Below are 72,089 nucleotides of genomic sequence, written 5' to 3'. Positions count from 1 at the left end.
TTTGAATTCTGTCCCATTGTCTGATCTGATCCTTCTTACTGTTAGTTTTAACAGATTTTCAATTTTCTTGATAAAATTAATGATCAAATCAGGTGTTTCACTTTTCTTTCTCAAAAATTCAACTCATGTATATCTGGAAAAATCATCAACTATTACTAGTATATATTTCTTTCCAAAAAAACTTTCTGTACCTATGGGTCCACACAAATCCATGTGTAAAAGTTCCAAATTTGTGTAATGGAAGATTCAGAAATTGACTTGTGAGAGCTTCTTTTTGATTTTCCCATCTCACAAGCATCACAAATTTTATCCTTTTTAGAGGATATGAAAGGTAATCCTTTTACCAGACCTTTATTTGCTAATTTGCTTAGGTTCTTGAAATTTAAGTGAGCCAATCTTTTATGCCACAACCAACTACTTCCTTTGTTGATTTTTGAAAATAAACATAGTTTTGGATGTTCATTTTCTTCTTTGAAGTCAAAGTAGTATATTGATTGTCTTATTCTTTTCCCACTCAAATATATTTTATTATCATCCATACCTATTAGCAAGCATTTTTCTGGTAAAAATATTACCTGAAAACCTTTGTCACAGAATTGACCACAACTCAACAAATTATACTTTAAGCCTTCAACATAGGCTACTCTTTCAATGGTCAAACATCCATACCTGATACATCCGTATCCCATTATCCTTCCTTTCACTCCATTTCCAAAGTTCACCATTTTACCCAGCTTTGAGACAAAGTTGCTGAGTAAGCTCCTATCCCCAGTCATGTGCTTGGAGCTTCCTGAGTCGCAGTACCAGATCTGCTGCACATGATGGTCCTGAAATGAAATGGTTAGAGGGTTTTAGGTACCCAGGCATGCTTGGGTACTCTTTCTGATGATATTCTGGTTTTATTATTTCTTTTAAATCACCTTTCATCAGAATTTCTGTTAAATGCTGAGCCATTAACATAATTTTTCTTTTTCTTTTGGAGATGGTGTTGAACAAGCTTCAGTATTTCAACACACATACAAGAATCATCAGAAATTTCTGATGTTCCTTCTTGTGATGGAATGAAGGGATAATTTTGAAAAGATGAGTGAACTGCTTCTGGAGTTTTTACAAACTCTTGATTGCATTCACTTCTTTTTGGTTCAAAATTTGGCTTATCAAAGGAGTATTCAGAACATGTTGATTTGTAAGTTTCAGAATCAGATTCTGATATAAATTTATCAGAAATCTGTTGAGTTGCTTTTACAAAGACAATGGGTTTGTTATTATTTGTTCTCACATAACCCAAACCTTCTCCTTTGTTCTTTGGAGTGGACTCTATGAAATTTATGAATTCTTTTGCTTCTTGAAAACCTCTTACATTAATTTCTTTATCATTGATTTTCTTGTAAAGATCTCTTCTTTCATTTTCATAGAACTCAATTTTAGCTCTTTGATCTAAACTTTGTTCTATAAGTAATTGATTTTCAAGAATAATTTTATTCAAAGTCCTCTGCAACTCATCAGATTTTTTACCATCTGATTGATGTTTAACTTGCAAGTATAAAAAAACTGACATGAGCTTATTTAGCTTGTGTTCAAGATCAAGATTGTCTAAACTTACCTGTTGTCCTGAAGTCTCAGGTATGTCATCAGAAAGTGCCATGAGACAGAAGTTGACCATTTCTTCTTCTTCTTCTTCATCAGAAGAGTCATCAGATAGCCATGTATCTGTCCCAGCAATTAAGCTGACTTGCTGTTGTTGCTTCTTAGCTTCCTCAAGCTTCTTTTCATAGTAAGCAACATCTTTCAGCTTCTTGGTCTTGCATTCAGATGCATAATGACCTTTTTTCTTGCACTTGTGACACACCACCTCAACCTTTCCTTTATCCTTATATCTAACTTCTTCTTTAGATCTACCATCCATCCTCCCTCTATCACTCCTCTGGTATCTCTGGCCTCCTCCCCTTAACCTCTGCTCAAATGTTTTGGTGAGCAGTGCTATTGCTTCAGCAAAAGCTGAAAAATCTGATGATGTATCAGCAGTTTTAAGACTCTGACTGTTTGATGGTTGTGGATCATTGGAAATTGTTTGTCTTTGTGGATTTGAGATAAGAGCTAAAGATCCCCCTCTTTGAATAGTTTCTTCAAATATTTCTTCCTCTCTGGGGATCAAGATGCTGTATAAGTCATGAAGACTCATGTTTCCTAGTTCTAAGGTTGAGGACAAAGTCATTGTGAGACTCCTCCATTCTCTAGGCAAAACATCAAGAAATTTTATGTTTCTTTCATCATTTGATTTAGTTATTCCAAATTTCTTTAGCTCGTTCAAAAGTTTTGTGAACCTTTGATATGTGTCATTTAATTTTTCATTAGGTAAACTTTTAAACCTTTCATAAGATGAGATGTTGTTTGTTCTCCTGTTTCTTTTCATCCTTTCTCATCCTTCACAAAGATTTTCCAACTGATCCCATATTTCCTTGGCTGATGCACAAGCATCAACTTGTGAAAATATGTCATTGGGGATGGCCATAATTAAGAGTGATTTTGCTCTTTCATCCCCAGTTACCAGTTCCTTGTCTTCCTCACTCCAAAGTATTTCACTTTTGGGAGCTCGGGAGGCAGGGATAGTAGGTAGTTGGTCAGTTGCTGGAATTGCTGGTATTTCAGTCATTGGTATATGTGGAGCCCTTTCAATGGATTGAAACAGAGCTCGGTCATGACCATTAAGGAAATTGACCATCCTGATTTTCCATTGGGGGTATTCCTCTCTGACCAGAGTCAGAGGTTTGGACATAGAACCAATATTGAAAGCATTATTCCAGGATTGAAAGCTGGCCATATTTAGAAAAAAGAAGAAGAGCGATTGATCGTTTGAAAATAATTTATTCAATCTGCTCTGATACCAATTGTTGGACCCAGTATGGCCTTAACAACTTCTTTTTACGTAATATGGCAAGTGATTTCAGTATATGTGAAAAAGATGTGCGGAAATAGAAATCAGACTTTCAAGAAACAAGACCTACAAAATTATCAAGTTTATATCACTTTGAAACAAATTAGTTTAACAAGGTGATTGTAAGATTATTATTTAATACAAATGAATCTTGAATTCTGTGGGTGAGAAGAGCAGTGGAGTTTGAGTGTTTGTATATGAATGCTAAGCTTCAAACTCAAGTATATTCTGCCTCTCGAGCCTTCTATTTATAGACGACTGTGGACATGAATAAACAATTGTTTATTCATGCAATAAGTCCTGCGTAAAGTAGCAATTTGACATATTCATTGAATCCATCGTTCAAGTTGCATTTGTAATCATGATAACCAATAATGTCATGCTTCGGTCATTGGTGGCAGGATAGAGTTGTGATTTTTAGACAAGTGGGGCTTTCATCAGAATTTCTGATAAACCACTTCATCAGAAATTCTGGTGAACAAATCATCAGAAAGTCTGATGATCAGAATCGTCAGAAACTGATGATATTTCATCAGAAATATCATCAGATCCATCAGAAATGACCTTCTCTGATAATCCAAATCAACTCTTGATCAACTTGTGATTCTTTGAAGTAGATACTTTGCACTTCAGTTGTCCTATCTGATCTTCTTCTTCTTGCTGTGATCTTCAGGACTGTTATCTCTTATGAGATCCAGTTGATTGAGATTTTCTTCAATACTTACAAATAAAGTTTCCTAACATATATAGTTCAGGTAAATGGGTATGTCGTTTTGGGTAATCAGATCGGATGTCACTTAATTCCATACCCGTCTCATACCCGTGACATTTTTTAAAACTAATCTCATACCCATCAGGCTTCGAGTATATTCATCACATATGTTTCGAGTTTCTGGTATACTCGTCGAGCTCATACTTTTTTGTCATCCTAGTTACTCACTAAAGATAGTGATAACACAAATCGGCTTAGGGGCTGTTTGGTAGCCTCTGAATGGTCATTAAGAGGCTACCTCTTAATGGAACCATTAAGAATTTTACCAATGAGAAGATAGAAGAATGTGACATATGATGATTTACCATTCAGATGAGAGGCTACCAAACAGCCCCTTATTATAGGTAAAAAAAAGCCAGCCGTTTATGCATTCTCTTTTTAATTTCCAATGTATACTTATGTAACTGTCTATCCACTCCCTTTTTATCTCCCGTATCTGTTGAACACAACTTACAAGTGTTTTGTGGGATTTTCATACTTGTACTTAGAAATAGGGATGTTTTAAACTACTTTTTAATTTCTAGTGTATAGTTATGTAATTGTTTATCCAATCTCTTGTTTACTCCCTGTGTACACCACTTACAAGTGTTTTGTAGGATTTTCATAATTTTCTATTTACATATGGATATATTAAAACTATTAAAACCGGCCAAGCCAAACAAAATCGATCAGGTTAGGAATAACAATTAGATTTGCGTTTTGTACGTTGTGTTTCCGAGTTCCATTAAAAGAGAGAAAAGAAAGAATTTAAAAGGAAGTATTTTTTTAGCTTTGTTCAAGAGTTTCATTAAAGAAGATAATAGAATGAAAAATTAGATGTTTTTGATCAAAATTATCTTTCAAATTAGAATCCTTTCTTTCCTCTTCTTAACTTAACTCGGGAGTAAAATTGGTTATGACCTTTTGTAAATGAACGCATCCATGAGTGGGGATATTGAATCTTAGAATCCTTTCTTTCCTCTTCTTAACTTAACTCGGGAGTAAAATTGGTTATGACCTTTTGTAAATGTACGCATCCATGAGTGGGGATATTGAATCGGTAACTACAATATACACAATTAATTTTTTAATTATTTTTTTTATAAAATTTAAAAAAATAAAACTTAAAAAAACAGTAAATTGCCAAAATCGTCCCTAAGGTTTGGGCATGTTTGTCAATTTCATCCAAAATATTTTTTTTACCATATTGCCCTTCACTTTTGGGTTTTTTTTGCTACTTTCATCCAAATGTCTAACTTTTTTGCAATAATTGTCCCTGAGATTTGGGATTTTTGTCATTTTCATCCAAATATTTGACATAAAAAATAAAGCAAATTAGACTTTTGGATAAAAATAACAAAAAATCTCAAAAATGAAGTACTATTCAGTATAAAAAAGTTATTTTTGGATAAAATTGACAAACATACCCAAACCTTGGGGAAGATTTTGACAATTTAGTCTATCTCCAACTTTGTGGGTTCTCACAAGGGGCACTTTAGTAAATTCCCTTATCATCAATCAAAACCTCCAAGAACACCACCAAACTTGAACAGACGAACAAAAAACAAATAAGATTCCGAAGAAGAAGGAAACCGAAGAAGATCATATCATCTCATCAACATTCAATTCCTCCAAATCTAGGGTTTCAATCTCACTCAATTGCGTGTAAGTCCCCCTTTTTCTTCACTCAATTGCACCAAATCTAGGGTTTCAAACTCACCCACATCTTCTAATCGCTCCGATCCCCCTTTTCTTGTGTTGTTTTTCGATCTTTTCACATACCCATTTGCGTATGTACCCTTTTCTATCAAAAAGGTTGTTGCTTTTGACTTATTATTATGTTTCTGTTTGGTAAATTGATAGAATTGTTCAAGTAAAGAAGTGGGTTCGGGTTCGGATTCGGGTTCGGGTTCAGGTTCTTTAGGGTTTGTTGTAGATTGAAATAATTATGGCGGGAAGTGGTAGTAATAATTTGATGAAAAATGTTGTGGGTTCAACTTCAAGTGTTGTCCCAACTGGGTTTGGTAATTCAGGGGTTCAGGTTGGTCATTCTGAGATGTCGGAGCCACAGGCGCAGGCGTTAGCGCAGTCGCAATACGTTCAAGCGCAGGTTCAAGCGCATGCTAGAGCGGCCCACGCGCGGTTTCAAGCGCAATTGGCTCAGTCCCAGAAGCAGGGTTTGATGGGAGGGGGTAGTGGGAATGTTAACACGGGTGTTTCGTCGCCGTCGGTTGTGACGCCTGCGAATGCGAAGAGATCGGGGCAGAAGCCGTCTTCTAGACCGCCTAGTTCGGCTGGTGGTGCGGCTGGCTCGCCTTTGAAGACTATGGAGCTTGCACCTGTGGCGCGTAGACGAAAACGGGCCCCGCCCGAGAAGCAAATTCCGGAGAAAGTAGCTGCGTTTTTGCCCGAATCGGCTCTTTATACGCAGTTGTTGGATTTCGAGGGACGTATAGACGCTGCGCTAGCGAGAAAAAAGGTTGACATTCAAGAATCTGTTAAGAACCCGACCCGTGTGCAGAGAACGCTCAGGATTTACGTTTACAACACGTTCGCAAACCAAACGCAGACAGGAGATCGTAATGAAAACAACGAGCCACCTTCGTGGTCTCTAAAGATTATTGGGAGAATATTACAAAACGGGTCAGATTCCGACTCGACACTCGTGCTGCGAAACCCGACTACAAGCCCGAAGTTCTCATCGTTTTTCAAGAAAATCACTATTTACTTGGATCAAAATCAGTATCCGGAAAACCATGTGATCTTGTGGGAAAGTTCGAGAGCGTTGACGCTAAACGAGGGTTTCGAGGTTAAACGAAAAGGGGATAAAGAGTTTACCGCTATTATCCGATTCGAGATGAATTACGTTCCCGAAAAGTTCAAACTTTCACCTCTTTTGAGTGAAATTCTTGGACTCGAGATTGAGACCCGATCGCGAATTATTTTCGCAATATGGCAATATGTGAAAGTTAAAAAGTTACAAATTTCAACCGATACTTCGTATTTTACGTGTGATCCGCCGCTTAGGAAGCTATTCGGAGAAGAAAAAGTGAAATTTTCGATGGTTTCGCAAAAGATTTCGCAACACTTGTCTCCACCTCCGCCGATACATTTGGAGCATAAAATCAAGCTTTCGGGTGATAATCCCATTGGGAATACGTGTTATGACGTTCTTGTGGATTTACCTATTTCGTTAGATAAAGATATGTCGACGTTTTTGGAAAATTTGGAGAAACATAGGGAGATCGATGCGTGTGACGAAGCAATCTGCTCTGCGATTAAGAAGATTCATGAACATAGGCGTAGACGCGCGTTTTTTCTAGGGTTTAGTCAGTCACCGGGTGAATTTATCGACGGGTTTGTTGAATCGCAGAGTATGGATTTGAAGACGGCTGCTGGTGATGCCACTCGCAATGCTGAAAAAGAGCAACGGGCCGAGTTTTATAATCAACCATGGTTAGTTCTTTGATTCTTTTCGTTATATATATTATTTAGGGGTGAGCAAGTTTAGGTCCGGACCAAAAAATAACCGAGAACCGAACTGAAAATATACCCAACCCGACCCGAACCCAAGTACCTAGGTATTTAGATCGGTTCTAATTTTTCATATAAAATAGGGTCGGGTCGGTTCTCGGTTCTTTTCATGGTGAAACCCGACTTGGACCTATGGACCGGAACCGACCCTATATTTAAGGTAGTGAATCGGTTCTGTATTTTATGTTGGATCGGTTCTCGGGTCGGGTCGGGTAATGGTCGGGTAGGGTCGGGTTTTTCCTTTTGCTCACCCCTAATATTATTTCTATATTAGAGATGGCAAATTGGGCAGGTCCCATGGGTTGGTTAAAGGATCGAATGCGATAAATCTTGTGTGGGGTTTGAACAGGCGGGCGGGGTTGATACGAAACACTTTTGTGCGTTTGTTTTTTTGCCTTTTTTTTTGCAAAAAAAAAAAAATAAAATAGTATTTCAACATGATTACAAAAATATAGTATGTCACCAATAATGTAATGTTCTAAATAAAATGGTGGGAGATTTTACTTACACTTTGAACAATTTTTAACGTGTTTGACCCGCTAGAGATAAAATACAACCCGAATCGTTTGAATCTTAGTGAATGAGTTGAAACGGCTAAATCTACTTAATATGGTATTCGACATGATGAAAAGTGGTTATTAGCTTTTGGATGTGCGTTTTAAACGTGATTATTGCGGGTTTTAGAATAGCGATTCGATTAGACAATGAGTTGATTGAAGTTAGGTATAAGTAGGTACTTGCATATTTATCTAAACTAGACATAAACGTAGAACGCAGAAGATAATAACTAAGTCGATCTAGAACTCGCACGTTGCGACGGACTTGTAAAACGGAGAAAAATACTGTCAAACGGGAAAAAAGCAGACGAAAAACGTTAAACCCCACACGCATGTTGCGGCGTGTTGACTCGCAAAATTTAGAACGAAGCGTAAAATGAAAAACTTGCGAGAGATGAAAAGTATGAGGAACCAAATTGAAAATAAAAAAGTATTGGGGTTAAATTGGAAAAGATGAACAAATTTGGATAAAAAGTTAAAAAGTCATTGGGGTTAAAATTCAAAGAATAAAACCTTTAGGTTAAAAGTGAGAATTGCCTTATTTTTTTGAAAACTACCCTAAGCTATAAGTACAACCTCTTTATGCATAAAATTGTTGCAAATTTATAGTGTGGAAAGGTCTGTTTTTTTAAACAAATTTCTTATCTTTTTCTATAGTTTTTGGCCCTAAATAGTTAGATAATAAGAATGATAATTACTCTTTTCCAACACTAAAAAGTAAAAACCTATGAACTTTTTGAAGGGTAAATTACTTTTTGAGTCACTGTGTTTTAGGAGTTTTAACCACTTGAGTCCAAAATTAAAATGTTTAACGATCTGAGTCCCTATAGCCACTTTTCTTAACCATTTGAGTCCAAATTTCTAACACTTTTATAATTTTTTGGTTAAGTATTGTTAAATGACCAAAATACCCTTATCGTTAAAAAATAAAAAAATAAATTATTATTAGATCTCTCTCTCTCTCTCTCTCTCTCTTATAGAGTTTTTTGGTCATTTAACTATACTTAACCAAAAAATTCTAACAGTGTTAGAAATTTGGTTAAGAAAAGTGGCTATAGGGACTCAGGGCGTTAAACATTTTGATTTTGGACTCAAGTGGTTTAAACCCCTAAAACACAGGGACTCAAAAAGTAATTTACGCTTTTTTGAATTTGTTGTGGTTTCTGTCTTGGTGCGTGTTTGGATACGCGTTTTGCAACTCAAAAGGTTGAAAATCAGAAAACACGATAAATTTACCTTTATTCCCGCAAAAGTATTCTTACCTGAGCTCCGTTTGGTTCACATAATTTGTTAGAATCGGAAAATGTGTTTGTTTGGTTTGTTAATTTTTTTTTATTGAATTTGAGAATTTTTACCTTGGGAAAAATCTGAACCAGAATTAGTTTTTTTTTTTTTTTACCAAATACTCGAGAATCACCTTAGGCGCATATTTAAACACTATTTTAAGCTATACTTGTCGTGTGGTGTACGATATACTACTTGAACCGATACCTTTGTATGAAAAGTTTGTTAACTAATTTTTGTGCATTTTATAGGGTCGAAGATGCTGTTATCCGGTACTTGAACAGAAAACCGACCGCAGGAAGCGATGCGCGGGGAAGCACATAGTTACATTGCTTTCATAGATTCAGATAGTTAAGAGATAGTTATAAGTGTTGTCTTATTATTATTATTATTATTAGATTGGAAAACCATGTTTGTTTGGTATTTTTCTTGTTTTCTTTGATTCAGTCTTTAGGGGTTTCTTTTTTATGTGGTAACTAGTAGGATTCCACCGCGTTCTGCGGCAGCAGGAATTTAGTCGGTATCGGTTCTCTTGGTTTTGGTAATTCACTTGCTAGTGTAATCGAAAGAAAAAACCAAAATGCCTAAAAGGATATCCACACAAGTTTAGGGGATTAAAATAAAAAAGAATTTAGAAAAAAAAAATCCAAAAAAAACAACCAACTAAAATTAAGATTTCTAATTTAAAAACTAAAATTCAATGGGCTGTTGGCCTGTTGCAAGAAATTGGGCTGGATTGCATATTAAGGTTACTGGGTTAAACTTTTTGGGTCCTAACTACTGAACCCTTGGCCCAGTTAATGATTAAATTAGACCATGGGTGTTTATTGGTGCACAAAAAACCCAACCCAGACCCGAACTTGAAAAAAATACCGGACCACCCGAACCCAGGTTTTTTATACCCGCTTGGCCGCTTTATACCCAGGTTTTTTATTACCCGTACCCGGGTTATAGGAGTACCTGCACCGGGGTTTAGGATTACCTGATACCGGGTTTTAATCGGGTATGAATGTTGCAAGTTGTTGCTGTGTTCCAGAACCTTTTTAACGGCTATAATGCTGTTTTCTAGCCGTTATACATCTATTTCTATGTTTAATGCAAAAAATAAGTAAAAAACAGACCTATACTTGAAACCGTACCATACCATACCCGACCCGTAAATTGGGTATTTTAATACCCGGGTATTAAAAACCTGAACTTGAACCCTACCCGAACCCAGGTACATCAGGTATGGAACCTGACCAATACCCGGACCTGAACCCGGCCCGGGTATTGCCCGGGTATTGACAATACCCGGAAAACCAAGAAGTATAAACTCAACCGGTTGTTCAATGTTTTTGTTCATTCAATTTTTAAATTTTTTTTTTTTTTTTTTTTTGTATTATGCATTGTATTCATGAATTATCTTTATGTTTCAACAAAATTAACAATATTGAAAACATAAATAAAAGAGTTAATTGTCAAAATCGTCCCTGAAGTTTGGGCAGGTTTGCCATTTTCATCCAAAATGACACTTTTGTACCAAATTGTCCCCAACGTTTGTAACTTTTTGTCATTTTCATCCAAACCACTAACTTAGTTTATTTTTTCTGTTAAGTTGAGGATATTTGGATGAAACTGGCAAATATAAAACCACAGGGACGATTTTGGCAATTTACTCAAACCCTTTTTAATTTATTTTATTTAATTATTTTTGTTACATATATAATAAAAAAGAATATACATGGAGTTTTTAGAAAAAAAATTATTAGTTTTGTCACATAATTTTTATAAATTTTCATCCAAATCACTAACTCAATTTATTTTTTCTGTTAGGTTGAAGGATGTTTTAAATTTTATAAATTAAGACAGAAATTAATTTACAGCTTCTTTATATAAATCAGTTTTATAAAGAGAAAACGTCATTGATGTGCAACACATAACAATCGATTACAGCTTTTAGTATTTGTCAGTTGTAGAGATAGAAAAAAATTGTAAAACGTTACATATTTTTTAAATGTGTTGAGCAACTAGGAAATATGTTGGTAGAAATAAAATATTTATTTAATTAAGATTATGAGGGTAACTAACTAATACTTATTCTGAGTGTCTTGAGTTAAGAAACTTTTGGTTCATAGCATTATAATTACAATTTGGTGGGTAATTTTAAGATTTGGTAACGATACGTTGTTTGATTGGGGGGGGGGGGGGCACTGGCTTCTGTTTTTCCTTAGGAGCGAATTTAAAAGAGTAGAAAATGAATTACAAACTTGGTACATATGATAAGATTTTTTATTTGACATTTTTTAACAAGGTCACCAGAATTTTAGTTTTATAAAATTTAGAGGTTTAAGTAGATTTATTTTTATAAAACTGATCTATATAAAAAATTAGAAATTAGTTTCTGTCTTAGTTATAAACATCCTTCGCCTTAATAGAAAAGTTAACTTAGTTAGTGGTTGGATGAAAATTTATAAAAATTATGTGACAAAGCTATTATTTTTTTCATATAAAAATTACATGTATATTCTTTTTTATTATATATGTAACAAAATTAATTAAATAAAAGAAATTTAAAAGAGTTTGAGTAAATTGCCAAAATCGTCCCTATGGTTTTATATTTGCCAGTTTCATCCAAATATCCTCAACTTAACAGAAAAAATAAACTAAGTTAGTAGTCTGGATGAAAATGGCAAAAAGTTACAAACGTTGGGGGCAATTTGGTACAAAAGTGTCATTTTGGATGAAAATGGCAAACCTGCCTAAACCTCAGGGACGATTTTGCCAATTAACTCTAAATAAAAATTAACAACCTTGAAAACATAGATAAAAATTGTAAACGAACTGTAAAATTGCTAAAACCAAACAGTTTGATTTAGAGAGAGAGAAAAAAAAAGTGGTCTGGATTTCCAAAGTGGTTTGTAACTAGATCAGATTTGCACTATCAAACCGGTTTAATCCAAACTGGTTTTAACCCGAACAAGAACTTTAGTTTGTATACCAGTTACTCCTCTCGTCTCCTAAACCGGTTTCAACCTGACCCAAACAATTTTTTTTAAATACGGGTTTTGGGTAACAATTTATGACCCAATTCGGTTTCAACTCGATCTAAACCGATTTAAATAGGGTTCCAATAATTTTCATCCAAAACCGGTTTATGACCCGAGTTGGTTTCTCCTCAAATTGGTTTTGACCAAAGTAGACCAAACCAATTCAGTTTGTCACTCGAACCGGGTTGGCAAAAAAAACCGATTTCTACACCTCTAGTGTGACTTGGTATGATGGAAATGGTGGTGACCGTGGGAGTGAAATAATAATAATAATAATAATAATAATAATAATAATAATAATAATATATATATATATATGCTTTTAATTTGCAACAAGTTTGAGCATTAAGTATTTGTACCCGATGCTTAAATGATGTTTTATGCTTATAAGAGTAGTACTCTTCTTGTACCATCTGTATGCGTGCTTGCTACATAAAAGGACACCACCGCTTCATAAGAAAAATGAAGGCGGCCACGGTGATTTCATCTCTGCACGTCACGGTGATTTGGATTCGGTCTGAGAAAACCCAGCAGATTACCGGCGTCTAGGGCCAGTCAACGACGACGAAGATTTGGTTGTACAATTTGACCGGTTCCAACGAGTAGGTGAGGGTTTTGCTCGGAATCCGGTCGCTACATAACTCAAAGTGGACGAGTAAGGTAACACTGACCATTTCAAGCTTTGTTATTTTCAAGTAATGTTCAATTTTGTTGATGATTATGATGATTTGTAAGGGTTGTATAGATGAAATCACACAACATACAACCCACAAATATTACAAGAGGTGAACAGTGGTTGGTGACTGGGGTGGTGGGTGGCTGTGGGGATGTTGGGTGGCAGTGGTGGGCGGCCTAGATATGGTAAGATCGACGAACCCTAGCTTCACCGCCTTACCGCCGTCACCATCACCATTACAGCCACCACGCCTCAAACCACCCTTGATGTGGGAAATCATGTGGTCGGCCAAATTGCGGTGAGAAAGTGGTGGTAAATCTTCATTATGACCGAGTAGTATTACAAAAATGAAATTATATTGTTCAATTTTATAATCATTTAATTTAATTCGTGAAATTTCTTACCAGAAACAAGTGGAAGTGGTTTGAGAAGTTGATACAAGAAGACTTGAAGGAGCAGACTTGAAGAAGAGGTAAATCAATCACTAGGCATGTACTTTTTGTTCTAAACAATTGTTGAAAGCATGAGTCGTGAATGTGGGCTAGGATTCGTCGTATCGGCGACCCCATAACACCCAGCCAAACTGCCACTGTTCTTTGACCTTCCATGGATTAACGCATATATGCTATGTAGCACGGGAACGAGTACGGGAGTGGGGTACGGGGAACGACAGAACTCAAAAATCCAATATACTAAAAAGTCCAAGATACAGGTACCTTTTCTGCTGGCAACCCCCCCCCCCCCTTCAAAAGGAATGCGCTGTGAATCTGTGATGGAAAAGACAGCAAGCTACTGACATTGTGAATGCCCGAAGAGCCAATAAGTGCCTCACTTTACAGAATAGGTTGTGTTGGTTTAATATAGGAATGGTGTATAATCTATATCTATGTCCCTTGGGTGTGGTGAGTGTTGTTGAGTGATAAGTTGTTTTTGTTTTGAATGTTTTTTTTCTTGGAAATGGTTTTGATTTTTTTATTTTTTGGGGTGTAGCCTCTTTTCATTGTGTTCCTTTGGATGTTGATGGACGTAGCTATACTTGGGTCGTAATGAGGTAAGTTGGTTACGGTTGTTGTTGAATGTTGAGATTGTGTTTCCAAGGTTTAATTTTTGTTGTTTATAGTTCACATTTTTGTTGTAAATTTATGGGTGGGTGCAGAAGGGGCATCTTGGACATCGTGATCAGATTCAACACCATAGGCCAACAGTGGTATCTATACTTGGTTTGTGAGGCTTTTTTTTTGGATTTGGCTGATTTTTATGATTTGTATTGTTTTTTTGGTTTATGGGTTTCGTTTATGAGATTAAGTTTGACTCATTCCTTTATTTGACGCGTGGATTTGTATGCGAATTATAGGGCGATACCAGCACACGCTATAACCAACATGTTTCTTTCCTTTCTTCTTTAAAGTCATTGCCTTGATTTTATCATCTTTTACTTGTATTAACAACAAATCTATTGTAAATGTAGATTTTGAGGATAACCCTGATCTGATCTGTATGCCTTTCCCAAGTCGAAGGTGTGCAACACAGACGCACAGATATAAGATCTTTTGTACAAGTTATTCAACTAAGGATGAAGTCAACTTTTGTGGGTCTGCATAGATGGTGTGCAACGCAGACGCACAGATATAAGATCTTTTGTACAAGTTATTCAACTAACACACAAGATGTTACCTGCATAACTTGCAAACACACTTTTTAGGTTGACCATTTTGTCTAAGTGATTTGTAGATGTGACTTTGAGGAAAAAACTTATGCAACAAATACTCCACTTCCAACTGTGTACCCTGCCGCAACGCGACGGGTGCTTTTTCTAGTTATTAATAATTATTAAACTTGATGCTATGGAATCAATATAAACGTTTCATAATTGACCTTTTGGATTATGTTTACTTATTCTAAAAGACAATAATAATAATAATAATAATAATAATAATAATAATAATAATAATAATAATAAAAATAATAATAATAATAATAGTAATAGTAATATTATTATTATTATTATTATTATTATTATTATTATTATTATTATTATTATTATTATTATTATTATTAAACTTGATGCCATGGAATCAATTTAAACGTTTCATAATTGACCTTTTGGATTATGTTTACTTATTCCAAAAGACATTTAATCACTTTTGGATTTTGATTTTGTGGTGAATAACGGTCTATGGTTGGAATTTGAGGATGCGGTGATGTCGGTGGATGCTTGATTTTAAACATTTAAAATTATAACTTCTAGACAACACATAAAAAAAAAAAAGAAAAATGAAACACAACGTGTCAACGTTCATAGCAATTCGAATAGATCTAATTCGAGACCATAATTGTATCAAGTTTCACTTCTAAAAACGAATAGGGACAAAAACTTGTAATTTTATATAAACTAGTGTCCTGTTTGGTTTCGCGTGAATTGAAAACATTTTGTCTATAATTGTGTTTGTTGGCGGCCGAACCCCCGAACTTTTCGCTCAGTAGTAGAGAGTATGTATTTTTCGTATAGAAATTTTTGGGTATATACGTTTTCGACCCCCCGATTTTATAGAAATTTTTAGGTCCGGTGACACCCCTTAGTCGAAAATCTCAACTTTCGCCACTGCTTATGGTACACGCTAATGTTGATTTGAAAATCGTATACTTTTGTATAAGTTGAGTTTGGGGCATGCTAACCTTGTTATTCTTCATGTGCACGTTTTTTTTTTCTGCTCTTTGCATGATTTCCTTGCAATTTCCTTTAGAAAGAATGATGATGAATGGCCGAAAAAATAGATACAAATATACAAACAACTTCCGTGAACATTTTCTACTTCATATATGATAATAATATTATGTGATATATTAATTAAATACTATCTTATGTTTGGTTCTTTTGCTCATATGTATGTTGTGTTGTGTTTGTATTTTCAAGTGATATGTTTGGTTCTTTTGCTCATATGTGTTTGTGTTTGTATGTTCAAGTGATTAATGTCTTAGGATTTTCTTTTCTTTTCTTGAATTATACATAACATATGTGAAACATGCTTTTGTGTAACCAAAGTCTCGCTTTACGTTTGTAGTGTTTTTGTAGGATGCGACGTAAGTCACTATTTAAATCAATAGTTTACCGTGTCTTAACTCGTCCAAATTATGTAGATCATATAATACGTATCTTTTTTGTACGCCGTGAAACATGTTGATGTTGTAAGGACTTATCTAGCAATCTCAAGAAAATCGATCTTACATGCATCCCGAGTCAAATTGATTCATTTGCCATCAAATATGTCATAATGTATAATACGAATTTAGTAAATATTATTTATGTGCAATCACGCACATTATTCGTCTGTTATTATTGTTTTAATTTTTCAATGAATATTTTAAGGTTTACAAATTTGACTAGGATTATGTTTCAACCAGACATGCCTAAGACACCAGATTAGAGATATTAGACGTTCTTAAAATATATTTTCCTTAGTCATAGTTATTGTTTTCATTTTCTCTTGAATTTGTTGTTGAATGCTTTTATGAGGATGGTTCATATGTAATAATAATAATGATGATATATAACATATAATAAATCAATTAAATACTATCTTATGTTTGGTTCCTTTGCTCATATGTATGTTGTGTTTGTATTTTTAAGTGATTAATGTCTCAAGATTTTCTTTTCTTGTATTATACTACATAGGGGTTGTCAAACATGATTTTGTGGAACTAAAGTATTGCTTTATGTTTGTGGCGTTTTTGCATGAAGGATACGACGTTAGTCACTATTTAAATCAAATTTATTTTAAAGGTGTTGTCTAAGAGTTATAATTAAATATATATCAGTAGTTTACAGTGTCTTAACTCGTTCAAACTATGTACATCACAAAATACACTTTTTTACGGCAGAAAAATGGTGATGTTGTAAGGACTTATCTTGCAATGTCAAGAAAATCGATCTTACATGCATCTTGAGTCAAATTGATTCATTTGCCATCAAGTTGTCGTAATGTATATACGTTATTCATTTGGTATTATTATTTTTGTTATTATTTTTCAATGAGTATATTTAGGTCTACGGATTTAACTAGGATCGTGTTTCAACCAAACATGCTTGAGACACGCCAATTTGAAGATATTAAACATTCTCAAAATATGGTTTTCTTAGTCATAGTCATAGTCATTGTTTTCTTATTCTCATGAATTTGTTGTTGAATACTCATACGAGGATGGTTTTGATATGTGATAATAATGTTATCTGATACATTACTTAAATACTATATGGTGTTTGGTTCCTTTGCTCATATGTTTGTTGTGTTTGTATTTTTAGTGATTAACGTCTTATGATTTTCTTTTCTTGTATTATATCTAAGAGATGTCAAACATGCTTTTGTGGAACTAAAGTATTGCTTTACGTTTGTGGTGTTTTTTCAGGATGCGACGTAAGTCACTATTTAAATCAGCTTTATTTTAAATCAACGTACTTTCTTTAAATGTGTTATCTTAGAGTTATAAGTAAATCTATCTCAATAGTTTACAGTGCCTTAACTCATCCAAATTATGTAGAGCATTCACATAATGCACATTTTTTTGTACCACATGAAACATGTTGATGTTGTAAGGACTTATCTTGCAATGTCAATAAAATTGATTTTACATGCATCCCGAGTCAAATTGATTCATTTGCCATTAGATATGTCGTAGATACATTATTCATTTCGTAACATTGTTTAGGTCTACGAATTTGAGTAGGGTCGTGTTTCAACCAGATGCGAAATCTCAGACCTTCGTAAAATATGTTTTTGAGTTAACTTCCGTTTTGCTCCCTGTGGTTTGGTCACTTTAACGATTTTGCCCCAATCATTTAAAAACGACCATTTTCCTCCTTAATGTTTCGATCTTGTCACCAGTTTGCTCCCTGGCTCTAACTCCATCCATATTGTATGTTAATTGAAAGGGTATTTTTGTAATTTCAAGTTAACATAGAAGATCCAAGTACCCTTATGTTATACTTGAAATTACCAAAATACCCTTTCAATTAACATACAATATGGATGGAGTTAGAGCCAGGAAGCAAACTGACAACAAGATCGAAACATCAAGGAGGAAAATGGCCGTTTTAAATGATTTGGGCAAAACCGTTAAAGTGACCAAACCACAGGGAGTAAAACGGAAGTTAACTCTATGTTCTTCTTATACTCATGGTTACTGTTTTCTTATTCTCATGAATTTGTTGTTTTCTTATAGCCATGGTCATTGTTTTTTTTCTCATGACATTTTTGGTGAATACTTATTTGAGGATGGTTTTACTTTATGTTTTTCTTTTCAAATAATTTTTCATGTTATTCAAGAAAATTTAAAGGGAGTTAAGTTGCTACTTTTTGAGTTTATCTCAAAACACAATCAACCCACCATTGAGATTAGACCTTAATTTAGGGTCATATGACATTATTTGGCACCTAACTATGTTTGTCGGTTAATGTATTTTGGTTATGCTCGCAATGTGATATACAAAGATAACACTACATCTACACTTGGCACAATGGCACTTCTTGTGACCGATGGTTCTAATTGTACTTTAGATGATGAAGCGAATGATTTGTTTGCAAAGATTATAACTGACGAATGGGATATGGTGGACGAAGCTTTACGGGGACCATGAATTTCAACGGTCACATATAGCATCATAGTCAAGTTTTTCGTTGTTTAACAAATTCAGGTGGTTGTTGATGATGAACGATCTAAGGTCAATGTCGATGATACAGTTAAATAAAACCCAACAACTAGATGCCAGGATCCATGTCCACAACATGCATCGAAGAAGCAGTCAAGGCCGATGAGGAGTTTGCACCAACCCAAACATTTTAAGGAGTAGATCATAGTCAATTAGTTTTTTTAATTTTTAGTAATTGTTGTGTTACGTTTGTTAATTTCAAGTTAATAACGTTTTTTTTTTTGGGTGAACGATTTTGTTGAGTTAGAATGTTACCAATTTGAAAAACCTAGACTGAGACGAGTATAAAACTAGTTCGTTTTTTATAATGGCTCATATCTGATAATAATATTATCTTATACATTAAATGTGACAACCCGAACTTTCAAGGTTAGTTTTGTAATCCTGGTTCCCTATTACTTTTCTTTCGCATGCTCGTTTCGATTAAATGTTATACGTAAGCGTGTCGGGTCTTGCTTGAGTGTGTTAAATGGGCCAAGGTTATGAAGATTGGGCTGCCATCACGATCATGAAGTCTCGGCCCACACCCGCACACACACACACTCATTTAGGGATGGGTACTCTACTATTGGGCTTAAGGTTATGCATGTAATTTTATTGTCATGGACCTGGGCCTAATAACTAATAACTAAGCAGAGATTGAACCCGGCTTAAGGTTGTGAATCTCGTATTGTTAGGAACTACCAAATCCTTATCTAATAACTATTTGTATTATATACGTATTAGAGTTAGGTTAGCTTAAAAACTCAACAACCCCAACTTGTTCTCCTTTGATTTCGATAAACATCCTTTTCCCCTCTCGTTCTTTGAAGCCGGTGACAGCCTCACTTCCTTCGAAGCATCTATTCATCCGATAGAATCTCTGGTTAGTGCGATTGCTTGTAGTTTTGTTGCGCATGTGATGATTAAATATTGATCTATTTTATACAAAGTTCTTGTTATGCATGTGATGGTATGTAGGTAAGTTGTCAGCTTGTGTTCTTTATTGCATAGGAGTAGTTAATGCTTGTCTGATTCCATGCCATGATTAATCCTTGTGTTGTACAAAAATCGGTCCAATCATGTGGTCTAATATTGAGTGGCCATGTGCTTGCTAGTTAGGGATATAGTATACAAAAAAAAAAAGAAAAGACGGTCCAATCAAGCATGGAGTCATTAGTCAGTGGCCGCCTTTCATGTGACCTTAATGGCGGCCCATATGTGAATCGAAGCATGTGCACCTTATTTCAAGGTTGTCAGAATAGTTAAGTATTAATATTATGTGAGTCTAATAATTGTTGTTATTCATGTGCAATATGTTGATGAAACCGATTTTCTCATGTGCATGTGACCTTTAGATTTGTTGATTTATTAGTGGACCGATTTCATCAAAATGGTTTGTAAGTGGCCGCCAACCTTTAAGGGTATTGAAATTTATCATGATTAACGTATGATATAGGAAGGATGGAGTGTGTCAGTGTACTGTTGAAATTATATCAATGAATGTGATAGTGGCTTTTAGGATCGGTCCAATAGGGTTGAAGATATAAGGCCATGTGTTCATCTAAATACCTAATCAAATAATCAAACAATACATAACCCTTTGTTTTGATTTGACCACTTAAGTATATGGCCGACACCCTTTTGATATTTGCTCCACGTGCACAAGGTTAATGATACTGTCAAAAATAGGATAACTATTATATGTGAATTATGTGCTTTGGGATTCGTTGATTGGTCAATGGTTGGGCGGCATTTATATTGTGAAAACATGTAATCGTAAAACATATAGACTGTTAGGCTAACGAAAGGAATTGGGCCGAGGGAGTGATGTTGGGCTGTATCATACAATAAATAAATAAATCAGCTGATTTTTGGCCGCACACCTCGGATGATTAGGCCTTATGTTTTATCAGATTGTACGTTGTTAACGCGTTGTGGTACAACGTGCCTAACTGTTAAGACTAGTACATGTGGTGATGATGTCTGATATTTGCGTTCCTGTGCACTACTTGTTAAATAAGTGTGGATTGATACGTGTTGTGCTTGCATACGAACTAATCGTTAAGTGTAACCCTTTTAGGGACGGATTGATCATCTGTTAAACGAGTAATTAATCTAACCGAGCAATCAAAGGTGAGTTCATTGCTCTTTTCTCAAGCATGGATCCCAGTGAAGGGTTAACGGGTAATGTTCCGATGAGGAATGCATGGGTAACGGGATGTTGGTTATTGTACTCAGTTTTTCTATCATTGTAAGACCACTACATCTACCGGCACGTTGCTTGTAGGGCAACGGGGGTTATTAGTTGATAGCGCTATTAGGTTTGGCACCCTCACGACGTTCAAGGGGAACGGGCGTGAACTAATTACCTTAAAACATTACCAATGCTTTGATAGAGGCATTGGGGTTGGCAATCACATATCATCTGGCCATTCGGTACTCGAGTAATAACAACATCAAAACATCGAAACATCAAACATCTTAACAACAAACAACATATCGATTTGTAAACTGTTTTACACACATGATTGGTAACACAACTTGGTAAACAAACACAAACCTTGAACTCACCAGCGTAGTCTGACACACTTGTTTACATGCTTGTAGGTAATTACTGAAGGAACTTGGGAGCTTGCCGTCTGATGCTGCTGGAGTGGTTATGGTCATAATAAACGATTATGTTGATTTGGTTTTCATACATTTATACGCTTATACTTTTATGCTTCCGCTCAATACTTGGGTTTGGGTTTTGGTTTAACTTTCAAACGATACTTTTCTTTCAATTGGGTATTTTATTACATTACAACTTGTGTTTGATATGATTGGTGGCTCTTTGTTGAATCGTTACACCTCCATTAGGGACACGCCCTAGGTGGTAATTTGGGGGTGTGACAGTTTGGTATCAGAGCCACTGGTTATAGAGAACTCGGTTTTAAAAACGTTTTCATAAAACCAGACTATAACCGAATTGATCCAAACGATGACCATGACACTCAGCTTCAGACTGCAAGGTTCGTTCCTCCCTAGCTTATGCTTTATATGCCTAGTAAACGTAACTATATGTATAGCATGCACGATACGACATGGTAGGCATCATGACACATTGATAGTGTCACATAACACTTGCATCTAGTAAATTTTAATCTTGTTAGTAGTGCTTATTTTGTGTTGATTGGGGTGGGAGAAACTTCAAACATAAGTTAAGAAGCATCGAGAGGAGCATGCAAACCGCCTTATTATCATGGGTGCACACATAATAATAACGCGTGGTGCATGCAAATCCCAATGAGGCTTAACGAGTGTAAGAGGGGTTCTTCCCTGTTTGTGCATGAATATGGTAGTTAATCGTTCTTAACGTGATAAACCTGAATACTTTCCTCGTTCTCGACTCCTAAATTCGTTTCCTTCCCCTAATATAGAACCATGAGTGGACGAGGACACGGTCGCGGTAGCATCAACATGACTCAGGCTGAGTTAACAAATCTGATAAACACACGTGTGGCTGAGGCTCTGGCAGCCTACCAAGCTGGTATGAACTGTACCAAATACTTTTAATCCTGTATCGTGAACCCAACTCTTACTCTTGTGTCGTATTTTCTTTCACCCAACGCACCCAAACAACCAGCCTGCCTGTACGTTCAAAATGTTTATGGATTGCAAGCCACAGACCTTCAGCGGGACGGAAGGGGCTGTGGGACTGTTGAGGTGGTTCGAGAAAGCTGAGTCAGTGTTCGCTATGTGCAACTGTCCCGTGGGGGACCGCGTGAAGTATGCGACAGGCACGCTTGAGGATGGTGCCTTAACCTGGTGGAATGCCCAGGTTCAGCTGCTGGGTATTGATGCAGCAAACGCTACTACTTGGGACGACTTCAAGGAATTAATGAGGGAGGAATACTGTCCTCGTGACGAGATACAGAAGCTAGAGAACGAGTATTACGATCTGAAACTGGTGGGGTCTGAGGTTGAAGCGTATGTGAAGCGATCGTATGAGCTGGCTGATTTGTGTCCAAATTTGTCTCGACCTATGTCACGAAGGATCGAGTTATTCATCAAGGGGTTACCTCCACGAGTGAAGGGGCTGGTTACTGCTGCAAACCTCAATAACCTAACCCAGATTGTCCGGTTGACTCACAAGATTATTGATCAGGAGGTGGAAAGCGACTCACTGCCACCGCGTATTTCTAAAGCTACTACTGCCGCCACTACAGCCACTACTCCTGTCACTGATGGCAAACGCAAGTGGGGTGATATGGACAAAGCGTCCAACTCGATTCAGCCCCAAAAGAAGACAGACACGGGCAGTACTCGCAGCTTTAGCCAATCATCCTCAGTGAATCAAAATCAGAGGTCTTATGCAGGAAAGAAGCCTCAGTGTAGCAAATGTGGATTTCATCATTATGGGCAGTGTGATCGGGTTTGTCGTAGGTGCGACAAGATAGGCCATGAGGCCAAGGATTGTAGGGCCCCTCAGCCAAAACAGCAGCAGCAGACACAGTCGAATCAGAGACAGCAAGGGCAACAGTCTCAACAGAACCAGGGAAATCAAAAGGGGTGCTTTCAGTGTGGTGATGAGGGTCATTTTAAGAGGGATTGCCCTCAGCTCAATCAGAATGCTGGCAACAACAACAATACTGGGAGCGGCAACAATGGGAACAATGGTGGGAACGAAGCACGTGGAAGGGTATTTACTATTGGCGCTGGGGAAGACTCGCAATGATGGCAATGTAGAGGCCGGTACGTCTTCTTTGAATGACCTTTTCTACTTCGGTTTTATTCGACTCTTGTTTCAATTAGAGTTTTGTGCCTTAGGGTTCAGTCGTTAGTTAGGACTGACTTCCACCCTCCTTGTAAATAAGCATGTAGTAGAACTGACTGATAGTAAATCGATAGAAGCTTCTCATGTTCTTTTTGGTTGTAAACTTGATCTCGTGGGTCAAGTGTTCGACATTGACCTACTTCCCAATACTCTTGTAAGTTTTGACATGGTCCTGGTTATCTATGTATCAAGCAGAAAATTCTCTGCAAAAAAAGAAAATCGTGCGTTCCCTCTCCCCAGTGGGGAATCCTTATCAGTTTAAGATCATCGTGGTGGTGCCGTTGTTGGCATTGTCATCGTCCTTGCAGCTTTTGAAACCCAACCCTACAACACGCGGAGCATCGCTTCTATCCGAGGGTACCGATGATCCAGCGATATACCATGATGGTGTAACGGAGAGGAACTTCACGACCTACAATCTCCGGTGGAAACCGTGATCATTGGATTTAAGTGGGAGGCATTACTTGGGCGGTACCGAATGCACCCATTTGACCGATCACAAGGGCCTCCAGTGCACCCTTGTTTCAATAGAGCTAACCATGTGATGGCATCGCTAGATGGAACTTCCGAACGGACACGGGATTAGGAGAACTATACCCACGCATCCCTGTAGACGAACCTTATCACTTTCACTTGTCATCGCTGCTAGACGTGAAGCAGTCACAGTTACACGCGTTTGTCGTTTTGCAACACTAACCTTTACCCACCAAACTCTGTTTTGGACAAATGATACACTCGCGCGACCGCAATGTAACGAACCTCCCTGTTGTGCCATGCCGCCATGCACCACTACTGGAAATTACTTCTAGACAACAAATTTGCTGGCCAAATCCTTCGGATGTTTAATGGACCCCTGTTTCGCTCGATTCTTTGTACGAACCTCATTAATTCCCTGTTTCTTTGATTGGCAACTAATATAACAAAACGCTAACCACCATACCATGATTTCCACCGATCACAAGATTAGCCCCCCAGGCGTTGTAAAGTATCTATAGATCGAGTTCGTCGGAACTCACTTCAAGCCATTGTTTTAGATCAATTTTCGGGACGAAAATTCCTTCAAGTTGGGGATGATGTCACAACTGAGCAACAATCCTGATTTCTCACTTCGTTTCTCTCACACTTGACACTTGCCAATTTCGGGACGAAATTTCTTTCAAGTTGGGGATGATGTGACAACCCGAACTTTCAAGGTTAGTTTTGTAATCCTGGTTCCCTATTACTTTTCTTTCGCATGCTCGTTTCGATTAAATGTTATACGTAAGCGTGTCGGGTCTTGCTTGAGTGTGTTAAATGGGCCAAGGTTATGAAGATTGGGCTGCCATCACGATCATGAAGTCTCGGCCCACACCCGCACACACACACACTCATTTAGGGATGGGTACTCTACTATTGGGCTTAAGGTTATGCATGTAATTTTATTGTCATGGACCTGGGCCTAATAACTAATAACTAAGCAGAGATTGAACCCGGCTTAAGGTTGTGAATCTCGTATTGTTAGGAACTACCAAATCCTTATCTAATAACTATTTGTATTATATACGTATTAGAGTTAGGTTAGCTTAAAAACTCAACAACCCCAACTTGTTCTCCTTTGATTTCGATAAACATCCTTTTCCCCTCTCGTTCTTTGAAGCCGGTGACAGCCTCACTTCCTTCGAAGCATCTATTCATCCGATAGAATCTCTGGTTAGTGCGATTGCTTGTAGTTTTGTTGCGCATGTGATGATTAAATATTGATCTATTTTATACAAAGTTCTTGTTATGCATGTGATGGTATGTAGGTAAGTTGTCAGCTTGTGTTCTTTATTGCATAGGAGTAGTTAATGCTTGTCTGATTCCATGCCATGATTAATCCTTGTGTTGTACAAAAATCGGTCCAATCATGTGGTCTAATATTGAGTGGCCATGTGCTTGCTAGTTAGGGATATAGTATACAAAAAAAAAAGAAAAGACGGTCCAATCAAGCATGGAGTCATTAGTCAGTGGCCGCCTTTCATGTGACCTTAATGGCGACCCATATGTGAATCGAAGCATGTGCACCTTATTTCAAGGTTGTCAGAATAGTTAAGTATTAATATTATGTGAGTCTAATAATTGTTGTTATTCATGTGCAATATGTTGATGAAACCGATTTTCTCATGTGCATGTGACCTTTAGATTTGTTGATTTATTAGTGGACCGATTTCATCAAAATGGTTTGTAAGTGGCCGCCAACCTTTAAGGGTATTGAAATTTATCATGATTAACGTATGATATAGGAAGGATGGAGTGTGTCAGTGTACTGTTGAAATTATATCAATGAATGTGATAGTGGCTTTTAGGATCGGTCCAATAGGGTTGAAGATATAAGGCCATGTGTTCATCTAAATACCTAATCAAATAATCAAACAATACATAACCCTTTGTTTTGATTTGACCACTTAAGTATATGGCCGACACCCTTTTGATATTTGCTCCACGTGCACAAGGTTAATGATACTGTCAAAAATAGGATAACTATTATATGTGAATTATGTGCTTTGGGATTCGTTGATTGGTCAATGGTTGGGCGGCATTTATATTGTGAAAACATGTAATCGTAAAACATATAGACTGTTAGGCTAACGAAAGGAATTGGGCCGAGGGAGTGATGTTGGGCTGTATCATACAATAAATAAATAAATCAGCTGATTTTGGGCCGCACACCTCGGATGATTAGGCCTTATGTTTTATCAGATTGTACGTTGTTAACGCGTTGTGGTACAACGTGCCTAACTGTTAAGACTAGTACATGTGGTGATGATGTCTGATATTTGCGTTCCTGTGCACTACTTGTTAAATAAGTGTGGATTGATACGTGTTGTGCTTGCATACGAACTAATCGTTAAGTGTAACCCTTTTAGGGACGGATTGATCATCTGTTAAACGAGTAATTAATCTAACCGAGCAATCAAAGGTGAGTTCATTGCTCTTTTCTCAAGCATGGATCCCAGTGAAGGGTTAACGGGTAACGTTCCGATGAGGAATGCATGGGTAACGGGATGTTGGTTATTGTACTCAGTTTTTCTATCATTGTAAGACCACTACATCTACCGGCACGTTGCTTGTAGGGCAACGGGGGTTATTAGTTGATAGCGCTATTAGGTTTGGCACCCTCACGACGTTCAAGGGGAACGGGCGTGAACTAATTACCTTAAAACATGACCAATGCTTTGATAGAGGCATTGGGGTTGGCAATCACATATCATCTGGCCATTCGGTACTCGAGTAATAACAACATCAAAACATCGAAACATCAAACATCTTAACAACAAACAACATATCGATTTGTAAACTGTTTTACACACATGATTGGTAACACAACTTGGTAAACAAACACAAACCTTGAACTCACCAGCGTAGTCTGACACACTTGTTTACATGCTTGTAGGTAATTACTGAAGGAACTTGGGAGCTTGCCGTCTGATGCTGCTGGAGTGGTTATGGTCATAATAAACGATTATGTTGATTTGGTTTTCATACATTTATACGCTTATACTTTTATGCTTCCGCTCAATACTTGGGTTTGGGTTTTGGTTTAACTTTCAAACGATACTTTTCTTTCAATTGGGTATTTTATTACATTACAACTTGTGTTTGATATGATTGGTGGCTCTTTGTTGAATCGTTACACCTCCATTAGGGACACGCCCTAGGTGAGGGACACGCCCTAGGTGGTAATTTGGGGGTGTGACATTAAATAAACATTATCTTATGTTTGGTTTCTTTTCTCATATGCATGTTATGTTTGTTTTTATGAATGATTAATGTCTTATTGATTATCTTTTCTTTTCTTGTATCATACCTAAGAGATGGTCAAACGTTATACTAATGCACTTTTCCATTTTATAAGTTAGCTTTCATTTTACGATTTTTAGTTGCTGCTTTCATAGTTTTATTTAGTTGAGTTGTGGTGGTAGTGGGTTATTTCCCTATATCCTTTGTAAGCCTATAAAAAGGTCAACTATGTTTAGTGTTTTATTATGAATGAAATTTAAGAAAATTGCTCTAAACAAGTTTCTCTATTATTAGCCATCTTGAATCGGCTTCTAAAAGCTTTTGTGGAGCTAAAAAAATGTGTTTTTGTGAACAAAACATGTGGTAATGAAATCTAGAACAAACAAAATTAGATCCATGAAAAAACAAGGGTTATTTTATTCACATATTCCTAAATCTTATTCATACACCCTTTTCCCACTCGTTCTCTCTATCTAACTATATATAGTTAGAGAGAGAGAAAGAAAGGGACAAAGGGATATTAACACCCAAAAACAAAGTCAAGTGTAACATTTGAGTCTAACAACGAGCAAGTGTAAATTAGGTTTATAAGACTGTAGGGTGTAGTATCGAGAGAGGGATCCGAGAGCCGACGTGGAGCCTTTTCCCATCGGGGGTTATGCCCCGGAATGCTTATTTCTCTCTCTTAATATTATTGAAAGGGATGCATGGGGATAGATAGGTAGGCTATTTCTTCTTGATGGAGAAGAGGAAGAAAAAGCAGTGTTTTCAGACCCGGACCAAACCGACCAGTCGGACCGGGAATCGAAGGTTAAGCCGGTCTGCGTCATGGTATCGGGCCGGAAATGCATTGAACCGGAGTTGAACCGACGACCCGGTGGTTGGACCGGGAAACCGGCCGGTCGGACCGGTTTTTTTGAAGGGTTGGACCAATTTTTTATATATTTTTTTTTCAAATTTAGCCCTATTAATTTTTATAATATTTACGATACCTTCCGTTTCTTATGCCTGGTCCGACCGGTCGGACCATTGAACCGGTAAGAAGACCGGTTTGACGTCCAGTTCGATTCCGAAAACATTGAGAAAAAGATGATGAGATGAAGGTGATGTGACGGTGGAGAAAAGGGGACCATACTCCATACTTAGACTTTAGATTTTAAGGCTGCACGTTGTGGGGATCAGCCTTGGATCATCCTCCACCGGCGCCGCACCTCCGCCCTATAAAAAGGCAACCATATTTAGTGTTTTATTATGAATGAAATATAAGAAAATTGCTCTAAACAAGTTTCTCTATTGTTAGCCATCTTGAATCGGCTTCTAAAAGCTTTTGTGGAATTAAAAATGTGTTTTTGTGAAGAAAACATGTGGTAATGAAATCTAGAACAAACAAAATTAGATCCATGAAAAAACAAGGAATATTTTATTCACATACTCCTAAATCTTATTCATACTCCCTTTTTCCACTCGTTTTCTCTCTATATATAACTATATATAGATAGAGAGAGAGAGAAAGAAATATAACTATATATAGATAGAGAGAGAGAGAGAGAAAGAAAGGAACAAAGAGATATTAACACCCAAAAACAAAGTCAAGTGTAACATTCGAGTCTAACAACGAGCATATGTAAATTAGGTTTATAAGACTACATGGTGTGGTATCGAGAGAGGGATCGGGGAACCAACGTGGAGCCTTTTCCCGTCAGGGAACACTGCCCCGAAATGCTTCTCCCTCTCTCTCTCTCTTAATATTATTGAAAGGGATGCATGAGGATGGATATGGAGACTATTTCTTCTTGATGGAGCAAGAGGAAAAAGAAGGTGATAAGATGGAAGTGATGTGATGGTGGAGGAAAAGTGACCATACCCCATAGGCAGACAACTTTAGACTTTAATAGACAAGTGTAAGATTCAGTACTAAGACCATTGGGTATGGGGAGGGTAGTCTCTTTGGAGACTACCCGCCACGTAGGCGTCACGTAATCACTAGAGGAGGATAGTCTCTTTGGGGACTACACAAGGGTGTGGGGACTAGCCAAGACTACCCCACCATTAATAATATATTAATATATATATATATATATAAAGGAGGAGAGAGAGTCAGATGGGGGGCCCACCACCAAAGCCCCGTCTCCACCGTCGGTATTCCGACGCCAAAGCCGCGACGGGCCCCTAGGGGGCGGTGTTGGACGTGCCCAAAAGAGGTGGACGGGCCTTTAACGAACCCCATACCCATTGGTCTAAAGAAATTAAAGATAAATAGTTATTAATACTCTAATATTTTAATTAAAAATGAAAAAGTATTTTAACTGTTACGACAATATAATTTACTAAATTAAAACGTAAATAAACTTCACTAAATTTTCATCACCAACTTGATCTTTTGACTACCTTTTACTTCTTTATACACACTCTTCACTGCAAAGGGAAATCAATGATTCAATGAAGAATAGAAAAACATAAATAGCATGGATGTAAAACGAAAAAATGATGGTTGAAGTGAAGAGTGTATATAAAGAAGTAAAACGTGGTCAAAAGATCAAGTTGGTGATGAAAAATTAGTGAAGTAGGCATGTAGCTAGCTTACAAAATATTTAGTAAATGTAAAATTTCAGTCACAAAATGTCAGTCACTGTATATCTATCATCCTGTAGTGTTTGTTTAATTATTTTCTTCGATATTCACAAACATCAACAACTTCATACACAACTAGTGATATTCCCTTACGCTTCGCAGCGAGGATTAAGTCAATATCAATTTAGTTCGTTACAGTACCTGCACTCATATAGTAATTGAAAGAGAGCATTACATCGATTGAAAACAAAAAAAAACACATATTGATATGTTACCTATATATGTTGTTCAGTTGATATCGGTTCGTTTCGCTTGCATTTTATGTTTATTTTATTTCAACATTACAATATTTTTTTTATAACGGATATTCTGCCGCTATCGTACCAAGCCCAATCGAAACCAATTGAACAACATTTGTATCGGAACCAATATTTTTTTTAGTTTTTTTGCTTTCAATAAATTAATACTGTATCGCAACCATATTGTACCGAACATCATCGGTACCTGTATACATTCCGTTTTATTGTTTCCTGTTTGATAACGGATACTATGATCGTATCTTAAAAGTTATATGAGAGAAAAAAATATACTTAAATCAATTAAAGTAATAAACCAAGAAAATAATAAAACTTTAGAAAAAACAATATTGAAAAAAAATCAAAAACAATTATTCCCCTCTTTTTATTCAACATTACGATATATATATATATCTTTTAAACGGATATTGTGTCGCTATTGTACCAAATTTTATCAAAACCGATTGAATAACATATGTATCCGTATTTATTTTTAGTGTTTTTGCTTTCGATGAATTAATATCGTATCGCTACCATACCGTACTGAACAACATCGGTACCAGTATATATTCATTTTTCTGATTTCTTGTTTGATAACCGGTACTTTAATCGTATCTTAAAAGTTATATAAATATATATGTTTAAATCAATTAAACAAATAAAACAATATAATACTAATAAAAACCTAGAAAAAACAATATTAATAAAAAATCAAAACACTGTTCATGGCCACTTTCTAATAATATGTATAACTAGTGTTAAGCCTCCGCGTTGCGGAGCTGGGCATAATACCGTAATTATGCCCCAGGGGTTTATTAGAGAGGCTAATCGGAAACCATGAAAGAAAATAACCATAACGGTTTCAATAATATCAATATGTAAACCTTAAACCGTAAAAAACTAAACTCATTTAACTCTTGTGGCTGAAATTATAAAAAACCAAAAGTTTGTTGCAACATTCAAAAACCCTAAAGTTTACTATGCTTATGAAAAATAACCAAAACAAAATACACAAAAAGACAATTTTAGCACTATTCATCCAAATGTTAGAAATTAATATATATGAACAATGACCATGGGCGGATATAGAGTGTAACAAGTGGTAATCCTTGTTGCCTCTTGATACTACGACGATAGTGTAAATTTTGAAAAAAAAATAACGTTTTTTTTATTTGTTACCTCTTTTGATATTTTTTTGATACACTGCCCCTATAATGATTTTCTAGATCTGTCACTGACAATGACAAAAGTAATTGAATCCATAATCGACTTGATTGCTCTTTTTTCTTCTTTCCTAACAATCCAATTATAAAAGTTTTATCATCGGGAAGGTATCAAACTCTTAGGGTGTAAGGGGTGCATGCCTAATCCTTTTAGGCAAAGTTTCCCCCCACCCAATTGAATTGTGCCATGTAATTTGGCTAAACTTTTTGCTTAGATCATGTGTAGTGGTTTGGGTGAATAATGCCCCCACCCTTGGGCGTTTTCTGTCATGTGGCAATCCAGTCAGCAAGGGGCTTTATTGGACATTTTTACAAAAGAGGCGTAGTGGAATAATGCCCAATAACGCCCCATCTAATCATTACACAATTATTATTATTTTTAAATTAAAAACGAAAATACTTTCATTAAATAAAAAAAGATTACAATACTAAAATAAAAACAAAAAAAAAACGACTAAACTTATGTTAGTACATTTATATCTATCGCCTCCATCAATCTAAAACGTAGCTGAAACAGAAGAAATCTAGGCTTATAGTGTTATATTTTAATAGAAAAGGCAAGGTGGCATTTCTGTAAATAAGAAAACCTTCCTTATATCCTTGGCCTATAAATAGGAGTCTAATTGTTAGATTAGAGACTTTTTGCTCATTTGACATTTTGGAGAGTTAAGCTTAGAGAGAGAAAGTCTAGAGAGAGAAAGTGCTCCACGTGATTCTCGGTGCATTGTACTCGTCAATCACGGTTATAGTACGTTCTCGTGTGTTTGATCACGTTCGTGTACGGATTCCACACGTCACACGTTCGTTCGCAATCGTTTCGGAGTCAAAACCGATCCTACAAGTGGTATCAGAGCAGGAGTTCGATTGCACTGATCAAACACATAGATTCGTATAGGATTTCATCGATTTCAGATGCGAATTGCATCATTTCTTCATCTTCTACACTTCTTTCACGCCTTTTTTTTTAATTTTCAAAATTGAACAGGTTTTTACGGTCCAAATTAGCAGACTTTTTGATATGTTGTGCCAAAATACCTGATCTATAACCCTACAAAGTTTTAGATCCTAATTCAAAGCCGTTTGAGAGAAATCGAAGGTTTTTGGTTCGATAACGACTGACATCAGGTTGATTTCGCACGAAACAACCTTATTTCGCTTGAAAACGCCTAATTTCGTTTGAAAGTGCTGACAATTTCACACGAAATTAAATTCCGTTTGTAGATTTCATACGAAATCACTAAATTTCGCACCAAATTGGCTAATTTCGTTTGAAACTAAGCTAATTTCGTACGAAATTATATTTCGCTTGGTAGTTTCGTTTGAAATCACTTAATTTCGCTTGAAATACCTTATTTCGTTTGAGTGGGTATTTCGTGCGAAAAAGTAATTTCGTTTGAAAGCTTATTTCGTGTGAAACAGACATTCCGCGTGAAAGTTGTTATTTCGTGTGAAATAGGCTACATTTCGTTTGAATCAAAGGTCATCATTTCGGTTTAAAAATAAAAACATATCACCGAAGTATGTGTCTTGACTGAATAAAATTGATCGGCCCAATAACATTTTAACATCACGTGAACACATTAATTGAATTGACAGAATCTATGTGCTTCGACTGAATACAAAATAACGGTCCAATAAGTTGTTTGTGATAAAACCGATTGTCGGCCATTATATGTGAAAGCGTGTGTAGTATTTCAAGATTGCAAGTAACTCATTAATAGCATACATCAATTAAAGTGAAACTACTCGTTCTTTAAATTTGGGTAAGAGTGAAAGCCCATGTGATTGATATCATTGATCAATTTAGAGGTCCAATCATATTCCTTTAACACTTGAAATTGTCGGCCCAGTGGGTTTGTTGGTTCAATTAAATCAATTGTTTCAAATATTGTCGGCCACATTCATAGTGAGGTTCAATTAGAGGAAATTGTATGTTTGGCCCATGCGACTTTGATTTTATCGGCCCAATTAAAAGTTTGAGTATAGAGTTTAGTCCATTCTAAACCCATATTACTTGGCACATCCGATCAAGCCCATTCATTCAGTGATTTCACCCGAACAACATTGGAACGAATCCGCAAATCTTCGACACGAGTTTTAGATTGATTTCATCAACACACACTGTTACGTATTCAGTCCGTTTAAACTGATTGTTTGTTTGTTTGTTTGCAGGTGATTCGAGGTGATTTACAAGTTACAAATACCGAGAAGTTGAAATATTGTGGACTTTGAGATATTTTTTTTTTAACCAAGTCATTTAACAAAGAAATTATGGTAAAAATGTTTGACGAAAAGGAAAACAACAAACTTGGAAGAATAAATGATTGGTTTGATATATATTGGGATCACAGGAAAGAAGATGAGAAAAAGGATGTTTGGGTTATAAGATCTAAATATTTTTTGTGTAGGAAATATGAAAATTTTTATGATTTAGAAAAGCGATATGATGAATTACTTAACAATTTGAGAAGGTATGAGATAAAGATGTCAGATGCTGAAAAGATATCAAAATTTGCAGGTGCGTTACCTTCAGAGTGGGATGAATTTTTGAGTAAACTAAAAAAGGATTCTAGGTTCTCAAATTTTAGTCCAAATGATTTCATCAGAGAGCTTAGAACACACAATTGTGAAAATGATAAGATAAAGAAAGATTTGATAAAAGAAATAGAAAAGAACTTAGACAATATAAGTTTGGATGTGATTCTTGAAATAATCAAAAGAATCAGAATATGCTTTAACGCAAAATCTGTTATGAAATATGATTTCAAGAGAGGTTGTTTTTTAGATGAAAATTTGAATCCTGTTGATATGGTTAAAATCTTTCTTGCATGAACATACAAGACAAAGACAAAGGGAATGTCAAAAAATGAAGAATCAGAGAAAAATGAAAGTTCAAAATGTGAAGTTGTGTGCTCAAAATGTGATAAATCTGAAGCAGACAATGTTAAACTCTTGAAGGATGTGGAGAGTTTGACATTGGAAAACAAAAATTTTAAAGAAAATGAAAAAGATTTTCAAAATAAAATAACAGTTTTTGAAAATGAAAAATTGAAAATTGAAAAAGATTTTGAAAAGATTAAAATTGAAAATAAAGATGTTTCTTGGATGAAATTAGAAAATAAAGTTTTAAAAGAAAAAGAAACAGATTTTCAAAATCAAATAAAAGTTTTAGAAAATGAAAAATCTATTTTTGAAAAAAATAAAATTGCAAATGAAAAGGCAATAAATTCTCATCTTGAGAGAATCACTCAACTTGAGAAAGAAGTTGAGATTGCTAGAAATAAAATTGATGATTTAGAGAAGAAATTGAAAGGTTTTGTGACCTCATCAGCGATGTTTGATCAATTATGTCCAAAACCGATCAATGAAATTCCAATAAGTGACAATGTCACAAATTATAACAAAGTCATAATTGAAGATTGTGATGATAAAACTAACGATGAAAAAGAGAAAAAGAAAATATTTTTGGAATTAAAAGAAAAATTTTAAGATACTATTTTGCATTCTACTGAAATAGGTAAATGTTCAAAGCAAAAACCTGTTAAGAAGAATGTAGAACAAAAACAAAATGTTAAAAATTTGGAAAATTTTCAAAAAGAAAATAAAAGATCATCAGTTCAATCATCCAATCATTATGAAAAATCACAAAAAATTGAAAATCAAAACTTACAAAAAGTTGTTAATAAGTGGTGCAGGTTTGACCATAGCGCTCAAAAGTCAAATCAAGCTTTCAGGAGGAGTTATGCTTACCACAAGGCCAAACAATGTCATGATTTAAGTGTTTGGTATGAAAGTGGTGAATGGTATGATAACAGAGTGTGTTACAACTGTGGTTATCAAGGACACATTGTTGTTAACTGCCAGAGTCAAAGTTTTGAGAAAAGAACATGCTATGAATGTCAAATCAAAGGCCATATTGCCAAAGATTGCCCAATGAGATCAAGGAGAGGATTGAGGGCTGAATCTCAGAAAATGGTGAAGAACTCAGTCAAAATTGAAGAAAAGCCCATAAGACAGAAAGTGAAAAAACAAAAAGTGAAGTTATCACAAGGGCAGAAAGACAAACTGAGAAAGAAAAGGAAGAAAGTAAGAGAGTATCTCGAAAAGATTTTGTCCTCGGGTACAACTGGTAAATTAGATAAAGGTTCTGATGGATCGTCTTAGTTAACAAAACATGATAAGTCAAGTAAAACGAACTCATCAGATACAAATCTGAGGACAAAAGAGAAGATAAAGAAAGAAAAATTAACTAATCCAACCGATGAACAATTAAAGAAAGTTGATTTTTCAGAAAAAGTCTTTATCAAAGTTTTTAAGTATAAAAATGACTGTGAAAGATTATGCACGTCACAGGTTGATAAATTTGGTAAACCCAAATTTTGTAAATTTTGGGTTCCAATAAAAGATGGTGATGAATTTGTTTCTGCGAAAACAAAAGAGCCATCTTTTGGCAATGAATTTGTTTCTTCGGAAGCAAAAGAGCCACGTGTTAGCGATGAATCTGACCCGTCAAAGTCAGAAGAGCTATGTGTTGGCAATGAATCTGATTCGACAAAATCAGAGGAGCCACAAATTGAGGTAAAAAATGGTGATACAATTGAAAAACCCAAGGATCGTCAGGCTTGGGTAGATCTTTTCAAATAAAAACCTGACTTGCCGGAACTCCCAGGTTGGTAATTGGGGAGTAGGAATCGGCATCTTTCTTGAGAAAAGTTTTATCAAGGACATTAAGTTGTACTTGATTTAACTTTCGTACTAGTGGATGAAAGAACAAGGTGATGAATGAACCCCGTGTGTGTGAATTAAACAAAACTATATTTTCTGAAAAAAACCATTTTGATTAAAACAAACTTAAGTGTTTTGAAATCATAATGGGAAAATAATTTGTTGTCAGGGGGAGTTCTGATTCTTTATGCCAAGTGGATGGCACACAGTGTTCTCATCAGTTTGTCATGTTATTTGTACAGTCTATTGTTTTCAAATTTTCCCAGAAAATCAAAATTGAAACATATTTTGATTTTAGAGGGGGAAAAATTTAAAAATTAGAAAATTTGAAAATGCCAAAAACATTAAAAAGCAAAAATGAGTTTTGTTGTGAATAAGAGGAAATGATAGTAAATCAGTGGACTATCACAGCATGCTAAAGAAAAGAAATGTCAAATGTGATAAACGGTTTCACTAAGGATGTGACGATAGGCTCAGCTAGACTAGTAGATTTGCGATAACGATAAAAACTTAAATGAAAAAGCCTAGTTCTAGTGGGAAACATGGTTGAAAGCATAGTACTTAGTTTTGTCCTTCGTGATTGTGTACCTACTCAGTAATCGCTGAATGCTAAAAGAGCATAAAAACTGGTTAAGTCTGTGAATTTTCACAACTTGCTGAAAAAAATCACTGTGATTGTGCATTTCGTTTTGCAAAGATTTAAACTTGTTTTATTTCTTTATTTTGTTTAAGCATTGGACATCCTCTGCGTATACGTGAGTATCGACCTGGATGTTAGTGCCTAAACATTCTGCTTTATTTTCTTTGGTGTTTCGTTTAAGCTTTGGATCATCTCTGTGTATACGGGAGTATCGAACTGGTGGTTAAAGCCTAAACAATTTCAACTTGTTTTTATTTTCTTATTTTGTTTAAACATTGACTTTCTCTGCGTATCGAAAGATCGACCTGATTGTTAATGTTTAAACATTTTGCTTTATTTTTGCACATATTATAGTTGATGAAAGTTTAAAAGCATTACTTGAGTCAGTGTATTGCATGATGAGGGGATATGCTGAGATCGTGGGATCCATAAGAATTTAGTGCAAAATTAATATACCTTAACGTATCGGTAAGCATTTCGAAAGTTTTTAGATTGAGTTTAAGAGGACAACTATATCGTCAATCTATGTGAATCGTTTAGAACTTAAAATGATTAAAGCTTAACGGTGCTAGTGATTTGTCTCATAAACTGATATGATCCTCTTACACAAACTCACAAAAATATTGTCTGTATATATTTCTTTACTTTATTTCATTCAAAAACAAAAATCCAAAAAGATTTTCGGAGTGTTTTAGCATAAAATTTTTGAAAATTCAAAAAGATTTTATTTCATCTTGTTTTCGACAACTGATGTTGGAGAGCTGTTTTTCAAAATTCCAAGTGCTAAACTTGATGAACTAGAGGATTGGGAGAATATGTTTGAGATAAGAAATAATTTTGGAATGTTAATTGGTTCATTAGTTTGAATCAAAATTTTGAAAATTACAAATTCAAGTAGCTTTTCAATGTCAAAAATTGTTTATCTTACAAGTGGTAGAGAGTTGTGCAGGTTAAAGACAGATTTCTGATCCTGTAGCTACAGAAAGCCAGGTGATGTTTCAGATTCTGTGAAAGCAGCAGAGCAACATTTCCATACCTTAGCATGAATAAAGTTTGAGCCAGAATTCTATTCAAGACTGCAATCCCAGCTTGTTGAAAGGGGGAGTCTGAAGACGTAAAAGTCAGAAATAGGTTCTGAATCAACACTCAAGAGGAAATTTGCTTGAAAGGGGGAGTTTAATTGTTAAAAGAGCAGTTTCCGGAGTTGAAACTGCGTTCAAGATAAAAACTGTTGTTGTTGATGATCAAGAGAATTGAAAGACAAGACGCTACGAGATTGACTACGGCAATATCCAAGGGGGAGTCTGTTAGTACATTTATGTCTATCGCCTCCGTCAATCTAAACGTAGCTGAAACTGAAGAAATCTAGGCTTATAGTGTTATATTTTAATAGAAAAGGCAAGGTGGCATTTCTGTAAATAAGGAAACCTTCCTTATATCCTTGGCCTATAAATATGAGTCTAATTGTTAGATTAGAGACTTTTTGCTCATTTGACATTTTGGAGAGTTAAGCTTAGAGAGAGAAAGTGCTCCACGTGATTCTCGGTGCATTGTACTTGTCATATTAATCAATAAGAATCACGGTTATAGTACGTTCTCGTGTGTTTGATCACGTTCGTGTACGGATTCCGCACGTCACACGTTCGTTCGCAATCGTTTCGGAGTCAAAACCGATCCTACAACTTAAAAAAAAACCGGAAATAAAAAACGATTAAACTTAAAAAAAAAGATGATAATCTAAAGGCCGTATTTTTCCCGAAGTTTTTGGCGGTGCATTTGCGCAACGATCAACGCGTCGCCTTGGAGGTGATCGATCGGTTTGGACAAAAACTCTGTCCTTTTCCGTTTGCCTTGCCTTAAATTTTTTGTTTTCGGCAACTCGTTCTTGTATAGTCTCCCAACGCTTGTGACCGAGGTCTCGAATGTCTTGGAGACGTCAGTTTTTCCCCTTTTTTTCCTCGAAATCTCCCTTCAACTCGAGATTATCAGAAGACGACTCTACTGGTTTTTTCCTTTTCTTCTACCGGGCGGTCGGGACAACTCTTCATCTTCCTCGTCATCGTCCAAAATAACATTTAAGTCGACGGTGTGCGCATCGGAAATTGGTGTTTCCGGGTCAACCGAGGATGACGTTTTCGACCGTTTAGCTTTACGTCTACTACTAGACGTCATGGTCGGTACGTTACCCCACTTTGGACTATTTTTTAGAAGCTCCCAACATCTATTGTACGTGTAAACACCTGTAGTTTTCTCATACTCTTCCATAGCCCTCGTTAAAATATCGACGTCACCTCCTCCGCTCGGCCAATTATCTTTCGTTCGTTGATAAACTTCTTGGAATTGGTGACATTTGTTGTTGAGATAGGTCCATTTGCTAGAGATGGAATCTTTGTCACGATATTCACCTTTTCCATCGCATTAAAAAAAAAGCTCACGAATTCTGTTCCAAAATTCTGGACCGGTTTGAAAGTTTGCTACAAAAAATATAAAAATTAAGTGATACGTTAAAAAAAATAAATTCGGCGCGTAGTTTTATAACACTTACCCACTTCGGGATCCTCCGAAACATTGAGCCACGCGCGAGCCAACGCGTATTCATCGTCCTTCGTCCAAACAACGTAACTATTCTTACGACGAGGAGTGTTCGCGTCCTTTTTTATGTGACCATCTACCGCGTTTGGATGTCTCGCGATCGGGTTTGGGTTGTGTCTCCGGCACCGTATCCACCTCGGGTTCGGCTTGTTCTTGGGATGGTTGTGAAGCGCCCGGTGAGGCAAAGCCGTAAGGGGTTGGAATGAAGGGACTAGAGCCGCTCAAGTAAGCCGCGTACGAAAACACATCCGGGTCCATGTCATGAAAGTTAAAGTTTTGTTGCGGTTGGGTAGTATTTGGGTTCCCGGGTCTTAACGGAACACCAAACGGGGGTCGGAATGGATGCATGGTAAATAAGTTTATAAAACTTGGAAGCATTAGAGAAAAAGGTAGATAGAAAGTGATATTTTTTTTATATAAAGTTGGTTGAAAAGTGAGGTATTTATAGGTTTAAATGGGAATTTAAAAAAAAAACATTTATTATTGTTACCGTTTGACAACGGTCAAAAAATCAAAAGTTGTGCTAGCTTAGCGTGATTCAAAACACGCGGAGGGGGTTTTTTTGCAAAAAAAAAAAAAAAAACGCTGAAACACGCCTGCAGGGATGGGGGGTTTGGCGTTTTCGGGCGTGTTTGGGGGGAAAATGCCGGATAACGACGACTACGGGTGGTCTTATGATGTGTACAAAACGCAACATATAAATTACATCAATTGTGTGACAACTGCCACTTTACGGTAACTTTTCACACTTAAAATACTCATTTTAGCTACATTTTTAGCTACATTTTTTTTATTCATTTTGAACATCCGAACTGCTTATTTCGTGACATACACATAGAATACTCAAGGAATACTTACTTAGGATGCATATGACTCATTTTTATTAAGTACATTTGGAACAGTTTAAACAATGCATCGAAACTACTAGAAAAGCACCTAATAAACTAGTATTCTGACGAAAAAGCAGAATCCGCAGAAAATCATCTAAACGACATCTTTAGGACTTAGACGAAAGTCCAACATCTTATATATATTAAACCCTAACTAGGAATACAAGGGTTTGATTTAAATCCTTTCCGAAGTCCGATAACACTAAAAATTGCCCGAAAAGCACTAAAAGCGATGATTTCAACATTTTTCCGCAGAAATTCTGCTGAAATCAGCTTTCTAATATTTTTACGACATGTAAAAATATTATTTGACATATAATTCATGTGAGGATACATTCGGGTAATATCCGAGCCAATAACTACATCAATTCACACATGTTTCGCAACTTAGCGTTCAAATAACATCTAACCGAAACAATTCGAAACAAATGTCCGAACGATATCAAATCTTTTTTTTAATGGTCATCTAGTGTTAATCGGATCATTTTGGTCTAGTAATGATCATTTAACACCCTTTAAACACTTAAACACTTATACTTATAAACTACCTAAAACATCTAACTAAGAACTCTAGCATTTTTACTAAGTAATTCAAGAAGGAAAAGCAAAGGGAACCCCCCCCCCCATTCACGGTTGCAACACCCCTTGTGGGCCCCACTTTTCTTTCAACTTGTTACCAATAATATCTAGATATTTACTTCATGTTGCAACTTGATACAAGTGGTGAAATGTGATCATTGTAGCAACTAGTTACCTTCTTTTTCTAACCCTTTCATTCATGCATTTCACCTCCTATCTTCACAACACCAAAAGCTCCCAACAACACCCCATTTTCGGTCAAGAACACCCCTCCCCCATCTTCATTTTCAAGCCACTTTCATGATGATCAAGATGCATTTTCATGGAACTTAGGAGGATCTAAGACAACCACAAGTTGAAGCAAGCATTTCCATTCATCTAAGAGCTTTCAACCATCAAATCTTCATCTTCTTTGCTTCTTATTTTCACCTAGATCATCCCTAGCCAAGAGCTAGAAGTGAGACTTCTAAATCCTTTATTTTCATACTTGTTTATGTATTTATTGTTAAAGAACAACTTATAACTAAAACAACAATACAAAACAAGATGAAAATATAAAGAAGCAAAATAATAATCATGATATAAAAGTGTGTTTATGTTGTGAGTTAAAGATGATTACTTGCATATTTGATCTAGTTTTGATGATTAGCATAAAAATAACTTGTTAGATGATGTTTAAAAACATAATCTAACAAGTGTACATGAAAATGATTAAGGGTTTTGTTAAACATAAATGTTTAGATGGAGGATCATGATCTTTGATTTTGTTAAAGTATATAAGGTTGTTAACAAAAAATAATGCTTTTACAAGTTATAAAAAGAAAACATACAAGATGGGTTTTTATGAAAAGCTTGTTAAAACTAGAAGTAAAATATGATTTTTGGACTAGTAAACATATGTAAAGATCATACCAAAACCCTACATGATTACGAGTTCATCTTGATAAGTTATGTTATAAATCTCATATGTTTTTATTAAGAAAAATATGAGAAGATTAGTGGTGATTTTATAAGAAAAAGATGTGTTTTTATTAAACATGGCAAAGTCCATATTTCTAATAAAATATGGCCAAGTTTTTCTTAAAAATCATAAGTTACAAAAACTATTATTTTTGACAAAATCTTTATTTGATTAAAAAGATTTCAAAGAATAGTTTTTATAAAAGCAAAGTTTGATATAAATATATATTTTTGAGAAAATATATATTTAGTTAACTTAACAACTTATGTGCTATGTGTCATTTGTTTGTATTAGTTATATTTATGATAACTAGGAACTTGAATACAATGATACAAATGAACACAATGTACATTTCGACTAAAGTCTTACAAGACTACATTTAAATACATCTTATAAACACCTTACGGACATTCCGAGCTTTCAAACACAACTTATGGTCAAAACGGACGACGGGCGAATCTATGAACATCTCCCCATTCCGAGGAAGTTACTACGACGTTTAGGCGATCTTTCGACACGAATACATACACATCACCGAAAACAATATCCGAATGTTTTGAAACTTATAAAAACTATTGTGTATTCTTTTAACTAAAAAGCCTATACTTAGTAATTTTTATAAAAATGAAAGAATATATTTTTAACAAATGGGCTTCTCTTATAACAAATGGGCTATTTTACGAATGGGCTTATTTTTAACAAATGGGCTTATTTTATAACAAATGGGCTATTTTTACAAATGGGCTTATCATCCTAAATGGGCTTAACATAAATACATGGGCTAAGCCCAATACCAAAACTTATGGGCTAAGCCCAATACCCAACATATGGGCCAAGGCCCAATAACATAAAGCCCAATAACATTTGGGCCCAACACTATTGAGGCCCAACACTATTTAGGCCCAACACTATTGAGGCCCAACACTATTTAAGCCCAACACTATTGAGGCCCAACACTATTTAGGCCCAACACTATTTAGGCCCAACACTATTGAGGCCCAACACTATTTAGGCCCAACACTATTTAGGCCCAACACTATTGAAGCCCAACACTATTTTGGCCCAACAACATGAATTCTTGGGCTAAGCCCAATGACATATAAATTGGTAAAAATACAATTATACAATTTATTCATACAAGACATGAAATCCAGAGGACAAGACCCGATGATACAACTCACGAGATACAAGAATATATATTTGGCGAAATATATACACTAAACAGTTATCAATTAATACATCTAAGACACAGTTCAATGAATAACAAAGACATACAATTCTTAACACATATTCAAGATAAAAGACTTGTACTCAAGTCATTACAAGACCGAAGTGTCTAACAAACATAGAACGTTTGTAGGTGGTGATACTATTCAGGACGACCGTACGTCAGATCACAGTTACTTACCATTCACGGACGCAATTCTGTGAGTTCATGTCCCCTATTCATTTAAATGTTTTACAACTTTACAACTATCAGGGAAAATACATGTTCAACGTATGTTAAAGTTAGGGAATGAAACACCTTAGATCACGTGCGAATTAGGGTTATACATCTAAGCACCATTAATCCAGTTTGGACCTAGGTACAAGTGGTTAGATCTAATGGGTTTTGGCGAGCCCCACTCTTGGTCGTGGACCCATACGGAAGAGTGCTTTTGTGTCCCAGTCGATAGGAATCGGCATAAAATCGTCTAGGGTTGGATTGCTTCCTTTTTCGTCACACATATTAATGTCCTCGCGAAACATTAATGATCAACGATTTCATTGACGCTTTACATACTACATCATTACATACAGATACATTTTATACAACTCACATTTTATGGATACATTTTATACAACTCACATTTTATGGATACATTTTATACAACTCACATTTTACAGATACATCTCATCCAACTAAACTGCATGAACTCGCCAACTTTTGTTGATGTTTTCAAACTTAACATGTATTTCAGGGAATTAGTGGACCATGCAGACATTTCAGTCAAGGAAAGCAAGTATCAAGACTCCAGGCCACCATTTAAAGGGTTTGCCCGTTATATACCGCCTCTTTGCGGTGATATAGTGGTCAAAGCCTTGACATTTTAAGACTTACATTTCGAAGTATAAAACAATGACAACTTATTTTCATTTGATGGTTTGTAACCAATACATTTAACTTATTTGCGTTCTTTTGAAACGATTATGACAATGGCATTGGAGCTTTTTTTATTCATTTAGTATGTTCACTTATATTGTTATGCAATGAGAACTGATCAGATCACACCTCGCGCTTCCGCTACGAGCGGGTGTGACAGATTGGTATCAGAGCATCGATTGTAGTGAACCAGGATTCTTTCTCGAGTCTAAGTCTACAATCACTAGGGACCCCTCATGAAAACCTCTTGTTCATGTTGAACATATTATAAATAAAATTGGATAGGTCAAAAGGTTTTCATTGCATAAACATTTTTCAAGGTCCACTACAACAAAAAAATTCACTTCACATAAATCAAGCGAGGACATTTCCATGGGTGAAGTCTATGAGAAATAGACACATTACATTAACATACTATGTGCCTACAATACATTACATTATCAGTTTACGCATTATAAATGGTTTACAAGTTCAGCTTATGCAAAGATAGAAATCCTTGTTAGATAGGATTTTATATGATTATATATATATAAGCCATTCATATATGTGTTGTACGAAATATTTGGCAAGAACAAAATACCTTCGACTTCAAACTTTATTATTATTCTTTACTCGCACGATGAAAATATCGACCTCACGTCTACTGCGGCTTATGGAGAACATGATTCCTAAGTGATATCTTAAACTTAATTCCATAAAAATACGGCTGCTTTCTTGCAAATGCTGAGATGCCTGACCATGATAATGACGACGAGGCGGAGGTGGTAACCTTGGACAACAACTCTATTAGGGGGACGAGATCCCTGTGACTCATACTAATCAAGGTGGATATACTCTTGTCCTTACAAGGAAGATGAAGTACTCATCTTGAAGGTGCCTCTTCAGTTGTTATTATTACAGATTCTTTTCATTTCTATTTCATCTAACGCCGTACCGTTTTACGAGTACTGACAACAGTGTTTCCTCTCTTATTGATCGGCTGCTTCGTACGAGAGAATGCTAGGGTGACCATGCAAGGCAATTTATTATTACGGTGGCCAACGTAATAACAACTTGTAGTGCATGGGAATTCTGGTGGACTCTGCGGGCCAAGCTAATGATCACTATTCATTCAAAATTCTTAAGTTATTACTTGAGATTCAATTTTTCTTATCTATTAGAACACGAACTGTGGTGGTTAGTATAATACCCTACAATACCGTACACTACAATACAGGAAGACAACACGTATTTATTCACACCTAACATTCGATCTATATCACGATTCATTTGAGACTAGTCATTTAAACAAACAAAACTTGTTAGCTACTCATGTGGATTTTCCTCAACATTCTCGAAATTCTTGAACATGGGTTGGTTCCAGGGTGTCTATGACACTTTATCCTACTTTACCTTACCTTACCTTATCATATTCCACCTTATCATATTTATTGGAAATGATACAATAAATTTCGTCGCTTGACATTTGTCTTTTCCCAAGGAATGGTATGGCATGAGCCATGCTGCAACTCCCTCATTGCATTCTATTCGAAATTTCTGGAGATTCTAATAATCTTGCTAGAGCTCGTGAAACTCAAGCACTATTACCATAATTTTCACATGGACAAATAAGACAAAGGATTTTCTCTACTTCGGACGATCGAGGTCATAGAGTAGGGAACACATATTATATGGACGAAGACCACTAGTTGGTTTTCCCTCCTCAATGAATTATTTCTTTGCCACTAAAACATATAACCGATACACGCAAGAGGCACTACGCATTTTGGTTGCGGTTATTCACATTATCATTTATTTACTTATTTATTTTTTTTATTTTTATTTTTTTTTCAGTTATCCATATTATCATATATTTAAACATATATGAACAATGCGATCTTGAGGTTTCCATGACCAATTGCATTCTTCATTTTTGGGTGCATGATAGACTATATATATCCAAATATATGTCTAGATTCTTTTAATAGTGTGTATTAAAAATATCATGGCACCAAAAGAAACAAATGTTTAAGTTAAAAGTTATGTGTTGAAAATCATTGCTTTTACACAAGATGTGGTTTATACATGACACTGTTAAGCAAGACATTATTACACATGACATTTGATGTTAGTATATACAAGACATTTTCGTAAATAACGAGACGTGTGTAATATGATAAAAGCATGGTGGATACGCCGCTGGTACTTCCTATATATAAGTGCTTATATTATATTGCATATCGTGGTGTTATTCAAACCTATTCGACAAAGACAAGACATGACATTTTGCATAAGACGCGACATCTTCTACACAAGACAAAATATTCTATTTCAAGACATGATATATTTATACACTACATTTCTGTTGGTTATTTATTTAACCATACATCATTCTTTTATATCATCTGATTTTCATATCTATTTTCATATGATTTTATAAAAGAACTCGATCATAACTGGAGCCAATATTGTTGGTTACACTTGATGCTTTCACGATCTCTCAAGGGTTGTTCCATACTGGGTAACACCCGAATTCAAACACACTGAGTGTTACATGTTGGGTTTAGCCTCGAAGATCCGAAGCATGACCGCATCATCCCACCCTACCTCAATCACTCAAATAGTAGTTACCCGACACGTTTCCAATCAACCAACATTTCACATCCATGTTATTTGATACCGGTGCCAATTTTAGCTCCATATCAATATTTCACATACATAAGTTTCATGGCTAGGGACGAGATTGTCCTAGCTACAATTAGGGATTCGGTTATCCTACATCTAAACATATGGTTGGGTTATCCAACATCTAAACATATGGTTGGGTTATCCAACATCTAAACATATGGTTGGATTATCCAACATCTAAACATATGGATTGGGTTATCCTACATTTAAACATAGGGTTCCTAAAAATATAGAGTGAAGTCCTCTCCTCACAGAATTCCAAATGTACTTGGCCTAGAGCCAAGTAAGCTAGACGTCTCCTCATTCTATAGAATCGATATACGGTAAACTAGTCGAGTCAGGGAAAGTTGTTAGAGGATGTTCCTTGGAACTTGGCGAGCGAAGACTCAGTATTGATCTCTTACCGTTGAGTTAGGTAGTTTCGATGTAGTGGTTAGCATAGATTGGTTATCCGATAACCAAGCCAAAGTTTTTGTCATGAAAAGGTCATTCGCCTACCACTACTGAACAAAGGGACACTTATTAATCATGGAGAGAATCACGATACACCATTGTGGATTAACCAATTGCATGAAGGCAAAGAAGTGCTTACAGAAAGGTTGTGTTGCCTTTCTGGCACATGTTGTCGACAAGAAGGCCGTTGGGCCGAAGTTGACAGATAATCCAGTGGTAAAAGGGTTTCCCGAAGTCTTTCCTGAAGACATGCCGGGACTATAACCATATCGACCAGTCGAGTTACATATCGACTTGGTATCGTGAACCGCACCCATAGCCAAATCCCCATATCGATTAGCACCTTCTGAACCTTGTAGTTGACCGAACAAGGATATTGTGAATTCATAACCCCCACTCTTTACCAATATACATCTTTATAAAGGTTTTGGGGTGGAAAGACATACAAGTTTGCAAAAGTGCACAACATTTCGATGAATGGAAATTCATATTTCTAAACCATGTTGCAAATGAATTTCCAACTAACTCAAATGGTTTATTAAAGGTTCAAGCTTCTACTCTAAGATAGACTTACGATCGGAGTATCATCAGTTACGAATTCAAGAGGAAAGCACACCGAAAGCGGCTTTTAAAAACTCGTTATGGTTATTACGAGTTTCTCATTATGATTTTGGTTTAACGAACGCACTAGCGGTCTTCATGGATTTAATGAACCACGTCTGCAAGTCGTATCTCGACAAATTCGTCATAGTGTTCATTGATGACATTTTGATATACTTGCGATCAGCAGCTGAGCATGGCAACATTTGAGGACCATTTTAGAACTACTCAAGAAGGAGACACAAATGTGAGTTTTGGATCCGTGAAGTACAATTTCTCGGGCAGATAGTGAACAAGAAAGGCATTCAAGTAGACACCTCCAAGATCGAAGCAATTAAGAACTGGGGAGCGCCCAAGACTCCAACTGAAGTCCGATAATTCTTGGGATTAGCAGGGTACTATCGGAGATTTATAGAGAATTTTTCTAAAGTTTTCTCAACCGCTAACCTCCCTCACCTAGATCGAGAAACAAGAAGAATCATGTCAACTTCTCAAGGATAAGTTGGGCGATGCACCAATCTTATCACTACCCGATGGTACCGATGACTTCGTAGTTTACTGTGATGCTTCGCATCAAGGATTGGGTGGCGTACTTATGCAACGGGATAAAGTTATCGCGTACGCATCACGTCAACTGAAAGTTCATGAAAATAACTATACCACTCACGACCTCGAGTTAGGTACGGTGGTATTCGCTTTCAAAATATGACGACATTATTTATATGGTACTCAATGCATTATTTTTCACGGATCATAAAAATCTTCAACACATATTCAACCAAAGAGAATTAAATATGCGTCAACGATATTGGGTTGAATTGTTGAACGACTACGATTGTGAAATAAAGTACCATCCGGGCAAGGCAAACGTTGTAGCTGACGCCTTGCGCCGCAAGGAGCGAGTTAGAACACTGAGAGTTCAAGCATTAGAGAAGATGATTCACAAGCGCTCAAGGAAGAGCATATTCAAGCAGAAACACTTCAAGGCATGAAGGAACTATTAGTGCCGAAAGAAGATGGAACTTTATACCTTACGGGTCGAAATTGAGTTCCATTCTTTGGCAGCCTTCGAGATGATATGTTGAGGAAGCACATAGGCCTAAGTATTGAAAGAATACTATTGGTGGTCTAACCTCAAAAGTGATATCGCGACTTATGTCGGAGAATGCTTGACTTGCGCGAAAGTCAAAGTCGAATAGCAAAATCCCTCAGACTTGTTACAACAACCCGAGATTCCTGTTTGGTAATGGGAACAAATATCGATGGACTTCATTACGAAGTTATCCAGGACTTCATGCAGTCATGACATGATTGAGTAATCATCGATAGACTTTGTATCTCAAGGAAATAGTGGCTCGTCATAGAGTGCCTATTTCAATCATCTCAGACCGAGACGATCGCTTTGTGTCAAGAATTTGGAAGTCATTCCAACAGGCCTTTGGATCTCATTTAAATCTAAGTACGACTTTTCATCCACAAACTGACGGCCAGAGTGAACGGACAATCCAAACACTCGAAGATATGCTTCGTGCGTGTGTTATGGATTTGGGCGGCAATTGGGATACTAATTTTCCTTTGGTTGAGTTTTCCTACAACAACAGCTACCATACAAGTATACAAGCTGCACCGTTTGAAGCTCTCTATGGTCGAAAGTGTCGCTCTCCGCTATGTTGGGCGGAAGCGGGCGATAAACAACTAATCAGACCGGATTTAGTCCAAAAGACTACGGATAAAATCTTTAGATCAGAGACAGTATCAAGGCGGCTCGCGATCGATAAAAGAGCTACGCAGACAGGAGACGGAAGCCATTATCTTTCGAGGTCGGAGATAAGGCCTTGTTGAAAGTCTCACCTTGGAAGGGCGTAGCAAGTTTCGGCAAATGTGGAAAGCTTAACCCCCGTTATGTAGGACCCTTTGAAATCTTAGAAAAGATTGGCACCGTTTCCTACAAACTGAAGTTACTAGAAGAACTAAGTAGTGTACACGACATATTTCATGTGTCGAATCTTAAGAAGAGTCCAACACAAGAAACGGTTATCATCCCGGCGGATGAAGTTCACATTGATGACAAACTCCAATTCATAAAGCACCTGTTAAGGTCATGGACCGGGAGGTCCAGAAAATACGAAGGAGTCGTAACATATTAGTTAAAATTCGTTGGAACTCTCGACACGGACCCGTATATATTTGGGAACGTACAGATCAAATCAAAACCAAAATACCCCTGCCTGTTCGAGAATACTCCTGCAAAGGATGACTCAGCTTGAATTTCGGGACGAAATTCTTAATAACAGGGGGAGAATGTGACAACTGCCACTTTACGGTAACTTTTCACACTTAAAATACTCATTTTAGCTACATTTTTAGCTACATTTTTTTATTCATTTTGAACATCCGAACTGCTTATTTCGTGACATACACATAGAATACTCAAGGAATACTTACTTAGGATGCATATGACTCATTTTTATTAAGTACATTTGGAACAGTTTAAACAATGCATCGAAACTACTAGAAAAGCACCTAATAAACTAGTATTCTGACGAAAAAGCAGAATCCGCAGAAAATCATCTAAACGACATCTTTAGGACTTAGACGAAAGTCCAACATCTTGTATATATTAAACCCTAACTAGGAATACAAGGGTTTGATTTAAATCCTTTCCGAAGTCCGATAACACTAAAAATTGCCCGAAAAGCACTAAAAGCGATGATTTCAACATTTTTCCGCAGAAATTCTGCTGAAATCAGCTTTCTAATATTTTTACGACATGTAAAAATATTATTTGACATATAATTCATGTGAGGATACATTCGGGTAATATCCGAGCCAATAACTACATCAATTCACACATGTTTCGCAACTTAGCGTTCAAATAACATCTAACCGAAACAATTCGAAACAAATGTCCGAACGATATCAAATCTTTTTTTTAATGGTCATCTAGTGTTAATCGGATCATTTTGGTCTAGTAATGATCATTTAACACCCTTTAAACACTTAAACACTTATACTTATAAACTACCTAAAACATCTAACTAAGAACTCTAGCATTTTTACTAAGTAATTCAAGAAGGAAAAGCAAAGGGAACCCCCCCCCCATTCACGGTTGCAACACCCCTTGTGGGCCCCACTTTTCTTTCAACTTGTTACCAATAATATCTAGATATTTACTTCATGTTGCAACTTGATACAAGTGGTGAAATGTGATCATTGTAGCAACTAGTTACCTTCTTTTTCTAACCCTTTCATTCATGCATTTCACCTCCTATCTTCACAACACCAAAAGCTCCCAACAACACCCCATTTTCGGTCAAGAACACCCCTCCCCCATCTTCATTTTCAAGCCACTTTCATGATGATCAAGATGCATTTTCATGGAACTTAGGAGGATCTAAGACAACCACAAGTTGAAGCAAGCATTTCCATTCATCTAAGAGCTTTCAACCATCAAATCTTCATCTTCTTTGCTTCTTATTTTCACCTAGATCATCCCTAGCCAAGAGCTAGAAGTGAGACTTCTAAATCCTTTATTTTCATACTTGTTTATGTATTTATTGTTAAAGAACAACTTATAACTAAAACAACAATACAAAACAAGATGAAAATATAAAGAAGCAAAATAATAATCATGATATAAAAGTGTGTTTATGTTGTGAGTTAAAGATGATTACTTGCATATTTGATCTAGTTTTGATGATTAGCATAAAAATAACTTGTTAGATGATGTTTAAAAACATAATCTAACAAGTGTACATGAAAATGATTAAGGGTTTTGTTAAACATAAATGTTTAGATGGAGGATCATGATCTTTGATTTTGTTAAAGTATATAAGGTTGTTAACAAAAAATAATGCTTTTACAAGTTATAAAAAGAAAACATACAAGATGGGTTTTTATGAAAAGCTTGTTAAAACTAGAAGTAAAATATGATTTTTGGACTAGTAAACATATGTAAAGATCATACCAAAACCCTACATGATTACGAGTTCATCTTGATAAGTTATGTTATAAATCTCATATGTTTTTATTAAGAAAAATATGAGAAGATTAGTGGTGATTTTATAAGAAAAAGATGTGTTTTTATTAAACATGGCAAAGTCCATATTTCTAATAAAATATGGCCAAGTTTTTCTTAAAAATCATAAGTTACAAAAACTATTATTTTTGACAAAATCTTTATTTGATTAAAAAGATTTCAAAGAATAGTTTTTATAAAAGCAAAGTTTGATATAAATATATATTTTTGAGAAAATATATATTTAGTTAACTTAACAACTTATGTGCTATGTGTCATTTGTTTGTATTAGTTATATTTATGATAACTAGGAACTTGAATACAATGATACAAATGAACACAATGTACATTTCGACTAAAGTCTTACAAGACTACATTTAAATACATCTTATAAACACCTTACGGACATTCCGAGCTTTCAAACACAACTTATGGTCAAAACGGACGACGGGCGAATCTATGAACATCTCGCCATTCCGAGGAAGTTACTACGACGTTTAGGCGATCTTTCGACACGAATACATACACATCACCGAAAACAATATCCGAATGTTTTGAAACTTATAAAAACTATTGTGTATTCTTTTAACTAAAAAGCCTATACTTAGTAATTTTTATAAAAATGAAAGAATATATTTTTAACAAATGGGCTTCTCTTATAACAAATGGGCTATTTTACGAATGGGCTTATTTTTAACAAATGGGCTTATTTTATAACAAATGGGCTATTTTTACAAATGGGCTTATCATCCTAAATGGGCTTAACATAAATACATGGGCTAAGCCCAATACCAAAACTTATGGGCTAAGCCCAATACCCAACATATGGGCCAAGGCCCAATAACATAAAGCCCAATAACATTTGGGCCCAACACTATTGAGGCCCAACACTATTTAGGCCCAACACTATTGAGGCCCAACACTATTTAAGCCCAACACTATTGAGGCCCAACACTATTTAGGCCCAACACTATTTAGGCCCAACACTATTGAGGCCCAACACTATTTAGGCCCAACACTATTTAGGCCCAACACTATTGAAGCCCAACACTATTTTGGCCCAACAACATGAATTCTTGGGCTAAGCCCAATGACATATAAATTGGTAAAAATACAATTATACAATTTATTCATACAAGACATGAAATCCAGAGGACAAGACCCGATGATACAACTCACGAGATACAAGAATATATATTTGGCGAAATATATACACTAAACAGTTATCAATTAATACATCTAAGACACAGTTCAATGAATAACAAAGACATACAATTCTTAACACATATTCAAGATAAAAGACTTGTACTCAAGTCATTACAAGACCGAAGTGTCTAACAAACATAGAACGTTTGTAGGTGGTGATACTATTCAGGACGATCGTACGTCAGATCACAGTTACTTACCATTCACGGACGCAATTCTGTGAGTTCATGTCCCCTATTCATTTAAATGTTTTACAACTTTACAACTATCAGGGAAAATACATGTTCAACGTATGTTAAAGTTAGGGAATGAAACACCTTAGATCACGTGCGAATTAGGGTTATACATCTAAGCACCATTAATCCAGTTTGGACCTAGGTACAAGTGGTTAGATCTAATGGGTTTTGGCGAGCCCCACTCTTGGTCGTGGACCCATACGGAAGAGTGCTTTTGTGTCCCAGTCGATAGGAATCGGCATAAAATCGTCTAGGGTTGGATTGCTTCCTTTTTCGTCACACATATTAATGTCCTCGCGAAACATTAATGATCAACGATTTCATTGACGCTTTACATACTACATCATTACATACAGATACATTTTATACAACTCACATTTTATGGATACATTTTATACAACTCACATTTTATGGATACATTTTATACAACTCACATTTTACAGATACATCTCATCCAACTAAACTGCATGAACTCGCCAACTTTTGTTGATGTTTTCAAACTTAACATGTATTTCAGGGAATTAGTGGACCATGCAGACATTTCAGTCAAGGAAAGCAAGTATCAAGACTCCAGGCCACCATTTAAAGGGTTTGCCCGTTATATACCGCCTCTTTGCGGTGATATAGTGGTCAAAGCCTTGACATTTTAAGACTTACATTTCGAAGTATAAAACAATGACAACTTATTTTCATTTGATGGTTTGTAACCAATACATTTAACTTATTTGCGTTCTTTTGAAACGATTATGACAATGGCATTGGAGCTTGTTTTTATTCATTTAGTATGTTCACTTATATTGTTATGCAATGAGAACTGATCAGATCACACCTCGCGCTTCCGCTACGAGCGGGTGTGACAAATTGTGGCATAAAACTAACCCTTTTTTAGTATTAATGTTGGAAAAAGTGTGTTTTTGTCTTCCTTTTGTATTTTCAGGATTAAATGAGCTCAAATGAACAAAAGAAGCAAAAAGGCAGCTAAATATAACATAAATACAAGAAAAGGAACAAACGTGGCATGCCCGACCCCCCGACAGCATCTTCCCAAGCAAAAACAAGTGAACAGAAGGCTGAACATGCCCTGTGCTCAATGAGCACGGGGGCGTGCCCAAGTGTCAGCAGAAAAGACAAAGTTGTAGAAGCTTCTATCACCCACCACGGGGGCGTGCCTAGCGGACACGGGGCCGTGGTCAACTCTAAGATTAGCAGAATCTGAGGAAATCTTGATAGTGTCACACCCGCTCATAGCGGAAGTGCGAGGTGTGATCTGTATGGTTTTCATTGCATAAATATCGATGTACATGAACAAACTATATGAATAAAACATACTCCATTGCCATTACATAAGTGTTTCAAAAGATTACATCATGAGTTTAGTGTTTCGGTTACAAACCATTAACATAAAAGTAAAGTGTTATTGTTTCATACATCAAAATGAAAATAAATTACTAAGGTTTAAACCATCACATTGCCGCAAAGAGGCGGAATATAATAGTTAAACCCTCCAAAAGATGGCATGGAGTTCTGGTACTTGTTATCTTGACTGAGAATCCCGACATGGTCCGTTAATTCCCTGAAATACATGTTAAGTTTGGAAAACATCAACAAAAGTTGGCGAATTCATGCAGTTTAGTTGTAAAAGATGTATTTAAAATGTAAGTTGTAGTATGTAAAGCGTCAATGAAATCGTTGATCATTAATGTTTTGCAAGGACATTAATATGTGTGATGTAAAAGGAAGCAATCCAACCCTAGACGATTTTTATGTCGACTCCTATCGACTGGGACACAAAAGCACTCTTCTGTATGGGTCCACGACCAAGAGTGGGGCTCGCCAAAACCCATTAGATCTAACCACTTGTACCTAGGTCCAAACTGGATTAATGGTGCTTAGATGTATAACCCTAATTCGCACATGATCTAAGGTGTTTCATTCCCCAACTTTAACATACGTTGAACATGTATTTTCCCTGATAGTTGTAAAGTTGTAAAACATTTAAATGAATAGGGGACATGAACTCACAATATTGCGTCCGTGAATGATAAGTGTTTGTGATCTTACGCGTGGTCGTCTTGAACAAGGTTGCGACCTACAAATGTTCTTATATTTGTTAGACACTTCGGTCTTTGTAAATGACTTGAGTACAAGTCTTGTGTCTTAAATATGTGTAAGACTTTCTTTATTGTTCGTTGAACTGTGTATTAGATGTATGAATTGTTAAACTGTTATATATATATTTCACCATATATATATATATATATATGTAATCTTGTATCTTGTGAGTTGTATCATCGGGTCTTGTCTTCTTGATTTCGTGTCTTTGTATAAGTAAATTGTATAATTGTGATTTTTACCAATTATATGCCATTGGGCTTAGCCCAAGAATTTATGTTTATTTGGGCTCAAATAGTGTTGGGCCTCAATAGTGTTGGGCCTCAATAGTGTTAGGCCTAAATAGTGTTGGGCCTCAATAGTGTTGGGCCTAAATAGAGTTGGGCCTTAATAGTGTTGGGCCTAAATAGTGTTGGGCCCAAATGTTATTGGGCTTAATGTTATTGGGCCTTGGCCCAATGTTTGGTTTTGGGCTTAGCCCATGAGTCTTGATATTGGGCTTAGCCCATGCGTTTATGTTAAGCCCAATTAGGGTGATAAGCCCATTTGTTAAAAATATATTCTTTCATTTTTATAAAAAAATTACTAAGTATAGGCTTTTTAGTTAAAAGAATACACAATAGTTTTTATAAGTTTCAAAACATCCGGATATTGTTGTCGGTGATGTGTGTGTATTCGTGTCGAAAGATCGCCTAAACGTCGCAGTAACTCCTCGGAATGGCGATATGTTCATAGATTCGCCCGTCGTCCGTTTTGACCATAAGTTGTGTTCGAAAGCTCGGAATGTCCGTAAGTGTGTTTTAAGGCGTATTTAACTGTGGTCTTGTAAGACTTTAGTCGAAATGTACATTGTGTTCATTTGTACCATTGTATTCAAGTTCCTAGTTATCATAAATATAACTAATACAAACAAATAACACATAGCACATAAGTTGTTAAGTTAACTAAATATATATTTTCTCAAAAATATATATTTATATCAAACTTTGCTTTTATAAAACCTATTCTTTAAAATCTTTTAATCTAATAAAGATTTTGTCAAAAATAATAGTTTTTATAACTTATGATTTTTAAGAAAAAATTGAACATATGAGATTTATAACATAAACTTAACAAGATGAACTCATAATCATGTAGGGTTTTGGTATGATCTTTACATATGTTTACTAGTTCAAAATTACTTCTAGTTTTAACAAGCGTTTTATAAAACCCATTTTGTGTGTTTCTTTTTATAACTTTGTAAAAGTATTATTTTTAGTTAAAAACCTTACATACTTTAACAAAATCAAAGATCATGATCATCCATCTAAACATTTATGTTTAACAAAACCCTTAAACATTTTCACGTACACTTGTTAGATTATGTTTTTAAACATCATCTAACAAGTTATTTGTATGCTAATCATCAAAACTAGATCAAATATGCAAGTAATCATCTTTAAATCACAACATAAACACACTTTTATATCATGATTATTATTTTGCTTCTTTGTATTTTCATATTATTTTGTATGATTGTTTTAGTTATAACTTGTTCTTTAAACAATAAATACATAAATAAGTATGAAAAAAGGGATTGTTGAAGCTTACTTCTAGCACTAATGGCTAGGGATGATCTTGATGATGATTAAGCAAAGAAAAATGATGATCTTGATGCTTGTGAGCTCTTAGATGGATGAGAAAGCTTGCTTCAACTTGTGTATGCCTTAGATCTTCTCAAGTTCCATGAAAATGCATCTTGATCATCATGAAAGTGGCTTGAAAATGAAGATGGGGGAGGGGTGTTCTTGACCGAAAATGGGGTATGGTTGGGAGCTTTTGGTGTTGTGAAAATGGAAGGTGAAAAAGTATGCATGAAATGGTTAGAAATGTAAGTAACTAGTTGCTAACAATGATCATCTTTCACCACTTGCATCCACTTACAACATGAAGTAAAAATATCTAGATATTATGGTAACAAGTTGAAAAAGTGGGTCCCACAAGGGGATGTTGCAACCGTGAATGAGGGGGGGGGTTCCCTTTGTTTTTGCTTCTTGATTTACTTAGTAAAAGTGTTAGAACCTTTAGGTAGTTGTTTAGGAAATTTATGAGTATAAGTGTTTAAGTGTAAGTTTAAAGGGTGTTACATGATCATTACAAGACCATAATGATCCAATTAACACTAGATGACCATTAGAAAAAGATTTGATATTGTTCGGATATTCTTTCGAATTGTTTCGGTTAGATGTTATTTGAACGCTAAGTTGTGTAACTTGTGTGAATTGATGTAGTTATTGGTTCGGATGATACCCGAATATATCCTCACATGAATTCTATGTTAAATAACATTTTTACAAGTCGTAAAAATATTAGAAAGCTGATTTCTGCAGAATTTCTGCGGAAAAATGTTGAAATCGTCGCTATTAGTGCTTTTCGGGCAATTTTTAGTGTTATCGGACTTCGGAAAGGTTTTAAATCAAACCCTTGCATTCCTAGTTATGGTTTAATATATATTAGATGTTGAACTTTTGTCTGAGTCCTAAAGATGTCGTTTAGATGATTTCTGTGGACACGAGGGCGTGGTCAACTAATGCAGACAAACTGCAATTAATGAAGAAAGAGAAGAGGGATGGACACGGGGCCGTGCCCAATGGACACGGGGCCGTGCCCAATGGACACGGGGTCGTGCCCAATGGACACGGGGCCGTGCCCGAGCTTCTGTTCAGGCTAGAAATAGGGGTGCTTGGCTCACTTGCAAATCATCCCTTGGCACACCACCTCTCTCACACTTCACCCACACTCCACCACCACCACAACACCATCATCCACCACCATCATCCATCATCCATCATAGAGTGTGTGAGTCGTCTCGGGATCCAAGATTGATCGTAAGAGTTCTTGACAATCAAAGGCCATGTTTGCCTAAGTCTCTTACATCACTTGGTGAAGATAAGCATTTCGTGTAATACTTTTTATTTTTAATCTTTTCGCACTTTCTATTTGGTTATGTATTAATGACTTTAATAACTAGTTTCTTATGTTGAAGGTGAACCTTCCTTATCATTTGTCTGTGGTGTCTTGGCATTATTTTACTGTCTATATAAAATAAAAAATTTTCACCATTCATATCTCCGCGATCTATATAGAGATATGTTGGCTCCCTGGTCAGGGGTTAAGGGAATGGTATGGTAAGAGTCTTGCCTTGTTCAGTGTATAGATCCTACAAGGACCGGGGTCAAATTTAGTAGGACCTCCTTCAATACCCAATGGTATTGGATGGCGGGGATCCAAACTCTTTGATCCCCTCATATGTAAACTACTATTAAAACTTTAACCCGGCTACTTAGGACTGTATCCCTCCTGACTCAGACTACTTAGCCGAGGGTAACGTCACATTCAAAAGAGGGGCCTATCACATTATGCATTAATAACTTAATTAATTATCTTTCAATAATCCGACCCTTTAGGATTGTATCCTTGCTGACTCAAACTACTGGGTTGATGGTAACGCCACCTTCAAAAGAGGGGCCTACTACAATAACTAGATAATCTCTTAAAAAGTGCAAAAGTGCGGAAATAATCAAAGGTTACACTAAAGGCGAGTCGGATCCAAGTGTTTTTATTTTTATTTTTATTCTCAGCATTTTAGTTTTTATTTTCTAGTTTAAAACCTTTTTCCAAATTTTTTATTTGATTAGACGTTGAGGATAAACCGGTATTAAAAGCTCTTGTGTCCTTGGACGACCTCGGTATCTTACCAACACTATACTACGCTCACGATGGGTGCACTTGCTCATATGTGTATTTGGTGTTAGTAAATATCGTGTTTTATAAATTTAAAACTTGACTAAAGTGGTTAAAAAGGGCTAAAAATATACATAAAAATATAGTACACCTCACACGCATCATTTTATTATCCAAAAATCACAAGAGGTGCATGCCTAAATTGAGTTTAGGCAAAGAATTTTTTTTTAAACTACCTAATTAGTAAATGAAAAAATTATATTAAAATAAACTAAGTAACATAACATTAACTAAATAAAAAAAAGACATTACATAAAATTTAAAAACTAGATGGGGTGAGAATTTTATTGAATGGTGATATTTATAGAGTGTTTATTTATTTATTTATTTAAAAACTAACGGTAATATTACCGTTCAAAAACAATTAAAACGTTCAAAAAATCGTGCCACTTGTCCCTTTCTAACGTTCCAAAAGGCTTTCCCCTTTGCGGCAATTGTTCCCCGATTTTTGAGAGTTCGGATCGACAAAAGGAGGTGGCGGCGATGTTGTCTATCGGCAAACACATTGCCGAAGTCCCTTGCCTAACTCACCCCGTACACCCTTAATAGCAAAAAAAAGTAAAGGCTTATCCATACAAAATAAGTTTAGGGACATGTGTAGTAAAATCTTTATGATATAAGATATTAAATCCATACAAACAAAACATTTCACGTGAATTGAAATGTGCAAGTTTTGAGGTGATGCAGGTTATGATACCTATAAATTAAAGTATTCTTTTTAACGGCAACAAATTTGTATGTTAGCGAGAAGACACGTTAAAACGAAGTCTAATAACTTAAAATTTTGATAGATCATGAGGAGTATCAAAGCTTTTGGTTATCTATGTTTCAAGAATAGATCGAGTTATAAATCTATATCTGAAAAAGTTGGTGTAAATTTGATTTTGTTTGAGTCCGTTGTGTTTGTGTAGGGCCGTTCTTACGTTTTTGTGAGGCAGTCATTTCGTGTGAATGAAGTATTTAGTATACTTTTCGAAAAAAAAAGAAAAATAAATAACTAAAAAATTTAACTGGGTGTGTACCATTGACAAAAGCAAAGCCTCTAAAAACACCTAGATTAGAAAGGGGAAGGTCTTAAGTTCAAGTCGTACAAAAGATAGGGGATTAAAGAAATTAGTCGTTAAAAAAAATAAACCCTATGTAATTTATTGGATATTATTATATACACTATCAACACTTTTCCCAAGAATAATATATTCTTTTATGAAACTACACGTTTTCCTTTTCTTGATGTAGGACCACTTTCCCAAAATTCCTCGTACATAATCATACTCTAAGGCTGGAGGGTGTGGGGCGTCATCCCCGCCAACTCATCATCTATAGCGTCCGGGCAGTGATGGATCTAGGAATATTTTCCACCAGGTTCCTTTTCGTAGATTCTCACTAATTTTTTCCATATCATATAAGGTTTCCACTAATTTTTTCCAAACCAAGGTGGTTCCTGAGAACCCCCAAAACACCCCTGGAAGCGCCCCTGACCCCGAGGCGCTATACCTCCACACCCTCGGATTTAAAGGGGGCGCTATAGAAGAGGCTCCATCATGGTAACGAGGGAGAATGACTTTATCAGGTGGGCCCACTTGATTTAACCAATGAAATATTTTTTTTTAATTTTGTTTAATAGGGAGCTCCATCCACACTATGCAAATTAAAGGGGGCTCCATGACTGAGGTGGATCCTAGGTGATGTTGACGTAGCCTGATAAAGCATCTATGAGGCTCCAACCACACCCTCCAGTCTAATAAATAGTGTAAATAGTAACGAAAATACGATAATAAAATTGATTATTATGTTGTATGAAGTTAAAAAACCACTAATTTGGATATTTTTAGTTTATAAAACGCAATATTTGAATTTTTGAGATGATAAAGATCATAGTTACAATTTCTTGAAATTCGTTCAAAATATTAGCTTGGAATCTTTGTTAACAAGTCGAGCTCGAGCCAAAGTAGCACGCTCGAATAATTTAAGTTTTATTATATTGTAATATTAAACTTAAATATCTCAATATCTAGCTAGGGATGTTCAGTATTCAAATTGAATTTCAATTTCGGATTCGGTTATTGAATTTTCGAATCGAATCAACAAGTTACTAGAATTTAGATATCAAATCAAGTTTAGGAGGAAAACGAGCCTAAAATTACTTACACGCCATTTATCATAGGTTACAAGTTTCTTGTTCTCACCTAAACTTGTTGCCCAATAAGTTCCTACATACCCTAGGTTATGGCTACAAGCTATGGAACGCCACCCCATTCCATCTCGGCAAAAAAAAAAAAGAAAAAAGAAAAACAATAGCGAGCAAATTTAAAAAAACGAGACGATGCAATGTGGTTGCAATCGTGAGCAACAACGAGACGATGAGGGTGGGCCATGCCTATGCTAGCCGTTGAGAACGACTAAATTTTAAAAAAAAAATGTTTTTTTAAACAAACTAATATATAAAAACACACAATTCTCATATTCCACCCACTCTCTCAAACACACTCTCACAAAACCTCTTAACCAATAATTGTTTTTAGAAAATGTCTTCAAGTTCCGAGACGTCAATCGACTCTCCAACCTACTCGGGTACGCTTGACGATTTGCTTATAGCGGTGGCGCAGGAGGCGGTTCAAGTGTTAAAACGAAGCCGAATCGTCACATCCACAACGTACTTGACAACCACATCTTTGATTGGATTTGGTTGAACATCTAGGGCACGATCGCATGTTAAGCAACGAGAACGGCAACGACGACGGTAAGGAGTAGTAGCTTTTTTATTATGGTTATGTAATTTTTTTAACATGGTTTCTATTTTTTTAGTTGTTTAAATTGTATATTAGTTTTATTATTTGGGTTATGTAATTTTGTTTAGTTTAAATAGAATTACAAGATTTAAAAATAATGATTAAGTAATGATTGAGGGGCTTTATTCCATACTATGGACTTTATTCGGAAAGGGCAATGGAGTCTCTTGTCCTACGTGGCGCCTACATATCAGTGAGGTGTCGCAATGGTGCCCCTAGGGCTCCATTCCATACCTTACAACCTAATGACAGACTTATGAACTTTTTTTAACGGAGTTAACCAAACTTTTAACGAAGACGATCGAAACTTCAACGTACAAATTACACTATTTGCTTTTCATGGCGGGCAGTTAACTTGCATGGTTATACCACAGATCCGCCCCTTCCATAAGTTAGGGTCCCTAACTAACATAAAGATTTAGGTTATGTTATGTTTCATCTCTTTATGAAAACAATCCTTCATTAGAAATGTTTTTATTTATTAATCTTCTTTCAAAGGTGACGTGTGCATGTTCTTTGCCAATCCATGTAACAGTGAACATGGGTCAGTATTTCTTCATGTGTTTCATTATTTCTTCACTTTTGTATTTTTTATCTAACTAAACAACTTTCTTATATATTAATATTTGAATTCATAAATTATACATTAATACCCAATACATATGAGATAAAATTAAAAGATATAAATTATAGAGTAAATTGCCAAAATCGTCCCTGAGGTTTGGACATGTTTGCCGGTTTCATCCAAAACAATTTTTTTGTACCATATTCACCTTTACTTTTGAGATTTTTTGTCATTTTCATCCAAAATTCTAATTTGTTTTATTTTTTCTTTCAAACATTTGGATGAAAATGACAAAAATTCCCAAATCTCAGTGACGATTTTGGCAAAAGAGTTAGACGTTTGAATGAAAATAGCAAAAAATCTCAAAAGTGAAGGGCAATATGGTACAAAAAAGTTGTTTTGGATGAAACTTGTAAACACGCCCAAACCTGAGGGACAATTTTAACAATTTACTCTAAATTATACTTTAAAGAAAATGTTTATGGTTCACAAAAGCCCCTTCTGCTACGAACTCTAACTTTGAACCCACCATCCATGTGAGCCGTGAGCAATGGCACAAAAACCGGTTCTTCCAAGCTAACCGGTACAAGCTCGAACCGGCTTAGAACCGAAGCCATCACATACTTCATCTGGGTAAACGCCATTTCTTTCCCCAAACAAACCCTCGGACCGCCTTGAAAAACCGGAAACTTGTACGGGCTTTCCATTTTGAACTCACCCGGTTCACTAAACCACCGGTCCGGTCTAAACTCCAAACAGTCTTTTCCCCACAATGTTTCCATCCTTCCCATACCATATGGGAAGTACATCACCCTATTCCCCTTGTACACCGCGGTCCCGTCAGGCAACACGTCCGCTTCTGCCGCGTGCTTCGAGTCCCACACCACCGGCGGGTACAACCGCATCGATTCGCATAAACACGCCTTCAAAAAATCCATTTTCTTTAGGTCTTCAAAGGTTAACTTGTCATGAAATGTGACATCTTTTAAAACGTCTTTTTCAATACTCGGGTGACGTGTCAATAGCCAGAAGAGCCACGTCATCGCTGCGGATGTCGTGTCTCTTCCAGCCATTAAAAAACTTATTACCATGTCCCTCATGAGGTCATCACTATGACCCGAGGATATAAATCGCGATAACAAATCTTTTTTGTTATCGCTTCCGTCCATATGTTCTCGCCGTGCACGGATGATCTCATCCACTGCACGGTGAACAACCCCGACGGCTTCTTTTAGTTGCCGTTCCCGTCCTACGTTTAACAACCTCTTCACCTTCCACACCCAACTTGCTGACGCAGTGCCACGCATGGCACTAGCTCCCGCCGCTGTATCAAATGCTGTTACCAGCGGCGGGACAGCTCGGGTGTAATCCAAACAGCACGGATCCCACCCGAGTGATATTTTACAAATTGTATCAAAAGCCAACCTCCTAAGGACATCTTGCATGTCCACCACCTCATTGTCTCGAACCGCGTTTTCGAGCAACGGAATAAGCCTTTTTGTCACTTCATCTTCAAGAACACTAACCACAAACTCGCGCAACGACTTCGCGCTAAACTCGTGGCTCGCTAACTTACGTTGTGTGCTCCATAAGTCCCCGTCAACGTTAAATATCCCGATACCAAGGAAGTCACCTAGGAGATCGGTAAAGGGCTTCCCTTTCGGGTAGTTTTCGAACCTTGTTTTGAGAATGTGCTCAATATTTTCGGGGTTGGCGGTCACGATCATTTGGTTCTTCCGGCCACCAAACCGAGCCAAGACGATGGTTTGCGATGGCGAGTTCGATAAGAGCTCGGTGAACCAATGGATGAGCCGGTGGCGGTTCTGGTGGAACGACATAAAACAACCGATGAAAGGATATGATTGATGGCCATTTTTGGTGGTTTTGGTGGAGGTAGAGGTTAGCAAGAGTTGAAGCAAATAGAACAAGTAAAAAAGTAGAAAAACTAGAGAGAGAAAGTGGATGAGAGAGAGAGCAAACATGGTTGTGAAGTGGTGGTTGATGGTGGAAGAGTGTGGTGGTTATATACTTATATATATAGATATGGTGAAGTGAAGTAGAGAAGGTTACAACACTTAAAAGACTTGTGGTTTACTCTTGATGGGGGCTAACTAATAACGCATGTTTTTCATGCAAGCCGCAATGTATCGTGTTAATGTTTTTGTCATTAGAAACACGTGTGGAAATATATTGAACAAATATAAATAAGGGGCCCTTTTTAGGTTTTGTAAATCACATATGAATATTTACTTTAGACGGAAATAAATAATATTCATAAGTTAATGATATCTAAATCATTAAATCAATAAAATAAAATATATTATCATATATGAATCATAAGGTTATTTGTCTCACCCGTACAAAATACCGGGAGAATATAAAAACATTGATGGATCCACAATATTATAGTGTTCGTAATTTTTTTTCTTAATTTTTCCAAGTCCCATTCGAACCTATAAATTTTTATTATGATTCTTTTAGTTTAGTTAATATTATATTATATAATATTATGTTATATTATGTTGTGTTATACTATATTGTTATATTATATCATATCATATTATATTATGCAACATATTATATTCTTTGTTTATTTTAGGTAATATTACATTAGATTATATTATGTTATGTTATATCATGAAATGTCATGTTATACTATATTATATTATAATACATTACATCATATTCTATCAGGGGCGTAGCATATAAGAGGCCGGGAGGGGCGCCCGACCCTCCGAACTTTTCGTTCAGTAGTGTTGTACATGTAATTTTCGTATAGAAACTTTTGGGTATATACGTTTTCGACCCCCCGGTTCTATAGAATTTTTTGGATATATACGTTTTCGACCCCCCCCCCCCCGACGAAAACTTCAAGCTTCGCCACTGTATTCTATTACATTACATGCTAGCTTTCAACCCCGTGTATTACACGGGTTAAATGACAAAAAAAATATAAATTATAAACTCGTATATAATCCTTATTAATGAAATGACTTATTTAGATAAAATAGTAAAACAAAAGAACAGTTATATTTTCGCTATTCAAAATAATTTTCTAAGTTTTCACTTCTCTTTTGAGATACTACAATCCATTTTATTATGTCTTCAAAAGAAGTAACACTAAAAAATAAAAAAAAAATAATGATCATAAAATTGTAAGTATTTTTAAAAATAATTATAAGTTATGAGGTTATGGTAAATGAATTGTAATTAAATTCTACTATGTATATTAATGATATAATAAATACTTTGATATAAATACTACTTTTAGATATATGGATCATGAGACAAGATATGAATATCATCATTATATAGAAAATATTACATATTAAAAAAATCATGCTAAAAATAAAGTATACGTTTAAAAAAGTAGGACTAAAGTTTTTTAAACTATAAATTTGAGCGTCTACAACAACTTTTTTAATTAGTAGTTGACATTTAAATATTCAAATTAAAATTTTTATAATATTATATAATGTCTTTATTTAGCATGATGATAATGTCTTTAGTTGCGTAATATGATTGAAATTAAGTTTAATATTTAAAACTCAATGTTATTAGGAAGTTGGACCATTTTTTAAGATGAAAACATATTCATAGTAACATAAATTTAAAATTAGAAGAAAATATTGAACACATGTATTACACGGCTTAAGTAAATATAATGTTATATACTTAATAGCAAAAAAAATATGTCTTTTAAAAACCATTTAGTGTTCGCTTTAAAGATAATTTGGTACTTTATTTAGATAACCCGCTTGTATTTTTAGTCTTCTAAGTTATATACTATAAGTACTTGTACATGTGATTTGATACTTTATTAGTAATTATTGTTTATATCCAAATAATATATTTTATCTTAACAAATATATATGGTTAGGGTAAAATGAAAATTTCGACATGTTGTGAGAACTAGAGAATTTGGCCTTACAAAAGGTTTTTTGAATTTTTTTTACAGGGGGTGTGAATGAGCGGTTAGAGACTCAGGATGTTAAATTTTTTGATTTTGGATTCAAATGGTTAAAACCACTAAAACATAGGGACTCAAAAAGTAATTTACTATTAATTAAATTTGAAATTATACGTTTGATCTCTAAAAATATTAAATAATATTATACTTATTATATTATTTGATACATTTATATTTGTTATAGATAATTATTAATTAAATTTGAATTTATACGTTTATCTCTAACTATATTAATTAATATTATATTATATTGTGTGTATAAAAATTAATATGTAATACTATTATTAAAAGAGAGGAGGCACCAGAGAGTGACACGTGTACAAAAAGATTTTTTTTATTAGTATAGGAAGATTACCAAAACATAATATAACATGATATAACAAACAACATAATATTTATATAATATAATATTAACAAAACTAAATAAAGAATTGTAATAAAAATTTATAGGTCTATATATTATAAAAGATTAAAAAATGTGTGTATATTATATTTGAGATAATATGCATGAGTGTGATATTTATCATATTTCTTTTTGAAATCAATTATATAAAAATTATTAAAAAATAAACATTGTCCCTACTACAATATTTTACTATATAATAGACGTTTAGTTATTGTATTTTTTTTAGAATTAATTACATATATAGTCCTTGTGATTTATTAAAAGTAACATATTTGAGTGCTAACATAAATTATATAAGGGTATTTTAGTCATTTTATGCCAAATTAACAGAAAAATAAATGACATTTAACCTTAATGCTCAAAAATGTTACAAAATCAAAACCATAGAACTTGAACCTTTTACAAAAAAGGTTAATACTTAAAGCTATTACTTTTAATAAACCAAAAGAAATATTTGTGTATTTAACTCTTTTTTTTATTAATTTTTTATATAACGAATTTCAAAAAAGAAATATGATAAATATAAAACTCATGGATTTTATCTCAAATATAACATACACACACATTTGTTTTTATCTTTTATTATATTCGAATCTACAAATTTTATTACGATTCTTTATTTAGTTTAGTTGATCGATATATTATATGAATATTATGTTATGTTATGTTACATTATGTTTAGGTAATAGGTAATGTAATATAATATAACACGACATTACATGATGTAATATAATATAATATAACGTAATATTACCTAAAGAGGACAAAGAATAAAATATATAGTATAAAATAATATGAGATGACATGATATAATAATATTATATAACACAACATAATATATATATATATATATATATATATATATTTACATAATATAATATTAACTAAACTAAACGAAAATAATATTATACAATATAATTTAACTAAATGAAACCAAGAATCGTAATAAAAGATAAAAAAAAATGTGTGTATATTAGATATGAGATAATATGCATGAGTTTTATATTTATCATATATGTATATTTTAAATTAGTTATATAAAAAATTAATAAAAAGACTAAATATTGTCCCTACTACAATGTTTTCCCACGTAATTGATGTTTGGTAATTGTATGTATATTAATTTTAGGAATAAAATTATTAAATATTTTGATGTAGCATATTTTATAATATTTTTACCAATATAATGAGTTTTTATATTTTTGAGAGTTAATTACACAGATAGTTTTAAAAACAACAAGATACTAAAACAAAAACATTATACAAAAATATCGCCCCATCTACACCCTTACATCGTTACAAATTACACAGATAGTTCTTATGGTTTTTTGAAAGTAACAACTTTGAGTACTTACATAGATTATAATAGGGTTTTTAGTTATTTTACACTGATTTAACAAAAAAATTAACAATAGTTAGTCTTAATAATTAAAGGTGTTACAATATTGAAACCATAGAACTTGAACTTGTTACGAAAAAATAGTATCAAAGGTGTAACTTTCAATAAACTATAAGGAGTATCTATGTGAATAATTCAATTTAAAACTTAGCAAGCTTGTAAATTATAAATCAACATAAGGAAGCAAGTAATATATTGTTTATAAAAGCTGTAATTTTTTTAACAAGTGATGTTATACATACAAAATAAGAAATATACATGTCGTTTACAAGGATGATTTTCTTCGATGATCTTGAAAAAAAAGGTTGATTTTTTTAATTTTTTTTTTTTTTTTTTTTTTGCAATTTAACCCTTATGGGGAGATTTCAAAAAAAAAATGTTGATTTTTTATTTCTAACACAATGTTTTTCTTCTTTTGTAATTTAACCCTAACACTTATTTATTTTCATCTTTGGTCGCTTATAAGTTTCATCTTTCCCAAATTATTCATTTTACGTTTCGATCTAAATTTTGCAAGTTAATACGCCGCAACATGTGTATGAGGTTCACCGTTTTTTGGTATATTTTTTCCCATTTGACAGGTTCGTCGCAACACGTTTACTTTTCCCCGTTCGGCTTAGTTATTCTTTTTTACGTTTTACATTTTGGTCTAATTTCTTTGCATTAACACACAACAATGGGTGGAGGTGGTTCAATGATTTTACATCTGGTTTTCTTTTGGTGTTATTTTTTTCCTTTTTATTTATTTTATTTTTACGAACTTTCCGACGTTGGGGTCGCCGGCAATGGTGTGGCATTGGTGCTACTTGACATGGTTTTACGAACCTTTTTAGCCTATAAAGTTTTTTTATCTATAATTTGTTTCGAGTTTACCTTTATACTTCCTTTACTTAAAAAAAAACTATTTTTATGTGCATTTATTTATTTACATGTCGGTATAAATATGATTTGCTCTATGTTTCGACGTAAACTTTTCTGGAAAACGAGTCAGGTCAAATATGATACTTTTTCTGGAAAACAAGCCAGGTTAAATATAATACTTTTCATTTAAAAAAACATTTTTACGTGCATATTTTTATGTACTATAAATTTGAGTTGGTCTATGTTTCGATTTGGGAGATGAGACAGGAAAAATATAATATCTATTCGTGCGTATTTTATGTATGTTTCGTAAATTTTGTTTCGAACGTGTGGAGTCAAATTGTAGTTTCTTTTCAATGTATGAGTCGAGTCACACATAAATTCGATTTACTTTACGTTTTAATCCAATCACAATGTTTATATAGGTTACTTCGGGTTCAATTTGATACGATGCGTCAAAACGTGTGTTTCCATACGGTTAACGCATCACACGACGTTTGTACTAATTCATTTGATGTTTGCGATGTTCTCGTGTCGCAACGCGCACGGGTCTTATTGCTAGTTTTAGTTATTATTTTTAACTAGGTTAGAACACTGTGTATTACACGGGATTAAGTCAATAGAATATTAAATTATTAAATAAGCAAAAATAATAAAAACATTGAAAAGGAAATACTAAAGAAAAGAAATATTCATAAATTAAATATTATAAAGAAAAATAATAAATAGTTAAGAAACTTTCTCGTCAACTGACTCGGCGGGGAATTCGTTCTCTTACTCATTGCCAACCAGTTACTCCCCTACCTTGGCATAAACAGGCTAAAGGGTTGTTTGTTTAGCTCTTAATGGGCTCTTAATGGTTTAGACCTCTTACCTCTTACTGGTTCATAACTTAATGGTTCAGACTGTTTATTTTGTGAACAGATGTCTGAATGGTTAAGCATTATACATAGTCTGAATGGTTAAGACCACTAATTTGAATTGGTCTGATATTTGCCTCTGAACGGTTAAACATTATACTGACTCTTAATGGTTCAGACCTCTTACTGATTTAGCACTTAACCATTCAGAAGTTGCCAAACAACCCCTAACTTTCCTCAAGACTGCTTCTGGAACATCTCTATCCTTCTATGGACACTGTCGACATTACTTGTTATGAGGCGAGTATTGCCACCAGATGACTTCACTTGAGACATAACTTCTTCTGATAACTAAACTTCAAGTCTTAGCTACCCGAAATAAAATAAAATAGAATAAGGTATAAAATTTTATTTAGTTACTATCAACATTTCTTATTTTAGAATAGTTACCTTAATTTTCAACCTCTAAATATATATGTTAAATTAACCAATATTTTTTTGTTAGATTAAGTATCCTAAACCTTCCAACAAAATCAACTTACCTTAAACACTTTAATTTATAAGTTATAATGATATTTTTTATTTAAACCTTTCCAAAGATAGATTTTACGAAAGTGTTATATTAGATTTATAATAATTTTTATATCTTCAAATTACTTTACAATTTAAACATGATTATCTGTTGTTTTAAAAAAACGTAAATAAACAGTTTTTTTATTACTGATTTCGTCCGTACAATACACAAGATTATAGCCTATTATTTAAGAAAATGGGAAAAAAACTAAGAACCTAATTATGTATACAGTTTCTTAAATTAAACTAACAAACAATAAATAAAAATCTAAAATTAATTATGTCATGTGTCTTATGAAATCTTTTAATATTAATTAAATTTAACATTTTATATTCAAAAAAAAAAAAGAAACGTTAGAGATTTGAATATAGGCGACTTTAGTATATTGAATTGAATATTTTATACTCAATGTGAAGGATAAGGTTTACGATTTGAAGTTAAGTTTATGCCAATAATTTAGGGTTGATAAGATTTATATTAATTTAATTGGTATTTAATAATTTAAATCTAACTTATAATAAAAAACTTCAAATAATGCCACATGGCATTATCTCCTTCAACCTCATAAATTTTATTTATAATTATTTAATAAATTTAATAAATTTCTTTTAATATTAATAACTAATATATAGATATCATTTATTTTTATCCTTATCTTTATCTAAGATTAATAAATAACTTCAATTTTCCAATTTAGACCCTTAGTTTTTTTATACTTTAAACCCAAGTTTTTCATTTTTTGCAATTTAATCCCAACTCTTTTTTATTTTCTATTTTGGTCTGCCATACTTATCATCTTTCCCAAGTTTTTTGTTTCGTTCTAAATTTTGTGAGTTAATGCACCGCAATGTGCGTGTGGGGTTCAGCATTTTTTTCGCATATTTTTTTCCCGTTTGACTGGTCCATCGCAGCACATCTATTTTTCTTCGTTTAACAAGTTCGACCAATGCGCGGGTTCTGGATTGACTTAGTTATTTTTTTATGTTTTACGTCTCGATTTAATTTCTTTTCAACGATCGTTCGTGATTCAAAGATTTTACGTCTGCTTTTCGCTCGGCGTTATTTTTTTCGTTTTTATTTAATTTGTTTTACAAGTTTTTCCGGTGTTGGTGGTCGCTGACAGTGGTATAGCATTGGTACTACTTGACACAGTTTTACAACAACCGCTGCAACGCAGTGGCTTAATACAAGTTTAATAATAATTATTTACAGTTAAGGATGCTCTAGAATAATGACAAGTGTCCCAATGTTGGTTTCTTTTATTATAGAGTATAGATATTGTTTATTTACTCTTTCAATATAGTTTTCTCTGTGTCTCTATATAACAAACTAGGTTATAACCCCGTGTATTACATGGGGTTAAATAAATAAATTTTATATACTAAATAATAAAACATTATATCTTTAAAACCTCATTTATTGTACGAGTTGAATAAATATAATTTTATATATTAAATAATAAAAAATTATATCTATAAAAACCATATTCTACAGGTTGAATAAACGTAATTTTATATACAAAATAGAAAAGTTATATCTTTAAAACTACGTGTATTACACGGGTTAAATAAATGTAATATTGTTTATCAAATAATAAAATAATACATCTTTAAAAAACCTCATTTATAACACGGGTTGAATAAAGGTAATTTTATATACCAAACAATAAAAAAATTACATCTTTAAAAATATGCGCATTACACGGTTCGAATAAATGTAATTTTCTTTACTAAATAATAAAAAATATATATCCTTAAAAAACCCCGTGTATTGTATGAATTGAGTAAATCTAATTTTATATATCAAATAATAAAAAGTTATATCTTAAAAAACCTCATGTGTTACATAGGTCGAGTAAATGTAATTTTATACAGTGAAAATAAAAATATTTAATATATTAATACAAAGTTTGGTTTTCGTGATAAAAATAGATTATTCTGTTG

At 34.9% G+C, this 72,089-nt stretch overlaps 2 protein-coding genes and 1 long non-coding RNA gene across 4 annotated transcripts; 2 read left to right on the top strand and 1 right to left on the bottom strand.

Annotated features, from left to right (window-relative positions):
• Positions 1-5,191: 5,191 nt before the first annotated feature.
• LOC110911823 (SWI/SNF complex component SNF12 homolog) lies at positions 5,192-9,507 on the top strand. Of its 2 annotated transcripts, XM_022156484.2 has the most exons (3): positions 5,192-5,351; positions 5,550-7,142; positions 9,313-9,507. In XM_022156484.2, exons 2-3 carry the CDS (start codon positions 5,635-5,637, stop codon positions 9,383-9,385), a joined length of 1,581 nt encoding a protein of 526 aa, XP_022012176.1. In that variant the 5' UTR covers positions 5,192-5,351; positions 5,550-5,634; the 3' UTR covers positions 9,386-9,507. The 2 variants fall into 2 exon arrangements, with proteins under 2 accessions (XP_022012176.1, XP_022012169.1); XM_022156477.2 differs by having other exon boundaries at positions 5,192-7,142.
• A 31,106-nt stretch (positions 9,508-40,613) lies between these two features.
• On the top strand, positions 40,614-43,505 carry LOC118483850. Its single transcript, XR_004871897.1, has 3 exons — positions 40,614-41,000; positions 42,865-42,931; positions 43,466-43,505. It is a non-coding gene; the product is annotated as an uncharacterized LOC118483850 (long non-coding RNA).
• An 18,631-nt stretch (positions 43,506-62,136) lies between these two features.
• Positions 62,137-64,103, bottom strand: LOC110911674 (cytochrome P450 94B3). The gene has a single exon (XM_022156298.2). The coding sequence runs from the start codon at positions 64,056-64,058 to the stop codon at positions 62,556-62,558; it is 1,503 nt and encodes a 500-aa protein (XP_022011990.1). The 5' UTR covers positions 64,059-64,103; the 3' UTR covers positions 62,137-62,555.
• Between the last annotated feature and the right edge of the window lie 7,986 nt (positions 64,104-72,089).

Source organism: Helianthus annuus, chromosome 2, assembly GCF_002127325.2.
Source record: "Helianthus annuus cultivar XRQ/B chromosome 2, HanXRQr2.0-SUNRISE, whole genome shotgun sequence".
In the NCBI taxonomy this organism is placed as follows: domain Eukaryota; kingdom Viridiplantae; phylum Streptophyta; class Magnoliopsida; order Asterales; family Asteraceae; genus Helianthus; species Helianthus annuus.
This window is presented reverse-complemented; position numbering and strand designations above follow the sequence as displayed.

Excerpts from the sequence above, each read along its gene's own strand:
- LOC110911823 (XM_022156484.2), top strand. The coding sequence starts at position 5,635 with ATGGCGGGAAGTGGTAGTAATAATTTGATGAAAAATGTTGTGGGTTCA. Across the intron at positions 7,143-9,312 it reads GAGTTTTATAATCAACCATG|GGTCGAAGATGCTGTTATCC; the intron begins GTTAGTTCTTTG and ends TGCATTTTATAG.
- LOC110911674 (XM_022156298.2), bottom strand. The coding sequence starts at position 64,058 with ATGTTTGCTCTCTCTCTCATCCACTTTCTCTCTCTAGTTTTTCTACTT.